General features: G+C 35.3%; 8 protein-coding genes across 15 annotated transcripts in view; 3 read left to right on the top strand and 5 right to left on the bottom strand.

Moving 5' to 3' along the window:
* LOC18608446 (transcription factor DIVARICATA) overlaps positions 1-3,885 on the bottom strand; it is a 7,914-nt gene extending 4,029 nt beyond the window's left edge. Inside the window, exons 1-3 of one of the 4 annotated variants that reach the window (XM_007043156.2) lie at positions 3,726-3,885; positions 2,523-2,653; positions 1,918-2,434 (exon numbers count right to left, since the gene is read on the bottom strand). In XM_007043156.2, coding sequence (XP_007043218.1) covers positions 1,918-2,303 — 386 coding nt within the window. In that variant the 5' untranslated portion in view covers positions 2,304-2,434; positions 2,523-2,653; positions 3,726-3,885. Of the gene's footprint in view, positions 1-1,917; positions 2,654-2,782; positions 2,907-3,459; positions 3,695-3,725 lie in introns of those variants that run through there. The other 3 variants (XM_007043155.2, XM_007043157.2, XM_007043159.2) reach the window with 3 other exon arrangements.
* Positions 9,090-13,477, top strand: LOC18608445 (calumenin-B). Its single transcript, XM_007043152.2, has 9 exons — positions 9,090-9,728; positions 10,318-10,517; positions 11,061-11,163; positions 11,274-11,339; positions 11,561-11,734; positions 11,831-11,927; positions 12,764-12,910; positions 12,999-13,120; positions 13,219-13,477. The coding sequence occupies exons 1-7, from the start codon at positions 9,376-9,378 to the stop codon at positions 12,890-12,892; spliced, it is 1,122 nt and encodes a 373-aa protein (XP_007043214.2). The 5' UTR covers positions 9,090-9,375; the 3' UTR covers positions 12,893-12,910; positions 12,999-13,120; positions 13,219-13,477.
* LOC18608444 (5-oxoprolinase) lies at positions 13,954-18,239 on the bottom strand. The gene is made up of 2 exons (XM_018115732.1): positions 18,039-18,239; positions 13,954-17,925 (listed from the first exon to the last, which is right to left on the bottom strand). Exon 2 carries the CDS (start codon positions 17,859-17,861, stop codon positions 14,052-14,054), a length of 3,810 nt encoding a protein of 1,269 aa, XP_017971221.1. The 5' UTR covers positions 17,862-17,925; positions 18,039-18,239; the 3' UTR covers positions 13,954-14,051.
* Positions 19,322-21,172, bottom strand: LOC18608443 (46 kDa FK506-binding nuclear protein). Its single transcript, XM_018115818.1, has 2 exons — positions 20,336-21,172; positions 19,322-19,930 (listed from the first exon to the last, which is right to left on the bottom strand). Exons 1-2 carry the CDS (start codon positions 20,961-20,963, stop codon positions 19,923-19,925), a joined length of 636 nt encoding a protein of 211 aa, XP_017971307.1. The 5' UTR covers positions 20,964-21,172; the 3' UTR covers positions 19,322-19,922.
* On the bottom strand, positions 21,279-26,461 carry LOC18608442 (mitochondrial import receptor subunit TOM40-1). Its single transcript, XM_007043148.2, has 11 exons — positions 26,190-26,461; positions 25,117-25,198; positions 24,896-24,995; positions 24,693-24,788; positions 24,532-24,582; positions 24,236-24,301; positions 23,195-23,296; positions 22,454-22,522; positions 22,295-22,378; positions 21,732-21,827; positions 21,279-21,539 (listed from the first exon to the last, which is right to left on the bottom strand). The coding sequence occupies exons 1-11, from the start codon at positions 26,329-26,331 to the stop codon at positions 21,486-21,488; spliced, it is 942 nt and encodes a 313-aa protein (XP_007043210.1). The 5' UTR covers positions 26,332-26,461; the 3' UTR covers positions 21,279-21,485.
* Positions 32,488-38,936, top strand: LOC18608441 (probable protein arginine N-methyltransferase 6). The gene is made up of 13 exons (XM_018115783.1): positions 32,488-33,013; positions 33,744-33,809; positions 34,126-34,194; positions 34,637-34,672; positions 34,971-35,036; positions 36,048-36,116; positions 36,305-36,382; positions 36,595-36,673; positions 36,840-36,934; positions 37,501-37,585; positions 37,807-38,012; positions 38,233-38,351; positions 38,450-38,936. Exons 1-13 carry the CDS (start codon positions 32,747-32,749, stop codon positions 38,490-38,492), a joined length of 1,278 nt encoding a protein of 425 aa, XP_017971272.1. The 5' UTR covers positions 32,488-32,746; the 3' UTR covers positions 38,493-38,936.
* Positions 46,205-47,955, top strand: LOC18608440 (protein ASPARTIC PROTEASE IN GUARD CELL 2). Its single transcript, XM_018115773.1, has one exon. The coding sequence runs from the start codon at positions 46,358-46,360 to the stop codon at positions 47,801-47,803; it is 1,446 nt and encodes a 481-aa protein (XP_017971262.1). The 5' UTR covers positions 46,205-46,357; the 3' UTR covers positions 47,804-47,955.
* LOC18608439 (helicase-like transcription factor CHR28) lies at positions 49,572-58,493 on the bottom strand. 5 transcript variants are annotated; one of them, XM_018115737.1, is made up of 12 exons: positions 58,327-58,492; positions 57,222-57,343; positions 56,909-57,116; positions 56,182-56,813; positions 55,484-55,555; positions 55,329-55,406; positions 54,293-55,199; positions 53,846-53,976; positions 52,034-52,273; positions 51,004-51,594; positions 50,559-50,768; positions 49,572-50,027 (listed from the first exon to the last, which is right to left on the bottom strand). In XM_018115737.1, exons 2-12 carry the CDS (start codon positions 57,327-57,329, stop codon positions 49,923-49,925), a joined length of 3,282 nt encoding a protein of 1,093 aa, XP_017971226.1. In that variant the 5' UTR covers positions 57,330-57,343; positions 58,327-58,492; the 3' UTR covers positions 49,572-49,922. The 5 variants fall into 5 exon arrangements, with proteins under 5 accessions (XP_017971226.1, XP_017971227.1, XP_017971225.1 ...); XM_018115738.1 differs by having other exon boundaries at positions 49,634-50,027; positions 56,915-57,116; XM_018115736.1 differs by having other exon boundaries at positions 49,634-50,027; positions 57,222-57,339.

Genomic DNA, 71,114 nt, shown 5'->3' with positions numbered 1-71,114 from the left:
CTACATGCCCAAAAGCAATTTAAAGTAGAAACTCATTCAATTCTCTGCCATATAAAACCTCGAGAGACAAACTAGAGTTGAAGTAAAAAGGTCTGAGTTACACATGTCACATAGCTTAGTGGAGACATCTGTACACATTAGTGTGTCTCTCAGCATGGCCCAGTATACATGGCTGGGATGTGTAGCCAAGTAGCCTCAATCACATCTGCATGCGTCCTAGTGTATTTGTGCGGAGGGAAACTTTTATTTGACTTAAATTTATATAATTTATCCTACATAACAAACTGTTTATTGATGATAAGTTCTACACTTAAAGCATACCCCAATCTCAACCCTTGTTACCATTTCCCTAACGACAAAAAGCAATTTTAAGCAGAAACTCATTTAATTGTCTGCAATATTTAACCTCAAGAGACAAATTAGAGTTGAAGCAAAAAGGTCTAAGTTACACATGTCACATAGCTTAGTGGAGACATCTGTGCACATTAGTGTCTCTATAAAAAACACCTAGTATACGTGCCCATGATTTGTAGCCAAGTAGCCTAAATTACATCTGCATGCGTCCACGTGTATTTGTGCAGAGGTGAAATTTTTATTTGACTTAAACTTACATAATTTATCCTACTAAATGAGAAAATTAAGATGCTAAAATTACAAAAATTAATGCAGAAAGAGGAGCAAACCAATATCCGCAATATTTATAGATACTTATTATTAATATGATACAAAATTGGGAGACTTTATACTTAACTACCAGTTGTTAGTAACATAAACAGGTGGAACAAACTAAATTCATACCCTCAGTGAACTTGCCAGATATTGAGCACCAAAACCATTTCAAATAGGGCTGATATCTACCACTCATCTGAGGCCTAATTCAGTTAGGCAGTGATTTGATGGACACTTGAGCTACAAACAACCTAAATAGTTAAACTTGATGCAATAAACTTAACCACATTACTTAATATTCTTCACTTGGAAAGGCATGGATTTCCATCATAATGTGTACGTGATATGTGAATCAAAATTGCCCCAACAAAGCAAAAGTGGCTATGCAACCTAAGCACCAATTCAAGTGATTTCATTGATGAAATAAATTGCATAGGTTAACAAATAAAGTAGCCAGGTGAGAAGTTAATTCTCTACCATAATCCTTCTCAAGTTGTTCCTTTCATATCAGAACCAAATTTGGCAAGCACTTTAACAATGGAACCATAACCTTTTATGCTAGAAAACATGATTTGGCAGGGGAAAGCACTTAAAATCAAAAATGTCAACTTTAGGTCAGAATAGGGCTATTATGGTGGTTTCTAAAAGATTAGCCCACGCCATACAAATGCTAAACAGTTAATCCGCAAATAAACGCCAAGAGTGTCGTAAAGGTGACATATAAAGACAGTAATTATTCTCCTTTAGGGTACAAGTTTTCTGGACAAAAGAACATAAACAACCGCCCGCAAGATCTCTCTTCCACGTGGTAAAATTGAAGTCCCTTTTCTCTTCAGTTATTTCGCATCAATTCAGTATATATTCATCTATTAACCTTCCACAGACGTTAACGCTTCACATAACGCACAGCAGTGAAACCTTAAATAGGAAAGCCATGTAGAAGATCTAAGCTTCCTAACAACTAACTAACAATAATCATCAGGTAGAATTTAACTGGTAGAAAACAATTTTTGGAAACCTTTTTGTGAAATAAAAATCAAAGATTCTAAATATGCACAGGATATGAGATTCCGAGGCAACCAAAACATAACAAATGCACATAATTACTAAATATAAAGCACAAAGAACACTAAGTATTAAAGTTCCAAAGGGCAAAAGAAAACATAATCAAGATACTTCTAAAGATGCATAAATCAATCTAAAGGAATCCAGAAATTAATAAATTTAAAACCACAACAACTAATTCACCTGTGCTCATCCTCTGTCCAAGCAATCCCCTTACGGCGTTCCTGATCTGACCTTGAATTCTTACTCCCATTATTTGACTCACTGTTATAATGCCCTAAATGGCTGCTTCCCTTCTTACCAGTTCCTTCATCACCAGCAAGGCCTGCTGAACCCTCAAGAGAATTATATGAAGGGAGAGGCACACAACCAGATTCAATCCGGCTAACATCATCCTCCAGAAGCTCATAGTGCTTTTTAATCTCTTCTAAAGTTTTCCCAGGCACATCAGCTGCAATTTTTTCCCACCGATCCGAAGAATCCTCGGCATAAGTTGCAAGGGCATTCTCAAAAGCCTTATCTTGCTCCCTACTCCACTCGGAGCTGCTGCCAGCTTCATCCACAGTCATCTAGGGTTGTCTGAATCCACTATCCAGAATATCACCCGCAGGAGAAAAGAATTAACTTAACTGCCAAATTATGATAGCCTGTAATCCATCTCCAAAACCATGGCTTTTCAAGAATAGTTCCTGGATTATTCCTATAGTGGGTTTCACAGACAACAGGGAATAAAATACTTAAATTATGGGGAGGCAGAGATGTCAAGCAAAAGAGGAGAGAAAACAGACCCAGAAAAGGCCAAGGAAGCTTAACCAGAGATCACGTCCGATAAAATTCACAAAACCCCAGTGGAGTATGTGAAGAATTCAATGGTGATTTGCTCCACGATTCAAAAATTGGACTCTTGTGAATTGCTGACCTATTGACGAATGAAAAGGCAACAAAGTTCTGTTAGACCATGATAAATATCTGAAAACCATAAAATCAAAGATAATAAATGGCAGTTCAAAACATTAAAAAATTGGAATTAATGCGCAGTGAATTCAACCGGAAGGTAATTGGGATTTTTTGATCGTGAAATATATGAAAGAGACAATGCAAAAACCAAACAGAGAAGAAAACCCAGAAAGTCTACACGGATGGACTGAGAATTCAAGTTGCTATTTCTAATTCCAACAAAAACTCAGTTAACAAAAAGACTGGTTGATAACAACAGCTTTAACAGCAGAGGCCCACATAAAGTTATCCTGCTACTGCCTCACTCTGTTAAAAACCAGATTTTACAGAATACACTTCATCTCCTCATTCTTTGTTTTCTTCTGCTAATAAATCAGTAAGGAGAATCACCATAAATTACTCACTCTCAGCATAAGGTGGCAATGAATCCAATAGGCTTCCCTTTCAAGTTCAAATCAGAACCCAAAAAAAGAAAAGACTCCAAACTACAAGTTGCATTGAGGAGGGTACTTTAAGTTTCAGTCTTCTATAAAATCATGAATTTAAGAAAAAGGCAATTTTCAAACTTAAAACAATGAGCAAAGGAATTTCTGGATGCTAGCCATATATTGGAAACAACCATCCTGAAAAAAAAAATTACTTTCGGTCTTTCAGTAAGACACCAAAAAGAAAAGGTAAAACCCACTAACTGATACCAGGGTTTCTTCAACCATAGAGATATCAAACTAGGTGATTCCTGGGATTTTAATTCCCATTGAAGATACTTACCCAGTAATTCCTGGATTTTAAACTCTTGAGTTAGGACCTTGGGGGAGAAAAAGCTCACCTCAGATTCCTTGCTGTCTCACTATTCAAACCTAAAAAGAGTTCACAATAACTGTACAAAACGCCACAAAATGAAAGACCACCTACAACTCATAGTACTGGCACTATCAAGATTCTGACACTTTAACCGAAGCTCAGATAAACTTTTTCTTCCTAATTATACAAGCAGGAAATTTCTTTTTAACCAACCAAAGTCATAAAAATCTAACCTTTGATAGTGCCAAATCCTACTCCACGATCTCCCTCCTGTATTTCCGTCAAAACTTTTTAATCAAGAAATAACATCCCAGTATATATTTCAGTTGTAAGTTAACTTATTTACAAGACTTTTTAGGTTATAACTATGGAGTGGAATTAGAATCCCCCTAATAAGAACAAATTGGTAGTATCCAGAAAACCCAAAAAAAAAAACCACTCCATGAAAGAAAACAAAAACAGGCTCAAAAGGAAAAACTCAAAAAAAGCACAAATTGTTGACAAATTTACAAAGGGTAGACATAGAAATTATAGATGATGTTGATGGGTTATCCTGAAATATCCACAAAGGAGGTTAGAGGATGGGTCAATTGGTCCCATCACCTCCAACAACTACTTTGCTACAAATAGGACAGCTGGGATAGAAAAAGCCTCACACCCCTCCCTCCAAGTTGCTCACATACACTGGAATCTGCAATTCCCATTAATATCTGACAAGATTATACTAACATGTATACAAAGAAAGAGAAAATAAAAATAAAAAAGACAACTTTATTCAGAGAGAGAAAAAGAGCAAATTGAACTTCTCTCTCTTTCTCTTTTCCTTCTCCCTTTTTGAGACTCCAAACAAACAAAAACAAATTTGGATGTCAGTAGATGAGATAACCACACCCAGTTGCAGAGAACAATATATAATTTTAATAACAATTCTTATCGTATTACTACTATATGCATCCATAATGATTGACTCTGAATCATTACCTTTCCTTTATATTTTCTCCTTTTCTTGTTCTTGTAAAGAGACAAAATAGCAAAGAAAACAACCCAGCAAAGTCTCAATCTTTAATTTTTTTACCAACAATGGGTTGCCTTTTTCAGTTGCTGAAACCGTTCTAACCAAAACAAAAAAGAAGAAGAAAAGAGTCAAAAGGCAATGTGTGATCGGTTGGGCGTAATGGGAGTTTGTGTGATGAGGTATTCCAACAGGATTAGAGACAAAGAAGAAGACTTTCCATTATTTATTGGGTTCTGTTCTGTTAATTACTATACCTAAAAAAAATTTAATTATCAGTTATCTATTAGTACTAGTTTCTTTCCACCTTGTGATTGCTGATGTTTGCTTTAATCGCACTTAATAATATCATTATGGTAGCCCAAAAGGAAAGTACAGAAAAAGATTTTTTTGTTTTTATTTAATGTCGTTTGTTTGATTTAAAATATTGTTCAAAAAATATTTTGAAAAGTTATATTTCTTTGAAAGATTAAAAATTTATTTTAAATTTAAATTATTTTATAAGTAAATGGGTAAAATAGTCATTGACTACAAAAAATGTTTTATTAGATTTGATGAATATTAACATTTAATTTAAAAGATTAAAAAAATAAAAATATATTAATATTTAATTTCAAAATTTTTAACTTAAAATATTAATATTTAAACTATTTAATATTATTAAAATTAAAAAAATAAAATTATTCAATATAATTTAATTTTTATTTATAAATTAAATAAATTTTACTAATAATTATAATTAAAAAAGATTTTAGTGATCTGATGAATATATATAAAAATATAGATTTTAGATGTCTTACATCATTCATAAATATTGATATTTTTGTAATGAATACATATAAATATAGATTTTAGATGTCTTACATAATTAATAAATATAAACAGTTTTTATTATTATGGTAAAAAAGTGATATGATAGAAATATTTTAAAAAATTAAAGCTTACTTTAATTATAAATTATAGTTAAGGATCGTATGAATGATTATATTCGACTAATGTTTAAATAAAATACTTAGATATTAGCATACTTAATTGGTATCTATAAATACTTGTTAATTTGATCTAAACAACTTAATTATTCTAAACTATTTTTTATTCAAAGAAATATAACTTATCCAAAAAAAGCATTGAGGTTTTATAAGTAGATGGATCAATGTACAAGAAGTTAGAAAAGCATACTAAGACAAAAGGTAAGGATGTAATCCATTGTTTGAAACTTCATCGTAACGGAATTGATAGAAAAATTCATAAACTGTGATAGAATTAATAAAAGAAACAGAAATGGTAATAGAGATCATACTAAAAAATAGATGAATTCAAAAATGAAAAACACACAAGACTTCAAACCCACATATTTAAAATGAAAGATCAAAAAGACCAAACCCATATCTGAAAACCTCGAACCTCAAACAGACCACATGTCAATCAAGTAGAGCTTCAAACAACACAAAAATATCACTCCATGTGGTGCAAAAATAAGACATTAAAGGTTTCTTATTATATATATATATATATATATATATATATATAGTTGAGTTATAAATACGTGGTTAAATGTTTTGAAAAATATTATTATTGATTTTTATCAATTTTCATGTATATTCTTTATTTTGATATCAAATTAGTGAAAATCAAATACTTTGTAACCAATTCTTATTTATTATTTTAACATCCAAATAACGTAATATATAAAAATATTTTTTAGGATAATCCAAACAATATAAAATATTTGTGACTATTTATGTAACTAACACAAAATATTAAATTTTTTTACAAATATTTTTTATTTAAAAATTTTTCTTAATAAGTTATTTTTCGGTCACCAAACGAACTCTTAATTTCAATAGGAAATATGGATAAATTTACTGTTTTACTAATAGAATTTGAGTTGAGATTTTACCATTGTTTTTTTTCCCTGTTTTTGGATGCTTAATTTGGAATTTCTGACATTGTAAACCGATGTTTTTGGCATTTGCCTTTATTATATTTTGGATAAAATCTAGAAACATGCAATGTGCCAGTTTGACAAGCAATGAAATTAAAACCAAGCGTATATTGCCACGTCGGCAAAAGGTCAAAGTTCACGAGTCTAACAAAGCACATGGTCCGTGGCCCATGGTTTTAATAATTGCAATTTATCGTGGTTCCACCGCCACTCTTCTTCACCCAATTTGGGGTTTTTGTCTCCCCTTTTGAACCCTCGGTGGCATTCATACACCGTCCGAGACTTGCCACAAATGAATTTCTCTTCCATTAAAGTCGAAATGTTTAAGTTTCAATCAAAGAACAAAGCAAACTGTTTTCCCTAATATTGAAGTACCTTCTTAATTATTAGTCTTTTAGAGAAAGATTCCTACTTGGTAAGTTGTGGGGAGTGGCATTTGTCATCTCTTGGCTTTGAGTAGAGTAGTCAAAGGTCAGATGAGATTCTTTGGTTCAGTTATTGATGAGTTATGATCAACCATTGATTTCCAATTTTTGTGATGCAAAATATTCTAGTTACAGATCATTTGGCTTTGACAATACATCAATTTTGGTCCCAAATGTCTTGTTCTTTAATTTATGATGATGATGATCATTATCAACTTTGAAATCAAATTTCTATATTGAAACCATTTGAATGAGATCATTTTCTTTCTTTCTCAAAAAAGTATTGAAATTAATAGAATAAATAAAAAACCAGAAACCTCTTTCGTACTAAACTTAGCAGCAGACTACTGCTAGTGCTATAAATGCACTGACACCATATATTAAATTGCCTACATCAGAATGAAGAATCCATGAATTAACTCTGTTGTTAAGGATGAAAGAGTAAAAAGGGTTTTTATATAATATTTTAAAAAAATTTAATTATTTAAATATTTTAAATTAATTTTTATTTTTTATTGTATTCAATTTAATTCTTATAGTTTTATTTTGAACTAAACAAATTGATTAATTATAATTAATCAAAATATTATTTTCTTTATATTCATGTATGACTAATTTAAAAAATAAAAATACTACGTAATTATGTCATCACACCACAAAAGCATAATACGTATCGTGCCATATTAACACTACGTAATATAAAATAATAAGTGACAATTTAACTAATACAATTAATTAACTATTAATTATAAAAATCTATTTAACTCAGAATAAAAATATAAGAACTTAATTGAATGTAACAAAAAAAATTAATGACTTATTTAAATTTTCATGAATAATTTAAAATTTTATTTCAGTATTATATCTGTTTTTATCCAATTAGTTAAATTGATAATGAAAATTTGAAACACATTCTCCTTTTTCAAGATCAACTTTAATTCAATTCAATAATTATTGCTTCTTTTAGGATGACTAATGTACAAAGATAAAATTTCTTTTAACCCATGAAAACATCCTCAAATTAAAAATCAAATCTTATTTTTTTTAAAAATAAAATGTAATAGACTTTAAATATGATCTTATTTTTTAAAATCTTATTCAAAATATAAGACCCACTACAAGACAAGTAAAAGATAAATTATACATTCGTACTTCTATTTAAAGATTTAAACCGTTCATTTGTCCCATATTTTGTGTAAAAAAAAAAAACACTTAACAAGTGTTAAAATGAAGTAAGAATGCACCTTTTACTACAAATATATTTTGAATAGAGATTAAGAATAATGTCATTATAACGATGTTTACTTATAATCATTGTTCATTAGATTTTAAGAAAGCAAAAATATCTACTTACCCGCCGCAATTAGATATTTTTATGATGGAAGACAATTATTTTTCTGAGTTAATTATTACAACATTTTTTAATCTACTTACATTTTAATATTATTTTTAAAAATAATAATAATAAAAATTGTATTAAAATAAGAATAAAAAAAAACAATTACTCTTAGTGCTCTTTGAGCTTTACTCCGTCGTCCAAATGCAAGTACATGTAGTAATGCAGGAAGACTATGATAAATAAGCAAAAGTAACCACAAATCCCAGCTATATGACCGAAGTAGAGTTGAGACCATTTTGCTTACATACATATGGAAACACATGTTCGGTTCAAACAGGTGCCGACTGGTTAATATTTAAAATAACACTGAAACCACCGCCCTGTCAAACTTCAGACAGATTAAAACAAATGCAGTGACAATGATTGCATGTTTTGTAATTCTAGTATTTTGCAAAAGACGGTAAGAACAAGCATGGGCTTTTCCTTGAGGAATTGGGCCGCCAGCAGCAGGCCAGAGCTGCACATCTATTTGGACTATTTTTTGGGCCCATCAAGCATTGTTATTATAAAGAAAAGGCATATTAGTAACTAGAGTTAATCGCGATTTGAGAAGTACTTTAATTAATTAATACCATGTTAACCCAGTTGTATGTTTGACTTGCAATATTAATATTGAAAAAAAACCGTGATCTAATTGTTTAAAAGTTTATATTTAATTCACTACTAATATATCCAAAATCATTTAAAATTAATTAAAATATTATATATTATATATACTTTTATTGCATCAAATATAAAATTAATGTGTAATAAATATTATCCAACTCTTATTTATTAGTTCAAGTAGGAGTATTTGGAATAAAGAATTTGCGTAATTGGAGGGTGCAATAAGGATGTAATAAGTCATGATGATTAATAGCAACAGATCTAAAAGGAGACTCCCGCAATGCCATCACTTCACTTCCTTTTCCATTGTTAGTCCAAATCCTTCAAAACCTCTCTAAACTCTAAACCCATCTTTTCTTTCTCTGCAATTCTTTTTTTTTTTTTGACTGCTTTTGGGGTAGATCTCTTCTCTTTCCTTAACCCAATTTTTTCATGACCCTTTTCACATCCTCATAGATCTCTCGCTTTTCTATCAACTTTTGGGTACTTCCCACAGATGGGAAAAGTTTCAGCCATTGTGTACATCACCGTGGCGCTTCTAATCCTCTTCCTAATCTCTTATTCCCCGAATAAACACTCCAGCCACAACCGCCATCGCCGCCTCAAGCTCCGAACTTCCTACAACTTCGGCAAACCCACCCGCCACGAGCCAGTGGCTTTTGACCCACTCGTGGCGGACATCGAGCGCCGTCGTGAAGACCGCCAATGGGAGAAACAGCACTTCGAGCATTCCCATCCTGAGTTTACGCATGACCCCGCACCGGCTGAAGAGTCGCAGCCCGAGTGGGAGGATTTTATGAACGCTGAGGATTACTTGAATGATGAGGAAAAGTTCAATGTTACCGATAGGTTGGTGGTATTGCATTTATTTTTAAATTCATGTTACTTTTTTGGTTAAGGTTGAAATTTTGGAGCTTTAATTAGTGTTTTAGCTGCCAAATTTATTTAGTTATAAATGCGTGCTTCATCTAGTAATATGCTTAAACAATTACTACTGTTTTAAGCTGCCTTTACTTGTTGACATTGATGCTTCTTATATCTGTGTCACTTGCATCTAGGTGTGAATTTGTAGAATAGATCTATTTATAATCATTGTTCATGATTAGTTCTAGTTTATTTGCTGACGGATATATTATTGGTAAAGTTTTGTAGTTGTTGATGTGGTTTACAGGAAATTATGCTAGGTGTGTTATGTGAGCATGCTCAATTGTTTTATATTTGCCATGTACAAGGGGTACCTTGTTATTACTTTGGTTGGTAACACATGCGTGCTGGTTTTTTTTGTCAGTTTATAAACTGATTCTATTTGTGTATATGATCTTTGCATCATGATGCGGCTTATGTAAACCTAGCACCTGTATCTATATACTTGTCGATGCATTTTGACAGTCACATTTCGATAGATGTTGATTGAGTGGAGGTTTAATGGATTGAACAGGTTGGTGTTGCTGTTTCCCAAGATTGATGTGGACCCAGCAGACGGTTTTGTGACTGAGAACGAATTGACTGAGTGGAACCTGCAGCAGGCTGCAAGGGAAGTCTTGCACAGGACTCAGAGGGAGATGGAGATTCATGATAAAAACCATGATGGGTTAATTTCATATAAAGAGTATGAGCCTCCCAGCTGGGTGAAGAATGGTCAGTGATCTTTACCATAATAAAACTAATTTTTAATTCATCTATGAAACTATCCTTGTTGCTTTTGTGTATATTTTGTTGTGTGATTTGGCATTCTTGTTGTTATTGTAGCTAAATTATCATTTCGCTTGAGGTTTGTAATGGGTGTTTTTAATACACATTTTGTGAATTACAGAAACTAGCTGCTTCATATTGTTTAACAGTTTATCGTTCTATTCCCTTTTGTGAATCGACAAAAGTGTCCTTAAAAGTGGTTTTCAAATTTTTCGAGAGATGTAGCGACATTAAGCCAAAACATGGAAAACATCCATGATCTGTTCTCTCCTTTCATGAGTGACGGGTCAGTAGTTATCGTATTCTTAGTGATAGAGGCATAGAGTAAACCTTTATAGCAATTTTACTCTCTTTAGGATCTCATATTGCTTTCAATCATGACCACTATGACCCTATAGTATGACACTTAGATTTGGTAATTGATTTCTGTTTAATTTTCCAGATAATAATCTAAGAGATGGTAACTGAATTTTTTTTTCCCTATTCTAGATAACACTTCTTTTGGCTATGATATGGGCTGGTGGAAAGAGGAACATTTTAATGCATCAGATGCAGATGGGGATGGTTTATTGAATATAACTGAGTTCAATGAGTAAGCACCAAATTCTACAATGAGTTTCAATTGATTCATCCCCAGTCAAAGGGGTTGTTTTCATTCACTGCTATTGCTCGCCCTTAATTTTTCTGTCACTGTTTGTCTAGCTTTCTGCACCCAGCGGACAGCAAAAACTCAAAGCTGCTTAAATGGTTGTGCAAGGAGGAAGTCAGGTAACCTGAGTTTTAATGATCTTTTTCTTTGTCTTTTCGCCCATGAAAATTGTATTTATATCTGTCCTAATAAATGTTAACAAAATCATGCTTAAGCTATATATCTTGAGTGCAAGAGCCAGTTCCACATTTTTGGCCATGTTATCCATTTGCAGTTGATCTGCTTTTTCTACGATCGCCTTAAATTGCTAGTTATTTTGCATCTTCTTTTTCCTCTTTAGGGAAAGAGATACGGACAAAGATGGGAAGGTTAACTTTAATGAATTTTTCCATGGGCTATTTGACTTGGTAAGAAACTATGATGAAGAAGGTCATAACTCTTCCCATCCATCTGATGACTCAATGGAGGCGCCAGCTAAACGGTTGTTTAGCCAGCTTGACAAAGATGGTGATAGGTATTTTTATGAACTTTTTGATGTTTATTATCATGGTTGAATTGAGAATTCGTTTTTTGCATGGTTAAGTAAATTTATGGTGCTTCCTGTTTTCAGATTCTTGTCGGATGAAGAGCTACTACCAATAATTGGGAAACTTCACCCATCAGAACGGTACTATGCAAAACAACAAGCGGATTACATCATATCACAGGTAAACTGATATGAGTATTGATAATTAGTAACGATCATTGATCCTGTTTCCTTACCCTTTCAAGGACAGCCTAAGTGAACTTTGCCTAAACTGAAAAGATTAAATGCTTTATGCTCAACATAAGGCTATGTTTTAAAACAGAACGAAGTAATACCTGCTGGAAAGGGATAGTTTCTAGAAACAGTAATGCATTCATACATTCTTAGAATTTATGCATTTTGAAAAGTAGCATTCATTATGAGATGGAGTGAGTCTTAATACTAAGACCATTATTGTCGTTATTATTTTAACAGTTAAATAATACCAATATACCATAGCTAAGGAAACCTAATACCAACGGTGCAAGAATTTTTACTATTATCTTTTTGGCATTATGCCAATTCCCTTGCTATGGTTGTATTATAATTCACTCTGCATGAATCGAATTATTATGACTTCCCTCATCGAAAATGTTTTAAGGCAACCTATACAATAAGTACTGCCTCTTTCTCATCCATGCCCCATTTTCCAAGTCTTAGAAACATTATATTACATCATGCTAATGTTTGCATGTATGTTGAAGGGGATAACTGGATTACTACCATTATTGACTTATTATTCTTTTTCTCCTTCTCATTTTTTATGGTTGTATTCTGTACATATTATGGTCTTTTTATTGGATTAATGGTCTTGCATAAGGAAATGATTTCCTCGCAAGTCATAGTTGCTGCAACCCTTTTGAAAAAAGAAATGAATAAAGTCCAAGGTTTGAATGCCCTCTCCCCCTTGGACTTCCTTATATGTACCAAAAGAAAAAAAGAATCTCCATTATGAACATTTTGTTAATATAATTGCAGGCAGATTCAGATAAAGATGGTCACTTATCCTTAGTCGAGATGATTGACAGCCCATATGTATTTTATAGTGCCATCTTCAATGATGATGAAGATGAAGATGACTATGAATACCACGATGAGTTCCGCTAAATGCTAATTTTATGATAGGTAAGAGGAACCATCTGCAATCTGTTTGCATCTATGTAATATTATCTGTCTTTGCATGATGGATCTCTTTTTACCACAATTTTTGCAGGACATGAAGGCAGCAATAGGATTCAAATTCTTTTCTAGCAAGAATTGTATGCTTTATAGAGTTATTTATGAAAATCTTGTTGCATTTCGACCAAGGTTATGCTATCAGTGTTGCTATCCATGGTGAGTTCATGTTCTCTTCTCTATTGTTTGATTCCCCTTATTTTTGTGGGGTTTTATTCTATCAATCAGCTGATTCAGATTGTTATTGTTTATTGCAGATTATGGACCTTAGCCTGTTGTGGAGGCCTTTTCACAATTAGTTGGTCATTGGAATTTCATCTTTCTGACATACATTTATTAGAGCACACTTGATGACACTTGATGTTTTTTCCTTTTTTTTTTTCTAAAGTTTTCAAGCCTTTCAAAAATTTGACTATCATATAGTGGACATTTGTGTACTACATAGAACATTAAGCATAATTTACTGGTTATGAGGTGAAGTTATTTGAATTAATGGACATCTAATATTTAACTTAACGGGGGTTGTATTTTAATTTTAACAGATACATCCATGGGAGTAATCTGTTAATTATCATAAATTAAGATCATGATTGGCTAAGATGCCTTTTGCAGTTTCTTGAATCTTTTGTTTGGGGTTATAATATGTATGGCGCCGGTTTATGGACTAGCTTTTCTTGAAATTATTTCCAATTTAGGTCCATATGCCCAATCCACAACAAGGTTAGTGTAAGTAAGGTGCCTGCCTCAATTTCGTGGTGTAACGAAGGCGTTCCTTGCCTTTTGTTTTCAGAACTTTCAAAGGACAAAATTAGTAACATGTCAGTCATAGTCAAATGTAAGATGACCAACGAAGGTGAAGAATACCCAAGCAGACCTGGATGTGCTCAGCAGCATACATGCAGAATACCACGTATGCCATTTCTTTCTAAAATTGAACGTCCTGAGCTTGAAATAGTAAAAAAAAAAGAAAAAAAAAATTACATACGATTTTATTTCTTTAATCACCAACTCTGTTATTTTATAATTTATTCTTCTGGTTGTCAACATTCGACATTACAACAGCAAATTCAACTTTCTGGACACAAAATAATCAAAGAGAAGAGCCCCATCCACCACCACCAGGTGTTAAAATCTCAAGTATCTCACCGGCCTGCACCTCCACTGTGTTCTTACCCCCAAGGTAGATTCTTCGTTCATCTTTGGTTATAAGGTAGTTGGCCCCTCGGGCCCCATTTGCACCCCCTTTCAACCCTCTAGGCGCATGTACACGCCTCTCTGATAGAATGCTAACCACTACTGCGCGCCTAAACTCTATTTCCCTCACAAGTCCATCACCCCCTTTGTGAATTCCTGCTCCTCCACTATTCTCTCTTAGTCCAAACCTGTGCAATAATACTGGATATCTCTGCTCGAAAATTTCTGGATCTGTCATTCGAGTGTTGGTCATGTGGCACTGGACGCCACTTGTCCCATCCCAGCTCGGACCAGCCCCACTCCCTCCCCCGATTGTTTCGTAATAACCAAAAGTATTGTCCCCAAAGGTCAGATTATTCATACATCCCTGAGAACAAGCACAGGCCTGAAATGCAGTCAACACTACATCAGTTATTCTCTGAGAAGTGAGAACGTTGCCTCCCACTACAGCAGCTTTATCACTTGGAGAGAGGAATGAGCCTTCTGGTACATGGATTTTAACTGGAGCCAGACAACCTTGATTAAGAGGAATGTCAACATCCACCAGACAACGGAGGCAGTATATGACTGCTGCAGCAGTGACTGCCTCTGGAGCATTCCAGTTACCATAAACCTCAGGGCTAGTTCCACTAAAATCAAAACGTGCTTCCCCTTTGTTAGAATCAATTGTGAGTTTTAAATGGATGACAGACCCGTCATCCATGCAATCCTCTTCTTCTATCATAAGGAAGTTTCTCTCGCCCAATGTAGTTGACTCTGATGAAATTCTTGCAGCAACTGACTTGAGCATTTCTCTCACTGCTTCTTCTGCATTAAGCTGCACATACGTCATGTAAGCCTGAACAGTTTCTAAACCATACTGCTCAATAAGTTCTTTGATTAGAGTGATTCCCCTCTGATTAGCAGCTACTTGTGCTCTAAGATCTGATAGGTTATCTTGAAGTTGCCGTGTTCCTGGGATTTTTTGAGTAGATTCATCAGCACCTGGAAACTCAAGAAGCTTGACTATTCCTTCTTCTTGGAAAATCCCCTTTTCCACAAGTTTAAATGCTTTTATTGCAGCCCCTTCTTCCCATATACACTTGGAAAAAGGAGGCATGCTTCCAGGTGTAACACCCCCGATCTCTGCATGATGTCCTCTACTTGCCACAAAAAACACTAGTTTCCCATTATCAAAAACAGGTGTTATCACAGTTATATCAGGAAGGTGGCTACCTCCAGCGCAAGGATGATTGGTGACAAGAACATCTCCTTCGTTCAAATTGCCACCCCAGTATTCAAGCTGCCAACGAACTGTACTGGACATAGCGCCCAGATGCACAGGAACATGTGGAGCATTAGCAACTAGTCCCCCATCTGGACCAAATAGAGCACAAGAGAAGTCTAGCCTTTCCTTGATATTTGTTGAGATAGAAGTCCGCTGCAGGGTTCGTCCCATCTGTTCAGCAATTCCCATAAATCTGTGATTGAAGATTGAAAGTTGCACAACATCTGCAACCTTCTCAGCAACTTTCACAGTGTTTAGAATAGACTCAATTTCAATTTTAATGTTTCCATATTTGGTTATAATAGCATTACATTTTGGTTCTACGATCACTGTACTACTCCCATTCATAATGATTGCAGGGCCAGGTATGACATGACCATATCCCAGATTATCAAGCTTGAACAGTGGTGTATCATGCCACCCATTCCCAAAAAAGACCTTGTAGCGGCCTTCAATTTTAGGGGAACCAGAAGCACGTTCTAGGGCCCGTGGTTTCAATATATTAGCAACTCCTATCCCACGAACTCTGACATCACATACAAGGATATTTCTATTATGTAGCTTAAATCCATACTCCTGCTGAAAAAGCTTCACAAATTCATCAGCATAGTCACATCCAGATCCATCTTCAGCAATATGTCCCTTTACCATGATTGCTGTATCTGTACCTTCATACCTCAAATTTAGGTATGTCTCAGTCTTTATATTTTCCCCTCTGAACCCTTGCTCTAGCAGCTTCTGCTTTACATGCTTCAACAATATAGCTTCTCGACGAGAGGCCTCCAGAACAGATTCAGGACCATAAACAGCAGCATAGGGCTCTTGTGCCTCTTCAACAACATCTGCCAATCCCATTCCATATGCACTTAAGATTCCACAAAACCGGTGAATAAGTACTGCTGTCATACCCAGTGACCTAGATATGGCACAGGCATGCTGTGGCCCAGCACCCCCAAAGCAAGCAAGTGCATGGTTCCTCGTTTCATGGCCCTTCATCTCAGTTAACTGCCGTATGGGGCGGCACATTGTCTCATTGGCAACATTCACAAACCCAAGTGCAATTTCCTCCACTGTCATGTCCTTTGCAGATGAATCTTGGCTCTTCCTGTAAGAATTTATTTTCTCTGCAAGCTTCTTGAATTCTTCCTTGGTTGCTTGGACATCTAAAGGCTGATCTTCATTTGGGCCGAAGATGGCTGGGAAATAATCAGGAATAACATACCCAAGAACCAGGTTTGCATCGGTGACTGCCAATTCTCCACCTTTGCGGTAGCACACAGGACCAGGATGAGCTCCTACTGACTCTGGTCCAACCCGGAAAGCCCCAAATTGGAACTTTAACTTTGATCCTCCACCAGCAGCAACAGTGTTTATGTCAAGCTGAGGTGCTTGTATTATTGCACCAGCAATTTTAGTTTCTAGGACTTGTTCATAACTTCCAGCATAACGGCTCACATCTGTTGATGTACCACCCATGTCAAATCCAATCAAAGGCTTCTCTGTTTCAAGACCAAAAAGAGTCTGTGAGTAGCCAACAACCCCCCCAGCAGGGCCAGACAAAACAGCCTTGTGCCCTGAAAATCTACTTTCTGGTGCAAGCCCTCCATCTGACTGCATAAATAAAACATTCACTTTCCCAAGGCCTTCATCAAATCTAGATATAAACCCTGCTAAATACTCTTTCACAACCGGGGTCAGATAAGCATCCACACTGGCTGTTAAACCCCGAGGAACAGCACGAACCATGGGAGTCAAAGCCGAAGACAAAGAAACATGTCTAAAACCCAAGTTCATAGCCAACTTCTCCACGGCCATTTCATGATATGGGTATGTGTAGGAATGCATAAGCACAACAGCCAAACAACTAATGCCTTTCTCCAACAATCCCTTCAATAAAGGCTTCAAAGCTTCTTCATCTAGACACTTGACAACCCTGACAAGCTCACCAGAAACCCCTTTAAGAAACGACTTTGAATTGTCCTTATTCCCTTTGTCCTGTTCAAGAACTAGCTCAATCCTCTCATCAACTTCAACAACTTCCTCGTAAAGATTGGATGATTTAGTTGCAGTAAGGTCAAAGATATTGGGACGAGACTGGTCACCAATCTGTAACAAATCCTTGAAACCTCGAGTAACACACAAAGCAATCCTCTCCCCTTTTCTTTCCAAAAGGGCATTGGTTGCCACAGTTGTTCCCATCCTTATCCACTCAATTTTATCAGTTGGAATTTTGGCAGTTCGGGGGATTTTCTCTCCTGTATATTCTTCAAGAATTCTCCTGATTCCTTCAATTGGAGCATCGTCATAATTCGATGGGTCAACGGATAAAAGTTTGAGAACCCGACCATCGGGGTGACCAGGAATCTCCGCATAAACATCGGTGAAAGTGCCCCCTCTGTCAATACAAAACCTCAGCTTCTCTTCACTGACACTCCCCATTACCACTCAAAAGCCCCACCAGGAAAAAAAAAAATCTGAACCCAAAGACCCAAGATTCACAAACCTTACCAAGAAAAAGAAGAAGAGAAATATAACGATTTGAAAATATGAATAAAACAACTAACAAAAGTAGAGTAAACGAGAAATTGGGTGTAGGAGGAAGGTTGAGAGGGTTACCCGGTGGGATTGACAAATGCAGATTTCAAGCGTCGAGAGGGAACGAGGTGTTTGAGACTGATACGTCAGAGAGTATATGATGGCGATGGGAGTTGTTTTGATTAAAAATAGAAAAGGGACCCACTCACTTTCCTTCCTACAGACACAGAATAATCCTATTCCTAGGAATAGGTAGGTTTTTGTGGGAGTTGTTTGCTCTGCACTTTGCCCACTTTCCTCACCAGACGCATTAAACTTCTTAAATTACCAAAAAAATTAATATTGCTAAGTATTTACGTATTTATATTTAATATTTATGTATTGAAAGCACTTATACGAAAGATTCATAACCAATGACGTATATGGCACCAATTTTTTTAGTAAAGCGAAGCTAAAATGGTTATAGTTTTGTTTAGAATATCATCTTTTCCAAGGCAAGTCCTCAATGGCTAGTAGAGCCAGCCAGGCTGCATCCTTAGAAATAGATTACACTGACTTGTTTATTTTGATTATGAATATTAAATTCAGAAGTAATATATATATATATATATATATTCTTTTTTTTTTCATTCCAAAACTGTAACTTTGCTTCATCCTTCCCCCCTTGCCTTGCCGGGGTGATGAGCAGGAGATTCTTGCCGTGGCCGTTGCCTAGCAATGAATAAACCACCACCAGTTATGTGGCAAACCTTCGCCAGTTAATCTTTCCAAACTTGAACATTTGCATAGCTGAAACTAGTTTCCACCTCTAGTTTTTGACTAAAAACTCAACTCGCCTTGCGCCAGTTTCCAGTCATCACAACGATCAAATTGTCAGCCAGGTAAATTTCCAACAAACGAACCATGAGATAAAGAATAAAAAATTACATGTCGTGGGGCAAATTGAAAAACCAAATCCAATAAAAATTATTGAACTGCAACTATGTAGTTTTATCCAAACCACAAGTAAAGCCGTCTTATTAGAGAAAATAACCAGACTACTAATTCCAAATTGAGATGTGAAATCCCATCAGGCTCAACTTCTAGTAAGGTATCGAACTCCAAACCAGTCTCAAGTGACCTATCAACATCACATATTAACCAATTTACAATTCTCAACAACTCATCAAACACAATAAAACAGCCAAGATCAAATTTGACAGCGATGTACCTCTGATAAAAATCATGTGTGTCATCCCCTGCTTCTTTAGAGTTTAAATCGCATTCATCACAGTAAAAGTGTCATCCCTTGCGAGAAAAGGGATGAATAAAGAAACAAGTACAATCTGATGTGAATATAAGTACAGAGGAAAGCAAAACATTCATAAGACAAAAGCAAGAAACCTGAAACCAAAAAGATGGCAGTATCCATTGGTCTCATAATTTCTGCATATTTATAGTTAGGCCTTCTATTGGAAGATGAGAATACTCTTATTCAGAATAAGGGCTCATCTACTCTCAAATACAAATCACCATTTCCTCATTGCTTCATGCCTACTAAACACTTACAAAGTGTATGGTCATGTTTGTAAACAAATTTGATTCTCAACAACTGTGAAAGTTACATAGAACTCAACTGCACTATAAACAACCGTAGCATTTTAGGCATGAATGATCTGAAAAGAAAACCTATCTGCTGGCCCTTTACAACAACAAGACAATACCCAAAGGCAAAAAGAATAATGAGAACTTTGTAAAATGAAAAAAAAAAATGATTAAGTTTGATGTTTAATTATGCATGGTATCATGACATTACACAAAGATTTATGGCTATGATCAGGCACCTAATGAACAAGTCTTCTGAGACTGCGAGTATTCACTGCCTCCAATCTGAAGATAGAGTTTGTTTCTTAAAAATCAGATTAACGTTACTGGTGGGACTTCTGATAAAATGCTGCAGGGCTGCTTTAAAGAGACTCAAGACTGTCATTTCCCTAGAAGAAATCAAAACAATTTGTCAAAGAAAAACCAACAGCTGATGCATATATGTTTTTTCTTTATTCCTTTCTCTCAATTAATCAAGTACTAATTATATCTACTCTATAATTATCCAAAGCGTTTATTTTGGTTAAACTCATAGAGTTGATAAAACATCCAAATTACTTTTATCTTAGTTATTTGTTCATGAGTTAACCCTAATTCCAATTAGAGAACGCGTTTTCTATGAATTTTCTCTTTTAAATCATCACATAACAGCCTGCTTTCTTACTAATAACCACCAATTACTGAATAAATACTGACAAAATTGAAAAAGAAAAGCATAGCCAAAATTAAAATCAGAAGAAATGCAATTCAGTAACATCAAAAAAGTTTTCTGAAAAGGAAATTCAAATACGTACTACTACTTTTAGATTCCTTCTTTTTATTTTTGGGATAATCGTCGTCGTTGTCGTCGTCATTATCATCTACATCGGAATCGATGTGATCATCGTCATCGTCAGAAGGAGGAGAAGGATCAAGGCGAGCAGCATCCATGGCCCACCGAATCACGTTCTCAACTTCATCCTCCTCATCTTCACCGTCGGATTTGTCGAGACCGATACTAACTTCCTTAGTAGTAGCAGCAGGAGCAGGATCAGAAGAAAAAGAAGAAGACAAGGAAGCCTTGAGAGCAGCGAATCTAGCGGAGAGATCATCACCCAACACACCCCTCAATTCCTCGTCAACATTACCCACAACAACAACCTTCGATTTTTGCTCCTTTTTTTCCTCTTCCTTTTGCTGTTGTTGTTGTTTTAATGGTGCTGGTGATTGTTTTTGTAGTTGCGATTTTGATTGAGAAGTGGAAGGTCGGGATCGGAGGGCCTGGAATCGACGGTGGAGATTGGGGTCGAGATAATCGGGGGCCACGCGAGACATGTGGCTGTCGACTGAGAGTTTTAAGAGCATCTCGTCCTGCGCTGCCTGCAACAGCTGCTCCACCTCATCGCTTTCCGCCGTTGCCGAGCTCTTCTTTCTGTTGCTCATTCTTCTTTTTTCCTTTCCGTATCTCTTTCCGCGTTGGCGTCCTTTTAAAACTCACTCCATTCACGTTTCACATTTGCATCAGTGTCACAATTGTAATTATATCTCTTATGCTCGTCGTTAATGGTCATACTCACATTCTTTGCAAAATTGCAAGGTGAAAACTTTTTTACAATAATGTGGCCTACATAATTTCATACGGTAAAAGAGAGAATCCCCAAAAGCGCAAAGTAAATTTGATATGGTTTCTCTCGGCAAGCGTGGTGCCATGGAGCTGTTTGGTAAAGCCAATCCATTTTTTTTTTTTTAAGAATAGAGTAATAAACATCTCAAATTGCATTAATTTGACAAATGCTACAGCTCTCAACTGAAAACGGGTAACGTTAAACCGAACAAATTGATACCAACGACTGTTAAAATTGCTACATCAGCTGTTCAAGTACACATTCAATTCTTTAATCTTCAACCAGATGCTAAAAGGTGACAATTGGAAACTTTTTCAACTGCTTTTATTTGGTAATTGAATCACCCTACAGTCAATCCAAATCCAAATTTGTAGTCTTTCTTCCTATGATCTATCTGCAATATGTAAATCCACAAAAAATGTTAAGGAACAGGACTCTGAGGGCTTTGATCAATCAAGGGAAAGATATAAAAATGTTAAACATAAAACGATTAATGGTATCACACTCACAAGCAATAACAAAACAACTAAACAAATCTCTCTAAGTGTATAAACCGCAGATTTCTTTCTTAGAAAAGTTATCTTACCTCAGCAGAGAGAACAAAATTTAGGCCCATATTTAACCGCTCTTCCAGATAAGCAGCTGTGCATCCATTTGAATCAATCTTCCCCCTCAAGCGACACTGAAAACATGACAAATTGATTGACCAGAATGATGGTTCAGTTAGATTTTTTTATTAGTTAGTAGAACAATTTTGTCAGAATACAACCTATAGACAAATCTACCCACTGATGTCAACAAACTTCATAACAAAAAAACTTCCTCAAAGATAGCTTTGCTTCTTTGGATGTCTTACCAATCACCTCATTGTGGTTGGTCATGTTTCCCAGCACTGCCCTAGGTCTACTCCTTCATTTAACTCCGTCAAAATTAAGAATAACTGCATGTAAGAGGTCTATTGTATTTACACCCCCCAAAATTCTCAAAGGAGCGAGGAAACAAAAGACAGCTTTATAAAGTTCTTTTTAGATGATACTGAGATGGTAACATGGATGCATAAAAACAATATAAATGTTAAATTCTAATGTGTATAGACATGCAAAAAATCAATGTGCATTAATATTGATAATCTAGCAGCCCAAAGCTTACCTGTCTAAGGATGTAGTCATAGCCGACACTTGATGTTACCTCTCTTGACATGTAGTTATACATGAGATCTGATGCGAGAGAAACCTTGACAGAAATAAAATTGTGTAAGAATGACTAGGAAAAAGAATCGCAACATTATTTGGAGGAAAGAGTTCTTACCTTCTCAGATACCTTCTGAACATAGCTCAAAGCAACCATTCCAGTACTTGCAACTTGGCCTGTGGCAACCTGGAGGCAGAGAGTGTTTAGGTTGGTTATTTGTGCCTGAAGCAAACAGAGAATAATTCTACCAATAACATTTCAATTCCATGCCAACAACAAATTCCTCTTGGAAAAGCTAAGTAAAAAATATGGTGTGGGAGAAGTGAATTAACTATTGTATGGATTAAAACTCAGCTTTAGAATAAGCATTTTCGATCAACTACCCAGGGACCAGACGAACATTATTTCTGAAGATCTAGAAACTTCATGAACAGAAGTTTAAAGACCTGAACGAAGATCTTTTCATGGGCCTATAACACATGCAAACAGGCACACACAATCATCAAAACTTGACCTAGAACTATAGCACCAAACATTAACCGTTGTACAAACTAGTTTTGTATGCACATTCAGTTTTACCTTCAGAAAGACAGCATTACACCATGTCCTTGATTCCAATGACTTGGTCCATTACTTCCATATTTTGGAAAAGTCTTAAGTCATTGAAAAGAAAAGACATACTGATTCTCACAACTTGGCAACTCTATTCAGCATTTTGGTTAGGGAAATCTATTTGACACCCCTACCTTTGTAACAGGCCTAGACACATATTTAGAAAGTAATAAACAAAACCCACTAACTATTGCACAAATAAATATTGACAAGCTAGTAATAAAGGACGAAACCAGGACACATTACCATCTTATCTGTCTCATATCGGGCAGCATAACCAATGCCTGACTTTCGGTGCTGACCAGCCCAAAATACTTCACCACCCAAGGATAAATGTGGTGTCACACTCTGCACATATGTGGCATAATTAACAACAAACACAATCATAATTACAGAAGTAGTGGATTCAGCAGAAGATTGATCATGACAGTAATTACAAGAAATAACCCAAATAACCCAAATACTACATACTTCAGAAGCAGAACCATCCAAAATAGAAAGAGATGACAAGGGCTATTATAAATCATTTAATTCACAAATAAACAGCAATGACAAGAGCCATGATCAGTTATCAATTGTTGGAAGAACATGAAACTACTCATAGAACTTTCAGACAGATAAAACAAAGAGCAATAAAATAATAATGCATGCCAATCAAGGTCAATGAGATGCTATCAGTGCCTCCTTAAAACAGCAAACAAAATGCAAATGCAGAAGGCCTTTGGCAAAGGAAGTCTAGGTTGCTTCTATCATTAATTAATATATCTTATACTATTTTTTTTCTATTTAAGAAAAAGGAAGATAAGGAATAGCATCTACACAAACAACATATTGACATAAATGTGGAAGCTTGCATCTCATGTTGTATATTCTTCAAGAAAAAGCATTTGTATAGTGATTGTGATGTGATGACTGATCCTGCAGCATGATTAGCAGGATAACACGGTCACAAACACACATAAATGGAAATAATAGGAAAACTTCTAGCATATTACTATTATTATTGTCACTTGACAACACAATAGTAAGTAATCCTTTTGGGAAGGCATCATCTGTGGTTAGTTTAACTAGCAGATACAATTCTATCTTCATGTCAATTTTTAACAAGCACGCATCTTAGGATTTGCAAATGCATAGAGAAACCACAAAGTCCACATGATTTTGCATCGAAGTATTGTACAAGTCATTTTTCGTTAGGCACAGATCATACAATAACTTGTCCATTATGCTGAGTTCTGCACCTCTCAGATTAACTCGGCAGATGTTATGTGGTTTCATACAATTTACCTGGATATAACTAGCTCCAAATAAGGCACCATTTCCCATTTGAAACTGAGACCTGTAGTCTTTACCCTGTACAAGGAAAGAAAAATGTCAAAAGGCAAAATGCAAGCTCATAGTTCATGGCAGCAAGCCACCGAACAAATTTGTTTACAAGCACAAAAATAGCTCCCCAGATGATGAATTAACTCAAAAGAAAATATCAGAATATCAAGTATCACACTCACAACGATACAAACAAAAATACATACACAAACCAAAGCCAACTAGCCAAAAACTAATATAGTTTAAAAGTGACAGACCTTGTAATCAAAGTTGACCATGCCGTGTGACATATGAGGCTCATTTGTAAGCTGGAACAGGAAACAACAAATTTATCAACTAGCTTACACGTGAAAAACCATATATTCTGCCTGAAAACGGGAAAGCAAAAGATTAAAGAACAAATGAGAACATGATCTACCTGGGCATTAGCCTTCAAGGCAAGATTGTCAGTCAAATCCCATTTCACTCTTGCATTGAGCCTACCATCAGTCAGTACCCTCCCAATAAGCATCAACTGCATAAAACCCATAATTGATCCCACTTATAGATTGACTTGCTAACACAAAACAATTTAGGAGGACAAGAAGATAATACTGGAAGAGAATGAAAGCAGCCGCCTACATTTGGGTCAATGAAGTTGGCACCAAATTCATAATGAGCAGTAGGAATTTTAATGGTTTCAGCAGATTGAGAAGGAATTTCTGTTGGGCCCATAAACACACTGAGATGATAGGGAATGCATAATACCATTATTAATTAATACAGAAAAGACATAAGAAAATATAAAAAAATTATTAAAAAATGAAGCAATAAGATCAAATAGTCAAAGAAGCTGAAGCTACCTGTGGCTTAGTGAGAATTTCTGATTTAGTCCCTTGGTGAAATCAAATCGCAATCCTTCAAAAGTTTCTGGCTTCAGAGACACTGCCAGACATATTCAAGCAATAAACATTAATGTTTCATTAAAAAGAACAGATTCTAACCACTATTTTACATCATTCTTTTGTCTACAAAATAACCCTGCTAAAAATTCATCATTACACCCTAGAATTCAAAGCTTGTAGAGATAGCTACATGATTAGACAACAAAATTAGGAAAACAGAAGAAACAAAATTAAGTGGATATTCTTCAATATTTGACTCGCACGTGGAATTTGCATAAGATGCTAAAGAAAACAGCTGCCACCTAGATATATATAGCAAACATGAAATTAAACATACATCTCAAAGCACTCAAGACAAACATTCACAGAAAAAACTTAATTGTATCTCAAGAACCTAACTACATCTTCAATAACAATTCTAGTAGTGTATCACTCTCACATATTTTACTTCCCCTAGTAAACCTCATTTTTTCCCTTATTGCCAAACATTACAATTCATTTACGCCCCAGCTTCACACACTACTATAAATGTCACCTTGGAAGTTGGGTATATTACAAGTAATGGTAATTAGTAATATACTTGTTCAATATGAAACCCAGAAAACCTGATTTCCCCAATTTTAAGAAGCAACTGCTCTATAAAAAATTTCCACTTAAAATAAATAAAAAAAGCAAAACCCTTCGCTGTTATTAGAAACAGAGATACTTACGCTTTTACTTTTGTAACTCATGAAAATTTATGTATTTAAAAAAAAACCATCATTTTCACTAATCAGAGCAGACTAGGGTTTTAAGAAAGGGGCTTAATAACAAAACCAAAAGCCAAATCTTCAGCCCCTCCATTCCACTAACTTCAGCATCTCAACCCAAAATGCCAAGCCATAAGATTCTACATAAGCCAATACAGATCAAAAAATGATCAAACAAGGTAAAAGAAAACCTGAACCGTAATCTCAAGACTAGTAACCAATCAACAGATAAAAGAATAAAAACAAAACCCATTTGTAATCAAGAGATAAGGGAAGACTAACTGAGAGCTTCGCGGTGGATCTCTTCGTAAGGAATAGGGCATGGGAGATTCATGTAATCAGTTTTCTCCTCATGTTTGGTATGCGCCGTTTTGGATGCGTCGGCTGGAATCGTCGTAATACCGGGAGGTACAAGCCCCGCCATTTCTCTCTGCTATTCTTTTGATGAATTTGATGCGAAACCAAGCAGCCGCGAGCGCGAGTGTGAAGAGGGAAGGGCAAAAGGAGAGTAGTCGCAGCAGTCGGGCGGGGCTTATTATGGGTTTTAGCCAGGGTTTTATGTGCTCCTTCCCTAGCGAGGGGTCCACCTCTATTTTCCATTTTCTTTTCCTTTTTAAAGTAAATAAATTTTGTAAGCGTGTAGTATTTTCTTTCTTCTTTTAAAAATAAAACAATTTATTTGTTTTATGGATGGTAAATAGGGTTTAATAAAATTAATTAACCATAGATAAATAATGCGATGGACGGTGGAGATGCAAGTAGACTATCAAACAATTAATAATGAAAATTTGACAATTCGTAGATTTGACCGCTGAAAATTAAAGCAAGCACGGGATGACATAACCTACCAAAGATGGAGAAAGATGGTGTTTTATTTGAGAAATTTTCAAAATGCCGAGAGAAAATTTAGTCATTTTTATTGACTATGTACCCGCATATCCCTCGCTTATTTGAAATCATTTGTAGACTATAGACCACCAGTATTATTATCTTGAATACGAACTGATTTATTGAACGTGTAAGATTACGTTCTATACGACACAACACAATTGCATGGTTAAAATGATTCAATTTTTAACACAATTAATTTAAAATATCTATAATTAAAATTATAATGTTATTATTTAAATTTAAATCAATAATTATAAAAAACAATTATAACAAGATAATAATATCATCAAATATAATAAAATTCATTAAATCTACTATCAAAATAAATTAGTCTTTTATTACTAAACTTAAACAGGTCGATAAATGTGATCATTGATACGGATTAAACACGATTATACGACTAATATGATTAATTAAATGTATCTTAAATGTGTTAATCGTACTTGATATGTTAAAGATCCAAAACATAATAAGATTAAACTCAAACTCGTTTAATTTCATGTATTTTCATGTCATATCCAAAATTGTTAAGTTTGCTTATTAAGCAATGAATATGTAAGATTAAGGTATCATTGTCACGATAAATACATCCTCTTTAATTGGTTAAACTTTTTATTGAATATAAATAGCAAAAATATTTAGGATGTATTTGATAAATTATTGAAAATCAAATTCTTTTTATAATTTATTTTTAGGAATTACTTAATGCAAAGTTTTTAACGAAAAAGGATTAAAAATCTTTTAGTTAATTAATATATTTGTTAGTCTACTTTATTTAAAGAAAAATATGTTATTTAATTAAATTAGTTGTATATTCTTTCATTTTAATCAATTACTCTTTTTTAAATTTTTTTTTATTGATGTAAGATACTTATAAAATTATCTCTCTTTTACAAGAGATTTAACAATAAATCCACTCAAATATTTAATTTTCAATAACAAACCAAATTAATTTTTATATCATAAATTTAATTCATAAAATTTTAATTTGTAACTAAAAATTTAATAATTTTTAAATCAAACCAAAACTAAATTCATAAGTAGGAAAATGTTTACATTTTATCAAATTAGTGGTAAGTAATATTGTTGAAATTAGTCATTTCATAACATGCAAATAACTAAAGAACCAGCTATATCTTTCCACCAATTGAAAGAGAAAACAAGTGGTATTCAAATTTGAAACTATTCATTTCATAGGTAGAGTGTGAACACTTTTGAAATAATAATACTACTTTAATAAGGATTGTAAAATTAAGCAAACAAGCAATTAAGTGGTTTAGAATAAGAGCCTGCTTGGTTTGGTTTTTTTCTAACTTAAATGTTATTATGAAACTCTTATGAAAAATAATAGCTTTTAAAATTAAATTAAAATTATTTGATAAATTTCTTTTTATAAGTTTTTTTTATAAGTTATAATTTTTGTTCAAATTATCATAAAAGGTATTTCTTTTTTTTAGAGGGTAATATTGTAATTATTTTTAATAAATGAGGATATTTTTAGAAAAAAAATAAAAATTTTCTTATATTTTTAAAAGAAGAGAAGAAAAAGCTCCTCCTTTGAGCTTTTTTTTTAAGCTCCTTTTTTAAAAATTTTGTTCTTAAAAAAAAAACTGTTTTTTTTTTTAAGTTTATCAAAAAATCATGTTTTGCCTGACTTTTGCTTTTAAGAGATAGATAAGCTGAAAAAAAACTAGGCCAAACATACACTAAATACCATATATGAGGGAATGTGATTAATTTACAATTAGTGAAAATTATAATTATTTGCTCACAACTTGTTTCCTTCTTATTTTTTATTTTTGAGAAAAATAAATTTTATATAGTCCATCTCTTTATCTTACTATGTCGGTATGTTGTTTCATGTTGGCATTATGATTTAAAAAATCTCTAAATTATTTAAAAAATATTTGAAGCCATCGTTTTTCTTAATTACTAAATAATTTATTTAAAATTTTTAAATAATTTAAGAGCTTTTCTAATTACTATTCCTTTCTTGTTTTTGTTTTGATATGGTTTTCATATTAGTGTTGTTTTTTAAACAACTTTATGTTAAATAATAAACAAAAAAAATATTGCCGACAAAATGGTTTTCATGGTTCGTTCCCTCTGCTAAATGGTCCTTAAAATGGGATTGGTGAGAAATTAAAAGGGTTACGTAATTATTTACCATTAAACCAAAAGAGTACATGTTAAATAGGAGGGTAAGAGCCTATTTAAAAAAAATATTTAATAAATAACTTTCTATTAATGATGAATTCTTTGTTCACAATAGAAAAAAATTAATTTTTTTTTTATCTATTTAAAATAAATTTTAAAAAATATAAAAGGTATTTTTATTTAACATAAAATTTATAATTAATAAAAATATAAAAAAAGCTCCACAAATAATTTATAAATAATACTTAATTCATAAAAAACTCATAAATCAACAATTTTTATTTTTCATTAATACAGTAGCTATTTGGTTTTGCATTTTACCCATGCAACTATCATCCAATGCTATTTTATAAGTATATAAACCCATTTTTTCATCATTATTTCTTTCTTCTTGACTCTCAAAAGTATGATTGGGATTATAATAGCATCCACAGCAAGAAGAATAACAGGAACATGTGATTGCATTGCTTAAAATAAAGCCAATATCCACAATCATTTTTATTTTGGAAGAAACTTTTGCAAATTGAAAATCTAGACCCTTGATGATTTCATTAGCCAATAAACATAAACTATCTAACACATCACCGAACTTACTGCTTACAGTCTCTCTTGATTTTTCAAATTTATTTTGGACATTATAATTTGTTTTGCTGTGTGCATAAGTCCAAAGAAATATAGCGATCGCCTCCAATGTTGTCATGTTTTTAGATGGATGAAACCATCGCTTATTCGTCACTGTATCTATAAGGTGCAATACAACATGTAATTACATCATAAACAATTTATAACTTTCATCCGGAATTTGTAATGTTTCACATACCCAATTCTATTCGTCAGAATAATTGAAACAATTTGTATTTCATGTGATATACAATTGCACTAGCAACTCTTCCATAAATGTTTTGATAAAACATTGCACATTTTCTGCTTTTTATAACTTATATTGATGCTTTGACTTTATTTGAAGACATTTGTTTGATAATATCAAAATACATAAGTAAAAATCCAAATATATCAACTCAAAAAACATATATTATTTCAAATAAATCAAATAGTACAAATAACAATTTAAATAAATATAATATGAATAATAGCAAATTCTTTCAAATACCAATTCAATTGCACATAACAAGTAACACAAATACAAAGAAAAAGTAGTTTAAAGTTTAACATCAACCCAAGATAAACAAATCAAATCTTAAAATAATCAATTGCTCCCACCACAGTTTTTTGATAGATTATGCTCATATAGAATTCAGTTTAACTTATCACTTAAATCTAGCAAAAAAATAAAAATGAGTCTATCTTTTTTAATCAATTGTAGTACAAAATTAAATTCATTTGTACTTAATGTCCCTTCATTTTGTAGAGATTTTAATGCTCGAACACAGTTCGAAATACTATATTATTTTGTGGCTTGTGATGACACTAAAATTTCAGCATTTTTAGTTGTGTTATGACTTTCTACTACTTCACACAATCGTTCTAATGTTTTTTGCAAGTTTAAGGCAGTCCCAATTTTTACCTTACCCTTTGTCACTTTTTTTTCTATTTCTTATGGCACCAATATTTTTCTCTTGATTTTGGTGTTTACCATAGGACTGTCACCTTCATCACAATTGATTTCTTCAGCATTGGATACAATACTGTCTTGTAGCGAAGTTAGATTTGCAAATTTGATAGTATCTTCAATTGGTACACCCATCACCAGTGTTCATGCATTTTGACTAGTGGCTACTGTACCTCTAAATATAAATTATAACTCATCATCATGTTTCAGCTCATGATACCAAAATTTGACATATTTTAGATTAGCCTATACAAACATCAAAGAGAAATAAACTTTTAAACAACGTGCATATGTAAAGTAATTTACAATAGCTGAAACATATAAAATTTAACATACTTTACTTTTATTTTGGCTTCCCACCATGTGGCATTAGTTTTAACGGTTCGCGTCTCATGGTTCCAACCCAAACTTGTTTATTTTCCCCTCAATTGTTTTCATAAAGTCCATTCATTCCTTATATTTTTAGTCTATTTTTTAAATTATTTTTTGATATTTTTTTATTAGCACAAGTATTAAATTCCTCTACTACAACTTCTCACTTTTTAATTCTGAATAAAATTCTTGGTTTTTCACATTTAAAAATCTCATCCGTACAAACTTGAAATAAGATTTTGCTAGCGATCAAATCCCACTTTGCATTATATTTTAGTTTTTTTGAAATTTCAAAATTAGGTTGAGGTATTTCTTAACTAGTCATTAATTGCAACAAGCATATAAAGCAATAAATCTTGTGTCATTACTATCCAATAACTGATCATTCTGCCAATATGGTTCATGGAGATCGCATATACATTACAACAATTAAACCAAGATGCATAACAAGGGAGAAGATGCTTGAAATTTATACAAGTATAAATTACTCACAAATCATCCAACATGACTTTAAATCCTACATAACATTTAGGGACACTTCTAGCAAAACTTGAAAATAGAGATATTACCATCAGTCATATCCATAAAAAAGATAATATTTTTTAAGAGAATGACAATTAGTTATTTGGATACATTTTTAATCATTTGCAATTTTAATAAAGTTCAATAAAAATCAGATCTTAATATATTTACCTACACTTTGAAATAGAAAACCAACAATATTGGAACAAAAGTAACCAGATAAACAATTTTAATGAGTCTAGGATGTTTACCGGGAATTCAAAGCAGCAACTTTGAATCTCCAAGTCGTTTAACAAGAACTTAAACACATATATCAAAATTAAAAGGTAATTGAAATAAAGAGAGATTCCAAAGAAAAAAAAAACGATAGAAAGAAAATGAAAAATAAAACCGAAAGAAAAAGAAAAAATAGTACCTGAATGCAGCTTTGAATTTCAAATCTTTTTTCTCTTAATTTTACTAAGAATGAAAAAAACTCAAAATTTTGCTATTTTATTGCTTAGTTTTTTTTTAATAGTTTTTGTAGAAAGAGGTAGAGGAAAGGGAGATTAAGATTTGTCTTGGAGGAGAAAGGTGATTTGTAAAAGGAAAGGAAGGAGGGATTAAATTTTAATAGATGCAGATATTTTTTGAATAATATTTTTTAAAAAATTGATGTGTTTTTTAAAAGAAGAGATGAGAAAGCTCTTTTTTAGAGTTTTTTTTTTGAAACTTTTTTTTAGATTTTGTTTTTTTTTAATTGTTTTTTTAACAATTCCTCAAAATCTTATTTGACTCAAATTTAATTTTTAAGAAATAAATAAGTTGAAAAAATCAAGCTAAACATGTATTAATTATAAATTATTAGGTATTCAATGAATAAAAATATACACACCTGTTTTAAAAATAAAATCCAAAATATAAGAAAAAGGTCTCAATTTTAGGGGAAATTAAAACAAGTAATTAACATTATGTATTCCATCCATGAGAGAAGATTTTATTTGAAGTTGTATTCCTCCACCTCTTGTTTTTTTTTTTTTTTTTGTATTAAAACGGTGTAAATAAAATATTTGAACAGCTGATCAGAGGGGCTGTAAATTGAAAGTAGAAACAGATCCCAATCAATCAGCCCTCTCTCCAATCTCTCCCAAACGCACCGCAAACCCGTAACCTTAACCTTAACCCTCGTTTGGTCCTTTCCACAGTAAAACACCGTCACCCCCCTCCTTGGGTTTTTGACAAAAATCCCGACAGAAACGCTGCCGTTGGCTCCCTTCTTTCACAGAGCCGGTGAATTGTTGCTCTCCCTGCCTCCAACCCAAAAAACCAAAACAGAAGGAAAGAAAAAATGTTTGGAAGCACGGGATACAGTAATGGCTACCACCAAAACCAGCAGCAGCAGAGCTCGGGAGAAAAGCGAGGGGGAGGACGAGGGCGGAGGGGAGGTCGTAGGTCACGTGACCCTCATGGGTTTAGGGTTTCTGAGCGCCAGCACCACCACAATAACAACAACAACAACCAGCAAGAGCAGAATTCACCTCCTCCTTGTACGGACTTCGACATGGCCTACTTTCACTCTTATGCCCATGTTGGCATCCACGAAGAAATGATCAAGGTCTTTCTTCTTCTGCTGTTTTTTTTGTTCTGCTTGCTACTTGCTTGTTCTTGGCTGGGTTTATTTCGTTTTGTTTGTACTTCTTCAGGGACTTGGTGAATTTCTTTTACTTCTAGCTTTGTGGGTTTTGTTTTTTCGGAGGTTTTTGAGTGTTTAAATTTACTAGAATGTTAAAGAAGATGAAGAGGATTTCATGGTTTATCGCCATGTGAGGTAGGGGTTTTCAAGGTCGCGACTTCTAAGTGAGAGTTTTAACATGGGAAATTCAAATTTAAGTTTTTCTTATATCTTCACTTCCTTGTTTTAAAAATGCGTGTGTTTGTCAATATCAATCAGCTAGGTCATCTGTGCCGACTTTGTTGAAGCAATGTTGAACTGTGCATTTGTGTCCAAAGTTTAATACTGGCAATTCTGTTAGATTAAGCTTTGTGTTCTTCATTTGGCAATTGAACATTTCTTGACTTGAGCTCTTCATTTGGCAATTGAACATTTCTTGACTTGAGCTCTTTCCAATGGTGGGTTCTTTAAATTATAGTTTGTTGTTTAAGGAAAGTTTTTAATTATATGTTTCTCAACACTTTAGCCAGCTTATTATTAATTTGTATGAATTTGACAAAGTTGTGAGCCTGTATCAGTTGCAAATTTGGATCACCTTTTACCTTTTTAAATAATAATGAATAAAAAAATTCATGACAATTCGCTGATCTTAGTTTTTCTCTGAAGCATACAGGATCGAGTTCGTACTGAAACTTACAGGGCCGCAATCATGCAACACCAGAGTTTTATTGAAGGCAAAGTAATACCATTGTTGCAGTCTCAGTTGTAAAATTCAATATGATCTCTTACTCAAAATCTAAAAATATCAGGATAGTTCTGTATTTGCTCAAACTTATCATGCTTGGTTGCATTTTGTACAAGATTCTCATTTTATCCAGTCACAACATTTATACTCCATCTAGTATAATCTCACACCTAAATGAAATGCATTTGTCTCTTATAATATACGAAGCATGTGGCTCTCACACGCTCTGGTTGTTTTAAGAAATGTTTTGCAAACAATATATAGGTGGTTCATTCCTCTTCCTCATTATTGGTTGTTATCATGCTTACAGGTTGTAATGGATGTTGGATGTGGCACAGGCATTCTTTCAATATTTTGTGCTCAAGCTGGTGCAAAACGGGTAATATGTCTTGAAGTGCATATTGTTATAATTCACATATTTGTGCTGGAGGTATTACTGGACATTTATATGAAAATTGATTCAATCACAATTTTCTGCACATGATGTGGTACCTGTTTCTACTAATTTCTGAAGACTACTTTCTTTAACCAGTGCAGGAGGATTGCTAGAAATTGAATTTTGTTTAATATTTTTTATTTCCTCTAGTTTTTCTCTAACTAGTTTTTAACGTGAATTTTTTAAATTTATCATTAAAAAAGACAGTAGGCTTCTATTGATCTTCTGACCAAGAGCAATGTAGATAGATCTTCAATTTTGTTTTTTATTTGATTTTTTAGAAGTTCAAAATCCATTGCTACCTCGAAGTTATATTCTTGTTGTTAATGTCGATGGATTCTTTTAAAATAAATGGCTAGTATCTGAAATGATTATATGCTTTCAGGTTTATGCAGTGGATGCAAGTGATATTGCAGTGCAGGTACTTTGTTGCATTTGTGTTTATTATTGAGGCATTTCTACAATCTGTTTGTGAGAGTGCAGATTTAGTACTTTTTCCTTCTCACATCACCATTATTGTTTTCTCACCCTATTAATCACAACAATTAGAATATGATATCTGCTTAACACAGAAATTAGAGGATGGAAGCTAGTTGTATATCAATAGTATGGAATTATATATGTTCTTTTACTTCTCTAGACCTTTCCTTACTGGCTCCGTTGTATTAGAAATGAAGCTGGCTATTTGGTTTGTATTAATCTTTGCTATTTGCAAGCAGGCAAATGAAGTTGTGAAAGCAAATAACTTAGCTGAAAAGGTCATCGTATTGCATGGACGAGTCGAGGTAGGCTTTTCCTCTGAGGCTTATTGATATGTATGTTCCTTGGTTGCAAGCATATCCATTTTTATGTTTTAATGGTCTTAATCTGTTACCATTTTTGAGAACAAAAACAAGTGCCTATATATATTAACATTTAGATAAGGTTGGGGGAGAGTAGAGTTGAACCCTGGACTTTGAGCCTTCTTTGGAGGGAAATTAACAACCAGTTGGCCAAGTTGCTGTTTTATTTCTTTCTTAAACTTTTTAAAGTTAGTCAGAATCATTTTTTATCTATGAAACTGCAAAAATTGGTATTCAACATTGTGGAATTAGAAGTGTCGCTCTATGCAACGAAGATGGGACCTTTTTGCAAATGTTTGCTTTTACAGTCCATTTTAAGACGTTGTATCGGTGTTGGTGTTTAAATTTTATTAGAGATGAGGGAAAACTTCTATTTTATCCAATTTGAGGCATTGTGGTAGCACCTTTTGGATGCTCTCATTGGTAGATGACTACGCAATTATGGTTGCAATTGGGGATATATTAGGTTAGTTTACAAAACTTTTGTGTAGTTGACAATTGCTCCATGCATAGTTATGGTGATCATAAGATAATAATTGACAATGCTTGCACGTATGGAAGATTGGCCCACCATACTGTTGCTGGTGTTGCCAGTGCTTGCATATTGGCCTGAATCAGCACATGGGTGTATCACTTCGTGGATTAATTATTGAACAATGAGTTCTGCTATTTGTCTCTTTCTTTGAAGGAGTAAAAAAAGCAGTGGCTATTGCAGACTACATTAGTTTAGAAGCATGAGGTAGATCATTTAAGATATTGAAGAACCAAAGGTAATTTGTGCATGTTCATGTTTAGAATCTAGATCTGCCGGGAAACTTCTACCTGGTGGTGGTGTGAGTGTTGGAAGGGGGGGGGGGGGGGGTGTTTGCGCTGTTTTAAGAAACATCTCCTGCCCCTGAACTACTTATTTCCTTCTGCATGTCAGACAATTTATACTGGTTATAATCTCTGCAGGATGTTGAAATTGATGAAGAGGTTGATGTAATAATTTCAGAGTGGATGGGCTACATGCTTCTGTATGAGGTGATTGTTAAAACCACACATGATCTTCTAAATCATTTTTAAGAGATTTCCTGGAACTCTTTGAGGTTTAAAGATGAGAGCATGATTTTTATTCAAACAACTGGCTCTATATTCTCTATTCTTTTTACTTTTATTATCCTTTCATTGAGTATGTACTCATTCCAATCATCCTCATTATTATTTTCCAGAGTATGCTGGGGAGTGTTATTACTGCTAGAGATCGGTGGCTAAAACGTGGAGGTCTTATTCTTCCTTCCATTGCAACGGTTTGTTTCAATTCATACTGTCTAATTTTGTGTTTACTAGCTGGCAATGTAATTGAGCATTTGAGTTTCTTTTTTTTTTTTTTTCTCACTTTGTTTAGCAGACATGTCTTGAACCTTCAGTTATATGAAGTTCTATTGTGTTGTAGCATCTGGCACTCATGTGATGAAAATCTATTTATTTATTGTTCGTTTTCACTCGTCACTGCCTGCAGTTATACATGGTACCCATCACGCATCCTGACAGATACAATGACAGCATTGAATTTTGGCGCAATGTCTATGGAATTGATAGTGAGTATCATGCTAAATTAGATTTGTTTTCAATTTCCATGCATCTATGTGAAATAAAATTCTACGAATCTGCTTAGAAATTGCTTCTCTCATTCCTTCTACTTGTACCTTGTTTCTGTTTTGGTTGTATCTGAATTAGCAATTATGATGTTATTTTCCCTTGCAGTGTCGGCAATGTTGCAGTTAGCAAAACAGTGTGCGTTTGAAGAGCCGTGTGTGGAGACAATAACAGGGGAGAATGTTTTGACATGGCCACATGTGGTGAGTCTTGTACTTCTCTTGCTTTAGTCCCACTTGAGTTCCCTAATTGATTATTGAATTTGGAAAGACTGAAGTTTATCTTCTCTAAATACAAGTATGTAACTTTCAAGTTTTCTCAGTTGTAGTTTATTACATCTGGTTCCTGCCTGTGAATTTTTTTAAATATTCTTCTTTGTCCATCTGGTGCATTCCAAACTGCAGCGCTGCAATAATTTTGCCTGACCAAATGTTAGGTTTATCATACCACTTATGTCATCTTTACCTAACAAGCCACGTGTCCTTAGAACACCAAGGCATGAGTCACAAGTGCACAGCTGGTGTCTATGTGGCAACCTAATGGCTTCTTTATGTATTGAAATTGTGATATAGCAATTTCTTCTGCATTTGTCTCATGAATGCTGTGATATATATGAGTGAATTTGATGTCACCTGGCTGTTGCTTGAGACATTCTCTTTTCCAGCAGCATTTGTCCAGATTATATGCCCAAATTATGAGCTGCAATGTGGTTTATTTTATCATATTCTGAAACTGCCCATCAACCTTGAAAATTTATCATCATTAACAGGTTAAACATGTGGACTGCTACACCGTCCAACTCCATGAGCTAGAATCTGTGTCAACGAGATATAAGTTCGAGTCAATGATGCGAGGTAAGCCTTCCCCCTGATATCTGTGTTTGTTATATATGCTGTATTCTTTGTGTGTTTGTGAGTGCATGCTGTGTCAAGGATTACCATTATGTGTGTGAACCATAAAATTGTGATTGTCATGCAGTTGTGGAATCATTATTAACTTAGACAGTTGGTACTTGCTATTGTCTTAGTATATCTATTCGTCTTAAGTACATTGTTTATGCTTCCTTGATTCCCAGCTCCGCTACATGGATTTGCATTTTGGTTTGACGTTGAATTCAGTGAGCTGGAAAATTCTCCTACAAATAATCATGCCCCATCCTCACTTTTTGGCTCATTGAATAATAGTCCTGTGGATGGTAGTCAGAAGAAGAAACGGGCCAATCCCAATGAAGTACTTAGGCTCTCCACAGCACCAGAGGATCCTCCAACACATTGGCAACAGGTACCATACTCATGCTAGTTTGTGCATGCTGAGTTTGCAGACATAGAGCACACCTGCATACGTAAATTTTGCTGTTGGTTGCTCATTACAAAAGCCTGCATGGTCAACTTACTTTTAACTATGAAAGAGTCTGATCATTTTTACATCAGAACTTGCATAAAGCTGCTGTTTATATTTGATAACAGACCCTTTTTAGTGTTAAAAGATGTAAATTTTGCAGACAATGATATACTTTTATGACCCGATAGAGGTGGAGCAAGATCAAATCATTGAAGGCTCTCTAACATTATCACAAAGCAAAGAAAACCGTCGATTTATGAATATTCATCTTGAGTACTCGTGAGTAACAGCAGTACATTTCTAAGCTAAAGATTAGCTTTACTTCTGTTGGGTAAAAAAAATATGGCTCATCCATTGTCTGATTTTCATTCTTGCAGTTCAGGTGGCAGGTCCTATGTAAAAGAGTCAGTAATGCGATGATCCGTTTGAGGTACTACTTGGTTCTATTGAAGCTTCACAACTGATTACCTGGCTATACTTTTGTAATGGGCTTTGTGTTTTCAGTGAGATCCCTCACTTGACTTCACAGAATGAGAGATTTGTCTAAGTTTTACCACGCAAAGCCATGCATAGATGAAGCTATTTGTTTAACTTGGTACTAAATTAAGATAGGTGAAATTTTGACATTAGCTCTGATGGTGGTGTAAGATTGTTGTTTCAAACAGCGAAGACATTACTCCTTATTTAATTTTTTTTCTTTGTGCACACGCATGAGGTTGTATTTTAGTTATGATAGATATAGAGGACTGTATGTGACATCCGCTCATTCATGCCCTTGTTACATCCTCAAGTTCAGGATGCTTTGTTAACTAAGCTCCTCTGCAATTTAACTTGACATTACTAAAGATTGTCATTTTCCTTACACCATATCTGCTACTTAAATTCATTCTTGATTAATGCTATCTTCTCTCTCTCTTTCTCGTGTTTTCAAAAAGTTTTTGTTGAGCAGTGTGTCAAGCTGGTGGCTCTCACTCCATTTTGCTGAATACTTTACTAGGTTACTTAAGCTTTGCACATTTAATTTCCATGTGCTAGACGCTGCATAGATACTGGCTAAGGGGCTCCGTTAAGGATTTGGCTCTTCTCCAGCTGATAATAGTCATGGCTGTCTCCCTCTGTTTTTGAATTCAAAGTGTCTGCTTCTTCGCATTTTTTTTCTTGGTTGGCATAGCCCTTGGTCTTGCTTCTGCATTTGACGGTAATTCAAGTTCCAATGATGCCCTACGGGTTCCTTTTTTTTTTTTTTTTAAATCACATACTATAATCTCCAGTTATACGAAGAACCTGGCCTTCTTTAAAATATATGGCAATCTGGTAGCAAAAGAACCAGGTCGAGGAAAGTGTTTTGATCTAATTAAGCATAGCTAGCACATCATTGTTAGTGTAGACTGTAGGTGAAGATTTTAACCTTTGTGGTTGTGGACTGGCATTTGTTTGCCTAGTAATTTGATTAAGGTATTGTGTTGGTTGGGACTTTGGCCTTGTTTTCGTGACAATACTCACAGAATAGCAATAATATCTAATGAGATCAAATTATCTGTTAATGCTTCACCTATCTATTAATCTTTAAGCATTTAACATCGATCTTGGTCTTTGTGAGTTTGTTGGTATTTAGCATGTGTGGGACAAACATGTCTCCCTCCAGCTTGAGCTCAACTTAATTAAGGAAAGCCTAGTTTCCATCTTGCAAATTATTTTCTGTCTGCAGCTGTTAGCGTTATCTTGGTAAAGCTAATAGTGGGCTCATTGTAACCCATCGTATCAACAAGGATTTGAGTCCGCAATGTTCTTTGGACAAATGGTCCTTCCTAGGAAATCACAGCTGCTAGACTTAGCTGATCCAAAGAATAAAATGTAGTGCTTTATGCCTTTAAAGTCAGACACAAATAGCCAGTAGGCTGGCCAGCTAGAAATCTGACCGCTAAGCCATACCAAATCCTGGTGTGCTCTGGCAGAAAAAAACATAAAAAGAATTGTAATCTGCATGAGCCCAGAAACTAACGGCGAGAGACACTGAGACAAATAGGATTCCGTCTGGTAAGTGGTAAACCCATGTTTAAGCACTTGTTTACTTTCCAATTTGTCATCTCTTCATTACTGCAATTGCCTTTCCTTCGTTAGTCTGATGTAGCTTCAAAATTGTAATTGTTGAGACCGAGTTTAGTTTTCTAATTAAACACTCCACAGCCAGTTTCAGACATACAAAACAGAACCATGAAGCACATTTTCATGAGTCACTTGTGCCTGCCTATAGCATTCTTATTATAACAAGACAAAGTCACCACGGCATAGCTGTTGGCTTGTTGCACCTAATGCTACAAAAACAAATCAATGCCAGCTTATATATGTCCTAAATCTATTGTATTCTATTCATAGCAATAATTACTACTGGTTTAAAAGTCAAACAAAAGCGGTTACATGTAGAAGATAAATCCCAAAATTTTGTTGCTGTATAAACAGAAAATATATGCCATGAGCTGCTTACCACTTGGCTAAAAAGACAAAAACAATAACGCATGGCTATGTTTGGTTTCACAGAATTTTGATGGAGAGTAAAATTCCAGGACAAATGTAACTAGACTAATAATTTCGCTACTTCTTTTTAATCCTTAAAAATAATTTTGGGTACTAAGTTTTAAGATCGTACGTTATGATGCCTCTAATAATAGAAAATGAGTTTCATATTTTAATTATTGTACAAGGTTTTGAATCCTCTCAAGTTTCCATGAACCAAACACATCCTTACAAGGATTCTTTACATTCAGAAATATATATCTGCGCAAAGCAAGCTGCCTCCGAGTTTCCCAATTACTGTCTGATTTAATTATTCCTCTCCTACAGACCTTGCTATAGAGTGAAAAGGTTGGAGGATTATTTAAGATTTTGGATAGGGTTTATCTCCACTGAAACTTGGCATGTTCCTCCTAATCAAGCCAGCAAATTATATGGCATTATCTATCTCAAGATCTTCATGTCCATCTCCATGCAACTGTTACAAGATATGGACATGCCTTCATTCATTCATTCTTTTTTGTTTCAAGCTGAAAATACTTTCATATTCTTCATTGCATGATTTAAAGCTCATAACATAATTGTATCACATACTGATAGGACGAAATAATTTCCTATATCAGATTAAATTTTGGCTCTACGATCATTTGTTCTTTGGGTTTGATACCTGATAATTAAGTTAGTGTATAACTTGTAGCTTGATATATAGAGCAATAAATCATGAATATTGGCATGACCATTCAACTTTATCAAATATTAAGACTCAAATGATGCACGTGCAGTCGTGCTTGAGTTACATGACATTGAGAAAAATATTAGTATGGTGGCAACAAATAAAATATCAAGGGCAACTTTTAGGTGGTAATGATGGTTCAATTATTGGGAAGTGGTGCCTATCTTATGTATTCCCAACTCCAAATATTTCTATTGCATGCCTTTGTGACATTTCCCACTTAGGGGTTTCTTTCTTATTTTTCTAACATATCATTTTGGCTGGTCTTGTCGTATTTACAAGCATTAACACAATTGAATATCCTCCATATCTCTTAATCTCTCCTGCACTCCCACAGATTATTTCCATTGGTTTTTTAGCATAATCATATCAAAGTCGACTCTTCAAAAAGTTTCATACGCAACACAACCCTTCTCTATCCGAGGGACAACAACCTAAAGAAAGTGGAAAACATGCATCCTGAAAAATGTTTGATTGCATTTAGATTGATTCATTGTTCTTTTCTGAAGATTTGAATTGATCTTCCCATGCCTTTTCAGTGTGCTCAAAGGATACATCTCTATCATTTTTATTCTTGCACTTGTTTCCACACAATAGAACCATGAAAACCATGCAATCATATATATTAAGCTTATCTCAACCTTTTTGTAAAGGTTGGAAGAAATTTATAAAGTTAAAATTCCCAAAACCCAAATGTTGGAATTCAAAGTTTTAACTAGCCAATCAAAGCTTGATGCAGCAGGCCCTAAAGGTCACCATGCTCCTTGGGTGAATCTTATATTTTGACTCATGCTTGGCCCTAACCCTTGATTACTTTATGATATTATAAAAAGTAGGAATTCTGGCAAAAGAATGAGATCAGCCGCCATGTGAGGGTTAAAATATGAGATGACAGGCAATCTTTGCTTTTAAACTAATCTTCCACTCAGTAAGGGGGGGAAGGTAGTGTTACTGTTGGTTTATTCTAGTATAAATTTATTTCTATTCAGCTTATGATTTGACGACAAAAGAAACACAACTTTCTGCACCAGATGTAGGTAATGTGTGATTATGTATTCAGAGGAAAAGCATAAAAACCCTGGATTCTAAAGTAGCAGGGCTTGCATTTTCATTTCTAAAGTAGTACCACTAATGTCTTTTCAATGGGGAGAAAATAAAAAAACAAAAAAAGGTTCCATCTTCTTGGATCCAAGAACTACAAATTTATAGAAATTCACTGAATATTCAGGTAACCACTTACTTTAGAACTGCCAAAGAAAAAACAATTTTAAGCATAATAATAGAAACTAGTAAATAATTGAATCCCTTGATACCAAAATTAGCTTTGGTGTTGAGATCTTAAGACTCAATTTCCTTGGAGAAATGGCCAGTTAAGGTTTTCCAAGTTAATTCTAGTACTAATATATCAATTCAGTGATATTTTTATTTTTTGTTATTTATTGTTTATCTTTCTTTTTATTTGATTTTTGTATAAAAAAATAACGAAAGTATCAATTAAACCAACTGAAGTATTTTCTTCATAAATTCTGACAGAGAGAGAGAGAGATTGGGAAATTTAAGACTATCTTTGGTACGAGGAAAAGAGGAAGGAAGGAAAGGAAAATAGGAAAAGGGGACTACATAGTGTTTCTATCCTTTCCTTCCTTGTTTGTTAGAAGGGAAATGAGGGACAATTTTCCTTTCTATCCTCTTTTTTCTTTTTCTTTTCTCACCTTTTCTTTTTTCTTTCTCGCAATTTTCTGTCCTTTCAGTGTAAAAGATTATCATCCCACTGCAGATGTCTTGACTTGAAAATGCAAAGTTACCCCACTTGAATGCCGGAATCATCGTGGCATCTAAAGGTGATAGAAGAGTCCCATGTTGTGCAATAATTAAGCATTGCATAATTCCTATGAGGCATTGAGGTACAGTCACCTTTATTTATTTTGTTTGATATCTTGCATGGCCTGCCAGCACCATCACGCGTGAACCTAGCTAACAGCTGATCAATTGATCAGATCATTATCCAGATATTGACACCCATGGCTCATAGAATCCTACTCAAATACATTATCAATCTACCCATTTTTGACATTGGTGCTCCACTGATGATCCAATAACATTTATAAATTAATATAGAATATGTAGTAGCAGTAGATAATTCATGCATGCTGAAGTTTTGGAGGTCCTAGAGATGATAATGCTTTGGTCTGGTCCATGGATTCCCACGTTTTGGAAGGACCTCTCATAATGAAAGCAAAAAGGAAAAAATTGATTGATGAGAGAGAAGCAAGAGAATTATTAGAGATCACTGTTAAGTATTTCATCTAAGTCCCACTAAGCTTTTTGAAAACAAAGAATATACTCAAAAAGCTGGACCTATTAAGGATCATTAAAGCTTGAAATTTTGTTGTGAGATCAGAGTGAGTGAAGGAAACATCTCTCTCCTCTTTTCTTTTTCCCTTGTATGGCATGAAAGAAACATATCCACTAGTACTGATAGAAATCAACAAAGATATATGGGAAAAACCCATTAAGGTAGTACAATAAACGGAAAATTCCTGAAAGTCCTCCCTTTTCCTGTTACCTTAGACCTTAACATGTATCCTTCCTCCCCTGGGAAGACAGAGATGACAAGCAAATCATGTACCATGTGGCGTATGAGAGATTACCTTCTACTCTCCTTTGTTTTCTGACTTCTAATTGCTCGAAATGTTAATTATTGCCATCATGTGGACTTATGGGTGATCTATTGCTTTTTGCCTTTAAATGATCAAAGAGTAAACAGTTGATCAATTGGCACATATGGTTGATTCAATGCTCACGAGCGTGTCAAATCAAGCAACACTCATCAATCACCATAGTAATCAGTAGCTAGGGTTGTAAACGATCCGAGCCCAAACGAGCCTAGCTATGTTCGAGCTCGGTTTGATTAAGATTGTTTAAAGTGATATTCAGGCAGCTGGACTCCATTAAAGTTTGGCTAAATTTGATATCAAATAGGACTCGCTTGTTCATGAATATTAAATGGGTTTATGCAAACAATTAATGAACATGTTTGTGAACATCAAACAAACCAATTTTCAACAAACAAACAAAATCTAAATTAAAAAGCTACAAATAGTTTTTGAATCACTTTATAAATGATTCCTTTAAAGATATCTAGGGTGCTCTTAAAGTCATTTATAATCGATTTTAAGAATAAACAATAAACAAGTTAGTTCATGAATAAAAATGAAATGAATAATTACAAATTGGATTCGTTTATTAAATATATTTTAAAATTTTATTTAAAATTATTTAATCTATCTTATTAAACGAACATAAACGAGCCCAACTCGAACTAGTCCACGAGTTGTTTATTGAACATACGCCTGCATCTTTATAGTGACAATCCAAGATCTCAATACTTTAAGGGGAAAAAAAAGGTCCATGACTTAAGCAATCACGCACACGCAGGCGTTAGAGCAGTAATTATAAATAGGTGAGCACTTTGTGAAAAGGCTATGGAGCTTATTCTACTCAGGGTAAAAAGATGGTGGTATCTCTGGGTTTCCATTAATTAAAAGAAAAAAGAAAAGAAAAGAAGATTACTTTTACTAACATCTCAGATGGATTGATGGTTCATTGTTGATCAATAGTACTATCAATATTCTATTACGTACTATATATATATATATATATATTAATGCTTTTTTCAAGGTTACAAATTGAAAAAGGCTAATACTATAAAGTTGAGTATTCTTCTGCACTTATCGCAATTATAATACATTTTCTCCCACTTTTGCAACTTCTCCACTCGACAATAGAAGCTAATTAGATATGTAGACGGCGTCCCTTTGTCTTTTCCTGGGAAGCAGACCCACAAGTTCGGCACCTCTAGCCAAATGAAATTCAGAGAATAAGCTAAAAAAGAATACTCAACATGGATGTTTCATTCTGCTGAGTTTAAGAGGACAAGAAGCAATCGAGTTATCCTATCACAATGCTCAACAATCCATGGAGCAGGAATCAATGCTGTCTTTGTTTTATCAGTCCATCTATATCTTTCTATGAGCAACTGAAGAATCTTCATGGTGTCAATTTAACTAATTAGAATTTGGCATCCTGTATATAGTAGTAAATATTAGAGAAACACATATTCCTTTGAATATTTTGTCTGAAGAATGTAGAAAATAAATCTCTTAGCTAGGATTCAAGAATTGTTCGTAATGAGAGTACAATTATGATCACCTACCTACCTAGCTTCTTCAAAGGCAATAACGAACTGGGGCCTGCTCAATTGAGAACTTGGCTTCCCTCAAATCGTTTCAGTTTGTTCTTTGAAAGGTATTTTACCCGAAGTAACAATTATTCCATTAAGGTTGGCCTTCGTAAAGATGATAAAGAAGCACACCTTCCTCCCTCTTTCCTCTAAATGGCCATATGCACACACAGTAATATTAAACTGAAAAACAAACAAAAATGAATAAAACATGAAAGTCAAATTAAATTAATGACAAAAGCCAGTTTATTTAACATTTTGACTGGTCACGACAAGCCACTGAATCCACGGCTTCATGGCATGATCATCGCGAATTAGGTCTTCTGGTTTAATTAGTGCTTGTGCTGCAGCGAGCCTCCTCCCACCATGGCTGCTTTGGTGGTCAGGAAAGTGGCTAACTAATATTAACAAAGTAGTCAATTAATATAGCTGGATACAACCAAAACCGTCTCTTCCTTGTTGAATGGTTCAAAAATTTTCTCAACAGAATCGATGGTAAAAGACTTGATGCACTCTGGGGTCAACGTAACATTACCCATTAAAGCGAAAAAGGAAAACAAAAGGTAGTTGGGAAACTAGCACAAGACATTTCCCTCTCAAACTTCTGATCAGTCCAAAAACAAAACAGAAGCCCCTTTAACTCTATTATTATTCCAAACCCCACCACACCTTTTTCCTTCTACGCATCCCTAAGCCAAAACCCGACTCAAATAAATCCCTCCTCAAACCCCACCCCCGCACCCCTCCTTCCCCAAACAACCTAAAACCTCAACTCCTCAAACCCTCAAAACCTCAACCATGTCAGCTTTCCCATCCCTGGCGATAATCTTGGTGGCGGTGCTACACCTGACTGTGAGTGGCATCGCCACCGCCTCTCACCCTGACTTTCAACTCTTGAACGTGAAACAAACTCTCATTGGGACAAAAAAACCTACGCCTCTCAAAACATTTGAATATCACGAACAATCCAACGCCAGCGAAAGTGACCAAGGGAAATGGAAGCTGAAACTTGTCCATAGGGACAAGTTATTTTCCAACACTACTACTGCTTTCCATGACCATAGCCACCGTTTTCTTGCACGCATGCAAAGGGACGTGAAAAGGGTGGCAAGTCTGGTCCGCCTCCTCTCTGGCGGCGGAGGCCACGACGGTGACGCTGCTTATGAGGTGAACGATTTTGGGTCCGATGTTGTTTCAGGAATGGACCAAGGAAGCGGAGAGTACTTTGTGAGAATAGGCGTTGGTAGCCCACCACGAAGTCAATATATGGTTATTGATTCGGGCAGTGATATTGTTTGGGTTCAGTGTCAGCCTTGCAACCAATGTTATAGACAATCCGACCCGGTTTTTGACCCGGCTAATTCTGCTTCTTACAGTGGCGTCTCTTGTACCTCTTCTGTTTGTGACCGGATTGAGAATTCGGGTTGCCATGCGGGTCGGTGTCGGTATGAAGTTATGTATGGTGATGGGTCTTATACAAAAGGGACCCTGGCTCTCGAAACACTCACTTTTGGTCGAACGGTGGTTAAAAATGTGGCTATTGGATGTGGGCATATTAACCGGGGCATGTTCATTGGGGCAGCCGGGTTGTTGGGCGTTGGAGGTGGATCCATGTCACTTGTGGGTCAATTGGGTGGTCAAACCGGGGGTGCATTTAGTTACTGTTTAGTGAGTCGGGGCAGCGATGCATCCGGGTCATTGGTATTCGGGCGTGGAGCAATGCCGGTGGGCGCTGCATGGGTCCCTTTGCTACGTAACCCACGTGCCCCGAGTTTCTACTATGTCGGGCTTTCGGGTCTTGGAGTAGGAGGCATCCGGGTGCCCGTATCCGAAGACACTTTTAGGCTTAGTGAATTGGGGTATGGAGGGGTTGTTATGGACACTGGCACCGCCGTAACAAGGTTCCCAACGTTGGCTTACAATGCCTTCCGCGATGCTTTTGTCGCGCAGACGGCAAACCTCCCCCGGGCTTCGGGAGTATCCATTTTTGATACTTGTTACAACTTATCGGGTTTTGTGTCGGTCAGGGTTCCAACAGTCTCATTTTATTTCTCGGGCGGGCCAATCCTGACCCTACCCGCAAGGAACTTTCTTATTCCCGTTGATGATGTGGGAACTTTCTGTTTTGCGTTTGCTTCCTCGGCTTCAGGACTTTCAATAATAGGGAACATCCAGCAAGAGGGCATCCAAATTTCCTTTGATGGAGCCAATGGCTTCGTGGGGTTTGGCCCCAATGTTTGCTAATCTTGATGATGTAAAGAAATAGTGAATTTTGCTTAGGTACTTGTTAGTTAAAGTATATTCTTATATTATAAATATATAAGAGTCTGATGTATTAGTGTCATGTGCTACTTGTCCTATGGTCTATGATTTGATTAAAGTTTTGCCTTTCTTCCTGATGTGAAAAGAACACTATATATTATAGTGTGATTCTTGTAAAGTTTTATGCAAAGAGGTGAAAAAACAAAGCAAGGGTGTGTAATGTTAATGAGTCAAATATTCCCAAGAGAACTGCAGATAGTCAAAAGAAAGAATCATAAAAAGGATCTTCTACTTGGATATTAGAGCACCCTTTTATGTTAAACATGACATGATGAGAGGATCCAAAGATGGCCCTTTTACATCAGGTCTAGTGGGCAGGGCAGGCAGTATAATTCAGAATCCAGAGCCGAGAGGGTGGAAATGACCTGCACATTGCTGATTGCCCTCCAGGCACCAGCTGCTTTTTACATCATCTTGCCTTTGGCTGGCTCTCTTTCTCACGAGGGCTATAGTGTTGAAATCATGAGGGCTGGGGGGGGAGCCACCACTTTGGTGGACATGTGAAGCCATCAGTAGGCCGTGTTTGCGCCCCTAAGTTGGAGTGCGTTCAAGCAATGACTTTTGCAAAGGCATCTGCTTTTTCCCTCTTTTGCAAGATTTGAGACGCAAGGCCACTTTTGCCGCTTTTCAGAACTTTGGTAAGGCTAGGGGGGCAAAGGCAACTGGGTACTGCTACTAGCCCTTTTCCCATCTCTCTAATTACAGGGAATTTAGTCGTTGAAATACTATTTATAGCATTAGGGGGTTTTAGAGGCCCGCAAAAGTTACACTTTCGCTTTGGTGAAGGTGAAAGACGAACAAAAGCAAAGCCAAGCTTTGGCAGAACATGGGGATCGTTGGGATATACCTCAAATTTCTCTCACCCCCATTGCCCAAAACAGCGCTTGTCAAAGCAAAAGTGTGATAGTTGTTGGACTGTCTTTATCACCTGTCTGTGGTTTGTCTCAACGAGATTAAACCCCAAAATGGGATCACTAAACAAGAATTATCTATCAACGGGCTTGAAGACATTTTGCCAACATTGTCCCTTCCTAAGAAGGGACGAGTTTCTTCCTCTGTTTGACTTTCGCCTGTTTGAGCAATTCCGATGCAAGTGAAGACGATTGCAGCTTTCGTCTTCCCCTTACCAGGTTAATATACAAATATGTGTGAACAAAAAAATCTGGTTGACAGGATAAAATGAAAAAGAGGATGGAAAATGATAACTCAATGGCTGAAACAGCTTTTGCTTGGACATTAAAAGCAGGAAACCAAAAACAAATGTACAGTCGGTGCAAAGCTAGCTAGAGGAACTACACTTTGCTTGCAGGTTCAAAACCCTCATTTCTGTACTCTTTTTGACTGCCAACCAAAGGGATTGTGATTGGATAATTGCAGGGTTATAGTAAAACGAATTCCAGGGAAAATGTTTCCAATTTGTTCATAGTCATCAGCTCAAAAAGGGGGCCCACATTCTCTCTTCCCCATCCCCCCCTTACACACTATGGGCATATCCTCTATTCCACAAACTTCAAAAAAAGTTGTTAGTGAAGAATGTACCTTGATTGAGTCCATACTGAAGCGTCTTTGCTTTCCATTGTCGACCTTCCACCCAAGCCTTACAGCAATGCTTATATGTCCAATGAAATTAGCTCCACTACCCTTATTTCAGTAATGAGGTGAGGGGTTTTTAGGGTGAAACAAGGAAAGCTTAGAGACAAACACACAATAATTTGGAAATAACTTTATGTATTACATTAAGAAGAAAAATGGTTAACTACAAAAACTAAAAGTATGATATACACTACAAAATAATTAGAATATTTACAGGCAGCCTGGCCTTCCTCTTTCTTGACCTGAGGGGAACAAAAATGCCTCTCTGGACTTCCAAAATCTCACAAAAGTCACCATCTGAATCTACAAAATATGACGGACGGCATTAGCCAGCACTAGATGTGAATTCCCTGTTCTGATCAAAATTTTTAAATCTCAGAACTTTCTGGATGGAAACTTCAAGTAGAAACATATAAGGCCAGAGGATGCAACAAAATGAGATGGCAGATTAGGCCATAAATAGATATCTGAGATCTTCCACCGTTAATCGAGTTGCTGAGCCCCCACTCTGATCTTCACCAAAAGCAGAAGCAACCATTTTTCTTTTTTCATCCTACAGCGAGGCAAACAAAGAAATAAGTATCGGACAACGAAAACCCACCATCTACCAGTCATGCAAATTCTTCATCTCCAAAGGCTATAGAACATATGGAGGTCTTGCACATTCCAGAAATGACCCAAAAGGTCATAATGGATAATAGTTACACAGCAATCCTTGTAATGATGTCCAAACCAACAACACCATATTAATAGTCCACATCCCTAACTCAAAGTTATTAAATCAGTTGGCTTCCCTAAGTAAAAGTGGCAAATTCAGGTAGGGAGATGCTCTCTGCCCTTGAACAGTGCAGGCCCTTTAATGGTACCAGAAAATCATATTGATGTAACTCTTGAATCTTGTTCCATCAAATACACAAGAGCCAGAAAGAATAAAAGGGAAATAAGAGTTTAACCCAGATGCAATACACCTCCCCCCACCTTGGAAAAAAAATCAAAATGTTCAAATTAACTACATAAATGACATTTACATCTTTTATCAGAAACAATTCTTAAGTCAACAGCATAACCTATAGAAAGAAAATACCTGAAGAGATAATATCCTATCTTCCACTGTGTCTTTAATGGTGATCCGAGTTACAGTAACAGGACGAGTCTGTCCAATTCTATGTGCTCGATCGATAGCCTGGTCTTCAGTAGTTGGATTCCACCAAAGGTCCAGAAGGATAACATGACACGCAGCAACCATATTCAAACCGAGGTTTCCAGCTTTTAATGACATCAGCATCACAGTAACCTGCAAGAAAATCAATGGATTGGAGAAATTAAGTAAGAAATAAAATTACATCACATTCTACATCATTGATTTACTAAAGCGAAACACTAAAGCACACTGTTAATAATTTAAGTGTATATGGAATATATGTACATATGTCTGCAAGTAAGTCGACAAAATAATAACCAACTTGCCCACTAAGAAACAACCTATTGGCATTGGTGAATTACTTGGAAGTCATACGGTAGGAACAAACCTCTGGGTCAGTATTGAAATCTTTGACAGCCCTGTCTCTTGCAGCTAAAGTCATTGTCCCATCAAGCCTCCGATAGTTTATATTATGATTACGTAGTGAGCGCTCAACCAAGTCCAACATACTTGTCCACTGAGAGAAAACAATTGTTTTTATTGGTCCGTCAGCCACTGAGTTTGAATAAACTGTAGTGCGCTTTACGACACTAATGCCTGAATGGACAGTTTCTGAAAATGTCTGCTCTGAAGACAAAAATGTTTCATTGCATTCAACAGAACTCTGCAATTCTGGACTTGAATTCTTCGATAAACATTTTGACTGAAGAATTTCAACTACGGCCTTGATTTTTGATGAACTGTACTCATCCTGTAAAACCACTGACTTTTCAAAGAACTGAGGATGCATGGGACTACCGTTAAGACCACCTGTAATACAGCTCCTAAGGGTAGCTTTAGAGAACACTATATCAGCACCAAGTTGCTCTTTACATGCAGGTGCAGGGCACATATTATCATCACCTGTCAAATATTCTGACACACACTGATAGCAGAAAACATGACCACACATGGTAACAACAGGGTCATCAGGTGGATCCTGTAAAAGCATTTAAGCATTAGAAATATATACAGATTTTCTGAAATAGTAAACTTTTTCTGCTCACTAGCCAGATACTATGAGAATTGGAATTAGAATATATTTCACATACACTTTCTATACCTAAGAAAATTCAAGGTGACAAAAAGTAATAATAGGGTAGCATTAAAAAAACAAAAAGACATCCTAGAAAGCGACACCCCTCACTCCAATAATTTTAACCATGCATTACCCCGTTCCAAATTGAACACATTGAATTGCAATTTCCTCACCATTGCTCCCAAAATATTAAAAATTACCATGACACAGAACTTGCTTAAATTCCTCAGAAATTCAATCATATAAAAATTACAGATAAGTCATTGATCCAGTAACAACATTCAGAGGATGTGCAATAAAGCCACACTTTGGCAAAATATTAGGTTCAAGAAAAACTCACACTGCATACAAGACAGATGGCAAAGGAAGTTTCCAAGCAATTCAGTAGATTAATCAGCATTTCTCTAGGAAGTGTCGTCGCCATTTCTACAGAAACTTGTCCAACAGAGTCAGAGTTTTGAATGGAGTCAGACTTATATCCTTTGACAAGAAGTGGATGATCACAAGCCTGACGTAGGCGCAAAAGCATCAAAAGAATATTTGCATAATTTTGGTTCACTGTGCCAGCAGCTGCATATGCCTGTTGGAGAAATATATTATTCCAAGGATGTGTAACTTTCAGATAGAGAATATCTAAAAGCATGATTCAATCTTCACATAAGCATAAAATTTTACTGGCAAGTTTAGGTTACTCCATATTTACAGCAATGTAAGACTGATATGAGCATGAAAATAGTGTAACTGAAATATTAACTAGGTATTGTAAATGAGATGTTCACAAGACACCAACAGAAATCAGCTGCTTCTCAATGTCAACACAAAACAATTTTCACTAAGGTATAGGAATTAAATCTTGAAATCACAAAATCAATCCTAGTAAAGTGTATCATCATGCAATTAACTTCAACAGAGCTTAATAAACATTATGATTTTATATAACAAAAAGACAATGTGGATTGATTTGTATGTTCTACAAAATTGAACCAGGTTATTAATAATATGTTAGTGGAAAGAAGTTCAAGAACCCAACGGCCCTATGAGGCTTACAAAAGAAACTAAAAGAGAGTTAAACAAGAGACCTTTCAATATTTTATCCAGCAATACTAGTGGGTAAGCATTGAAATTAGCAAGATTAAGCGCTATATTTTGGCTCAACTCATCACAAGATTCCAGTTCCACCTCTAAAGTCTACAAAGAACAAAAGATTCTAGGTAGCAAGAAGAGGCATGTGAGTCTGGTATTTTAGACCCTAAGGCGATGAATTTTGACACATACTATCAACTCAATATCTCTCATGCATAATAGTCAGACATAAACACAGAAATGTTACATCATGTCTGGCTAATCGCATTGTTATGAGAGCAAATTCTTATTCATTGTACTACCTGCAGCAATAGTGGAGAAAAATTACAGCAATCACCCACAAAGTTACTTCTCTTAAGTTCATCATAGTTCACAAAAAACCCATTTAGTATTTTGGTTCAGGAAATAATGTCAAAAGATGGTTCATGAAAAGGGGAGGGGAACTTTATAACATCCCTGCACAGCTGATGGTTTCATCACCTGCATCATCCCATGGATTAATCATGTAATTACAGCAATCACCCACAAAGTTACTTCTCTTAGGTTCATCATAGTTCACAAAAACCCCATTTAGTATTTTGGTTCAGGAAATAATGTCAACAGATGGTTCATGAAAAGGGAAGGCGAACTTTGTCACATCCCTGCACAGCTGATGGTTTCATCACCCGCATCATCCCATGGATTTATCATGAAACCTTCTTTCGCTACACAATAAGACAGCTAACTTTTAATTGCATTGCAACATTATTCAAACCTCCCCACCCTGAAAATAACAAAAAAAAAAAACATTTTTGGCAGGTGGAGGTTCCTTGTTGAAGCAGAAAATTACTACAATCATTTCATTTTCATTTCCCAAGCTTTATTATTTTGAGCAGAAATAAAACATAATGATTTTGAAGGACAATAATATGATTCAAACTTCATATTTCAGATTGACAAGCAAAACAAGTAGAATATGCTGCTAGTTGCAAATTCAAAGAGAAGGATACTTCTGATTGAAATAGTACACCAGTCACATGATTTAAAGAGCAACTTGAAAGTGGGAACAAATAATGCAGATGAAAGGCACCTTAAATTGAGAACGTGACTCAGCTTCTAGCTGAGTATAGAAAGCCCGCTCCTCAGCTGTGAAGTCCACCTTAGCCAAGTCAATTGACTTTGGTGGCAACTTAATTATTGGCTCTCCATCGATCAATGTTGCTGGACAGAAACTAATCAAATCAGCACAAAACAGCAATAAAGTTTCCAAGCTTAAATTCAAATACAGCACATCTATATTCAAAAATAGCTTCAAATATGTACAGTTACTGATAATAGTCATACACAAAAGTGATAATACCACTTCTGCATAGGAAAGATGAATCTAAAAAAGATCCAGGGGGGGTATGGGGCCCCAAGTTTCACATACTATGGGAATATATGAAGTATGTTTAGAGTTTATAGGGGTAAAGTATTAATTTTCTCCTAATACACCAAAATCTCGCCTCCTATAAATATTGTTAGAGAATAGAATCACCTTTTGTGCGACGCAGCATTACTGTCTTCAAAACAGCTTGTAGCTTCTTGTAGCCCTTTACAGAATCTCTAGATATTGGAATTTTTATCCCATTGCAAAATGCTTTATATACATAATATGGATCATGTTTCAGAAACCTAAAGTAGCTATATAAATCATCAATAGCATTTTGTATAGGTGTTCCAGATAAGCACCACCTCCGCTTGGCTCGAAGACTACAGCAGGCTCTAGCCACTTGCGTTCGATGATTTTTTATTGTTTGAGCTTCATCCAGTATCACCCTAAACCAAGCTACTCTAGCAAGTGCACCAGCACTAGAATCAATAGCAGAGCCATCAATTCCTTTCCTACCCTTTTTCCCCTTCTTACCAACATTAGATGTTTGCTTCCTCTTCTTGTTAATTGAAAATTCAGAAGATAATCCATATTTTTCCCCATTTTTTTCATCAGTCTCATCGTCATCAACAATAGCTTGTTTAGGAACTTCATTGGTTATAATTGAATAAGTTGTAAGTACCACATCATACTTGGCAAGTTCAGCAGGATCCTTGGTTCTGCTACCCCCATGATAGATGAGGACAGAAAGCTTAGATTCCTCTGCAACTTTATCATCCAGCTCCCTGGCCCACTGTCGAAGAACACTCGCTGGACACACAACCAATGTCCCGGCCGGTGGCCTCTGTCGGCTGAATGAGCCAGTAGAAGTACTAACTTCTGGAATTGACTTGGTATCATCAGATTCACCACTGTGCTTTACTTTGTCTGACCCACCATTACCATTATCGTCATCGTCATCCAAATTCAGTGCTACAGTTTTGTGATTACCTAGATCTTCTGATTTTGATTTGGACTCTAAAAACTTCTGCATTTGTATAAGAGCAATCATTGAGATTGTTTTACCAAGGCCCTGTTAAATCAAGCCATCATCAGTCTCAGCAGAAAATTTATGCTGCAAATCCGAAGATATGCATGAAGTAACATTGATCATTTATATAAATAAATGAAAACTAGATTTTTTTTTTTGAAAAAAAGTAACCTGATCATCAGCTAATATTCCACCCAAACAATACCCACTTCTTGTTTCCCTGTGAAGCATCCAATGTAATGCAATCTTCTGCAAAATTCAATGATTAAATAACCAATTAACCAACATACACCAAAGAATCATCCATAACAAGAAAAAGTTATGACCTGATGTCTGAGAAGAGGAACAGACAAAAGACCATCAGGAAGAGTAGCTTCAACTTTTGGTTGGTTGAGGTCCTGCAAGAAACAAAAGTCCTTCATATCCAATCTTTCCAAACACATCAAATATGAAACCATTTTTTAGCAACTTCTGATATAAAGCAGACAACAAAATTTTGTTGTTTACACTCAAATCACTTGAAGAAGGGCACAAGGAGTGGGCAAAAAGGCAAGAAAGAACCCATGGCCAAATTCATACCCCACAAATTTTAGCATAACAAAATTGTGTAGATGCAATTAGCCACATTAGCAAAACAATCTTTGTCTGCATTATCATATACGTACTTAGACTCTTTACATGATAGTATAAGTGTTCACTTTAAATGTCATCCAGAAAAGATATATAACAGATTAAAGAGAATAGAGTTATGCATATAAAGGAAAATTCAGATGTCCAGCAAGTTCATCATAAACTTAAATAACCGTAGAGTTGTAATTTATGAAACAAAAAGACATGCAAAATGAGGATATAGCTCCTTATCATCCAAATAATAACACCCAAATGCAAGATGCAAGAATCACAGACATAGTTACCACTTTAAAGAAAAATGTTTGTGATATAACAATTTCCATAATGCATGGTGGGTCATCAAATACTAACTCATGATAATAAAAAGGAACACTCTTGGATCCAACAAGAATACCTCCAGTGCAGCTTGATAAATCATTCTCTCATCATTTACAGGAACTCTTTCTTCACTTACTCCAGCACGATATACAGGATCATCCAAACCAGCAAACTGTGTATAAGTAACAGATTTTCCATGCATAAAAGATGGAGGAAGGATCCTACTACCGGTGTTTCCATACATCATAACTTCACCATTATGGGCCCTGCTATAATGATCTCTCATATACCCCTGACTATTGGCAAAACTATGGCCAGCCAAATGGTGAGAGCTTCCCTGAGCATCAGGAATCTGACTGCTGCTCAAATTCTCAACTAAATTTTCTGATTTGGCACTGGGTCCAGACAGCTGAAGAGATGGAGGAAGAGTCCTCTTTAGAGCCTGCTGCGACGTCAATTTCTCAAAATCAGTACCAGAACCATTAGCAATTCGAGAATTAACAGTCCGAGGCTGACCAATATTCCCATTCCTGGTAAAATATTCAGGATCATCATCTAGGGCAATAAGCTGAGTTGAGGCTCTAACATCATCATTGGGCTCATGAATCAGAACTTTTGTCTGTGAATGGTTATTTACATTTGAAAAGTTTAAATTAGAAAACTCTGCTTGCTTGGGAGAAGGAATCTTTTGAGACTGCCAAGCATAACCTGCATATTTAAATATGTTTACATGGTTCAGTGTGAATAAAACATTGAACTTTGAACTTTAGATGATATGGTAAGTTTGCAAAACACAGACTAACCAGTACCCCTAGAATTTGAGCCATGTGTAACTGCCCATCCTGGAAGAACCCTTAAAGATGAGGTATTTGTATCTCTGTCATCTTCGATCTCCAAGTCACTATCAGATGAACTAATGTCTATTGGATTCATAGCAGCCATTAGAATTGAAAAGTTACTTTTTTTCTCCTCAACTGAAGTAGAAAGCAGATTCCTAAAAGGAAACCCAGCCTGTGGGAAGAAACAATCAGTGTAGCGACATGTCCTAGGGAATGCTAGCAATTACAACCCCCCGGTCCCTCTTTCCCCTAACAAATGCACAATATTTCCACTCACCAGGATTGCGCATCTCGAAATTAAACTGCAAAGCCATCCATTTAAGAAAGAGCAACTTCGACTAGCTGAATCAAGTGAATCACAAAGACGATCCACATGGTCAGACATCTAACAGCCACTTCCTTCAGGACAGCATTAAGCAAATAAGTGCAATTATTAAAAAAAAAAAAAGAAAGAAAGAAGGAGAAAACATCAAGACGTTGGCTTGATTCAAACCAGAAACTGCATGAAGATTTAATGATCATTTGCTAATAAAGCACACAATCAACTAATTAACAATCTAACTTATGCTTTTACCAAACCAACCAATAAAAGTAAAACTTTACTATGTTATCTTTGAAACCTATTTATGAAATTAAGCATTTAAAGTTGTTGTAGGCACAAACAACAAGCTTTTGGAGCAGTACCAAGACTTTAGGAAGAAAGTTCAGTTCTGCTCAGAGAAGTAAACGAATGCCAATGGCACAACCATTAACAGAAAATATCGTCCAGACCTTAATTCTACAAGAGCTCATGAAAACATAGGCTGCCGGCTTTCCTCAAAAAAATGTGTTTCATTTGTTAATTCCCTGGTGAAAACAGAGGAGGCCCAATCTCCTTGAACTAAAACTACTTGTACAGTGCTACCAATAATTCCTAAATTCTTTCGAGATTCCTTAACTAGGGCCCTTCTACCAAAATGGGTATTCTCCATTTGATTCTCTCAGTGAGTCAAATGCTTTAAATCAATCAAAAACATCACCCAAAATTACTACTACCACTAATCACCCCTTCAACGTTTCAATTTCTTTTCCAAATTACACAGCACCATTGCTTCCCCTGCCCCCAATAAAACAAACAACAATAACAAATCCATATCCACCTACACCAAACAATTAAAAATAAAATAAAACATGCAAATTCTAAAGCCTAAAAAGAAAGTAGCTAAGCCAGTAAGCAGTCCCACTTCACTACAAAACTTCAAACATGATGAAACCAAGGAGATGCATTCACATAAAATAACCGATTAAGACAAAAAAAAAGGCAAAATTGAGCGAGTAATTTAGAACTTAATCGAGTCAATTAAAAGGAAAAACCAACAAAAAAAAAAAAAATAAAACCCTACCTTTGATCAGGATTCTTCATTATAAAAAACTACAGTTGGCAGGGTTATATTTTAAAATGATTGGTGATGTTTAAGAGACAGAATCTCTCTCGGCGATGGACTGCCTAGTTTCTAAAGCGTAGAAGTGTAGAATCTCTGAGAGAGAGAAAGAGAGGGAGAGAGAGAGAGAGAGAGAGAATGAGAGCCAACGACAACGTTTTGGACAAGGACAACGTGGCCTAGTGCCGGGGCGTCAAATTTTAGGATCCTGGTAATTGTTGGTGAATATTTATTGCGTAACCACAGTTTTTGTGCAGGTTTAAACCTTTTTAGGGAAAAAAAAAGTTGTCTTCCGGAAAGTTTTCAGGAATCTCCAATTAAGATTTGCCAGCTCAGGTTCCATGTTTCCCCCTATTTAATGATATTTTTTGTTTCCAGAATATTTATGAATCAAGTTCAAATTGTTTTTACTTCCAAATTTTTCATTTAATTTTAGATACTCCTACTATTTTTTAAAAAAATTAAATTGACACTAACAGTATAACAAAATACTCTATGTTCCTTATAAAACAACGATCAAGATGAAGCAAAATATCCTGAGAGAAAAAAAAATTATCTATTTAATAAATGACTTCCTTTTATGATTATTTTAATCATTTTTTATTTGCTTATTTATATATATGGATATTATGTTCTTATTTATTTGTAATATTGAAGGTATTATTTTTATTTTAAATCTATACATACATTTAAAGTCCCATTTGACTTCACTTAACAACGTATTGATAATGGTCAAATTAAACAGTGAAATTGAAATAGCAATGTGATAAAACGTGTAGTAAAGGTTTTCCATGGACCCTGAGTTCGGCGTAACAGGTCTGGGCCATCAAGACTCAGGACCCGTTTACCCAGCCTCACTCTGTCGGGGGCCTGAGTTCCTCATACGCATTAGCTCGGCCTTACATTCGAATGGCCTGCTAGAGTGGGCTACTTTGTGGTAGACCTTGCCTGGTTTGGTCACTTGTCAGGCTTATGCAACCCGACAACATAACAAATTTTCCATTAATTTCTTTTTGAGGAAAAAAAAAACTTGAAAATAAAATGATCAATCTAAATGTATTATAATTCTTTTTTTCAGAAGGAAATAAAAATAATACATTTATGTCAAAAACACACATGAAAATGATATTTTCATAACATCACTTAATAAAATTGAAGCATTCCTTTTAAAATGATTCTTGAGAAGCCACGTACCTTTAGAATATTGAAAAGTCATATTTTCGAAAACATCTATCAAATGATTGGATTTATGATTCATATAAAAGATTTTTAGTACCTGTTTAACCTATTTTTTTTTAATTTATCTACATTTTAAAAACAAAAATCAGGGCAAACATTATTTTTGATAAAGCTCTTAAAAAAAAGTAATTTTTTTTTAAGAACAAAATTTTTAAAAAAGGAGCTTAAAAGAAAAGCTCCAAGAAGAAGCTTTCTCTTTCTTATTTTAAAAACACATCAATTTTTCAGGAAATGCTCATATTTCAATCAATCTCCCTTTCCTCTCATTCCCTCTACATATCACTATTCTCCAATACAAATCGCGATCTCCCTCTCCTTTACCTCTCTTTACAAAAACTATTATAAAATAAAATAAAAAATCTAGCAACAGAATAACAAAATCTAAAATTTTTTTGTTCTTACAAAGATTAAAAGAAAATAAAATCTAAAATTCAAAATTGCATTCCGATACTATTTAAAGATTTTCTCTCATTTTTTCAAAAAAAAAATTTAATGTCAAATACACCATTTCCTCTTCTCTGTTCTATTTTAGGAATTGAAGCATCATGGTATGATTGCTTACTATATCAACAAAAATCTAATATTATTGCTACTATACAAGTTTGAGAATTGTTTCGTTTCTTTATTGATTTTTTAGATTTTAACATCTGAAATCATATATAAACTTGAAGCATTTCATTATAATTTATTAGGTGATTGAAGATAGTATGAACACCCTTTATGGTAATTTTAACAGAAATTAGAGCTTATATAATTTATTTTGTTAAACAGTTTATCAAATAATTTTAGTTTAATTTTAAAAGTTATTATTTTTCATAAAAGCTTCATAATAGCTTTTAAGCTAAAAAAAAGCTAGGCCAAATAGGCCCTTAATAGCTAAAGTCAAATTTGAATTAGCTTTTAGTTCAATTGTTTCCATTTGAATCACTTATGTAGCAATTTAATTGTCCATAGCCAAGATCATCTTACGACATCCCTTATCCCATGCCATTGACAAATCTCAACAAACACCCTATTGTTATGCTCGATATGAAGAACAATTTTTTAGTTTGACCAAGAAATCGCATTTCCAATTTCTAAAGTGGTCACGAAGGACACCTCTTGTAATGGATTGATGGCATGAAGTTCGATGAGCTCCATCAGTGTTGAGTAGCACCCAATCTTGAGGCAGCGGAGACTATCCAATAAACAACTCCACACAAGATCTATTGACACCATCATCAATGGGAATAAAGTACAACCAATAACAAATGGTATCTTTAAGATACTTTTTAATGAAGATGATCTTTCTGGAAGTATGTTGTGGTAGTTAAATATCGCTTCATTTTTTCACTTCTAAAAAAAACATACAATGATACCAAACCATTCACCCTAGTGGGTATTACAAGACAAGAAAACCTACCTTGAGATTTTGATAAAACTAATCAAGCACATTCCAACTATAAAAAAAAGCATAGACATTAATGAATGGGAAGGTAACATTTTTAAAATCTATTCTTGGGAATTTGTTGATATTTTTATGTCATTTGGATCTTTAGAAGCATCAAAGAGAAATAAGATAAAATCCAAAGATAGTTCTTGTGGGGTGGTTCGAAAAGGAAGAGGAAAATGCATCATGTTGATTGGAACTCAATTTGTTTGTCTAAAAATATGGGAGGTTTTAGTGTGATTGATCTGAGTATTAAAAACAGAGCTTTACTTAACAAATAGATTTGGGGGTTCGAAAATGAGATTGAAAGTCTATGGTCAAAAGGTCATTGTTCACAGCTTACTATTTGAGATACCCCAAATTTTAGTATGCACGTAAAGTAGCACGACAATGGTGTCGTTTATCAAAGGTAATTTCACCTCCTTCTTGGTGAGTTTTAGGAAATATTTTATATTCAAGATTCAATAAATTATTATATATCCAATTTTTTAAAAAATTATGATTGTTGGAACTTATTTTATATTTTATTAAAAATAAGTAGAGATTTAAAAGAGAAAATGTAAAAAAAAATGAATTCAGTATATATTATTTGGAAATTTATTTCATATTTCATTTAAATCCCATGGAGGTTAAAAAAATGTGTGAAAATATTTAACTAATAATAAAGTTGTAGTTTGACACAAACTTTTTTTTTCTGACTTAGTCAAAGCTTCCAAGAAAAGCTTGACATTTTCATGTTTTTTCTCTTCTTTAGTTGGCCGGCCACCAAAACCCATTTTCTTGCTTTTTTCTATTTTCTTTACCATAGCCACCCAAGACTTCGTTTTCCCTTCAACGTGTTTCATTTTTTTTCTTTGTTTTTCTTCAATTTCTTCTTTCATCTTTTTTCTTCAAAAAAAAAAGAGTCAGCACTTTACCCTCACTTTCTTTAGGCCAAATCTTAAAAAAAAGAAAGTCTTTCTCTCTTTTCTCCATTCTTCCTTTTATACGTCACCTATTTTAAATGCCAAGGCTTAAACTTTAAATCCGTTGAATTTGAACTAAGTAAGGTAATGTTTTTGGCTTTAAAACTTTCAAATTTTTTTTATTTTTTTAGAATTTATTTTTTAATTTTTTATATATATTTTTTGAAAATATTAGATTTTATTGATTTTTACACCTCCAAGCTCACCAAGATAAGCAAACCTTAAATTTGAATAGTCAGTTTAATGGGTTTGTGAATTAAACTATAATTCTACATTAAATGTTAGGTTAAAATGTAGTTTATTTAGTGTATATTTCTTAGAATTATTAAGGATTGAGGTCTTATTGGCGCCAGTTTTAGTAAGGTAGCATAAAAGGTGAACGAACTTGCAAATAAAATGTTTTGGATAAATGCAAATGTGGTTGAATAAAATACTTGAATATTCATATTTGACTTTTTTAAAATATGCATGGGAACAAGCCTTTGATGAGTGATATCCTTATGTTGCAAAGTGTATGATGTCGTGAACCATGTATTTGAATTATTATATTGAATTGCTAAGTGAATTGTGGTGTGTGATACATTGAGAATCTAGGATGTAGTAACTAGTGGTATGATAGTTAATATTGTTTTCCTTGGAAGTTGGACTGTGTAAACATGTATATAACAAAAAATAATGAACTATGTGGAAGGTATTAATATGTGAAAATTATTGTTTACATGTTGTTATGTATGCTATGCCTTAAGAGGTATTGTCAAATGATAGTTATAACTGTGTGTGTGCAGTGTGAGAGTGCACGTGACAGTAATGATGGTGTACGGTGTGGGTGAGCTTATGACATGATGACCATGTGCGGTGTGAGAGTGCACATGACAATAATAGCTATGTACAGTGTGAAAGTGCACATGACGATAATAGATATGTGCGGTATGGGAGTGCACATAACTTATGTGGAGGGCAATGGCTGTATTCACCAAAGCATATTGACCATCCTTGGTAGTAAGCTAGATATCCTTGACACATCTCTGAAATATATATATATATATATATATATATATATATATATATATATATATATATATATATANGTAATATATATATATATATATATATATATATATATATATATATATAATATAAATACTTATATACATGTGTACATATACTATAGAGGTGTTAGAGAAATGTAATGTGATTGCATTAAATGTTGAAGCTTATAACTCCTAAATGATTTCAAAACGATTTAAAGGACAACATTGCATCGGGTTTGGTTTTTGAAATATAAATTGTATTATTTCTAACATAAGTGCATCGTGTTAAATAAAACCTTTTGTATCGTTTGCTTATTCTCTTCCTATATTCATTCACCGGGTTTATACTGATTCTTTTTCAACTTAATGTTTGGGTTTTCAAATTCGGAGGTAGTTGGATCCTAAATTGAGGTGCCTTCTTATACTCATCTTTCAGTTGAATTACCATGGCATTCAATAATAGTACCCACACACAGAGTCACTTCGCTGGTAGTCAAGGGTCTTTTGCATGTGTATATGGATGTTTTAATGTAAATTGTGAGATTTGTTTGTAAACACTATATGTCTAGTTTGATTAATAATGTCGTCACAAGTTGGCAAGTGATAACATTATTTTGAGGATGGTATATGCTTGGTTGTCATTATTTATTTTGGAGAAAATTTATTATTAGAAATTATGAATTATGGATCTTAAAGAATGAGGTGTGATGATGGACTAATGAACAAGTTTACACAGAAAGGCTTGTTTGGGCCAATGGGCTATGCCTATTGAGCCCATGCACCAGTCATGGCCCGAGATTGGGCTATGACACTACCCATAATGGAAAATGGGAGGATGGTTTCAGAAGTATGGAAACAGATTATGAGACCTTTGATATCCATAGATAAAGCCTCATAGATAGTCATGGAAGGAATCGATTTTTTGGTTGTAAATGGGAGTAAAATTGATTTTTGGAATATGCAATGGATTGAGGGGATTAAATTAAAAGATAGCCTCACTAAAGTCCATACTCTTACGATTAAAAAAAATGGTACAATGGACCAATTTAGGGAAAGGGTTGACGAAAAGTGGTTATGGAGGATCAAGCTTAGAAAAAATCCATTCAATTAGGAGATGGCGTAATGGTCTAATTTTAATAGATTTTTGGATGAACAAATGATTGGTAAAAACTTTAAGGATAAATTGATATGGAAAGGCACAGTTAATGGCATGAACAACATTGAGTCTTTTTACAAAAGTATGCTAGAAAGGAATAATGAGAAAGCTAATCATTAGAAGCTGGTATAGATGGGCTTAGCTCCATTTAAGCTAAAAATATTTTGTTGGTAGATGATTAAAGATAAGGCGACGGCTATAAAGGTTTTCATGAGGAAAGATTTTATTAGAGTTGAGGATACGACATGTTTACTATGTAAAGGTGGTTTGGAATAGGCGAGGCATTTCTTTTTTTCGTGTACTGAAACATGGAAGATTTGGCACTGGTGGGGAAATAATAAATTAACCATCATGATCCATTAACAAGCTTTTTAATATGGAATGAGGCTACAAATTCAATGAGTAATGGCAATATATGGAGGATGGCTTTTGCAGCAATTATATAGTCAATTTGACTTGTTAAGAATGAAGTGGTTTTTAAAGGAAAGGTTTGAGACTGTTTACAAGTTTACAATGTGATAAAGTTTCAAGTTGTGTGGTGGGTAGTGGGCACACACCAAATGGCCAAGCTTCAACATTTTTGTTTTGAATTTAGAAAGATTTCCAAGTGCAAGGCTTGTTCCAATCAAGACCGAGGTGAATAAACCTAATGTGTTGTGGCAACCACCAAGAATAGGGGAACTTAAATTTAATATGGATAGCGCGATTAGGGGTAACCTGAGGGACATAGGGATTAAATGAGTGCTCAGAGATAAGACTAGTTAAATTTTAATCCAATTCTTATGGCTACGGGAGTCACCGATGCAAACACTGTTGAGATTTTAGCCATTCGAAAAGCATTCCAAATAATGGCAATATAGAAATGGGAGAGTACACATAAGGTTAATGTTGAAAGTGATTCAAAAAATGCCATTAAATGGGTAAAAGATTTAGCAACGGCTTCTTGGAAGCATAGAAATGTTATAATGCAAATGGAAATTTTCAAATCATAGCTCAAAGAATGGTGTTTCAAAAAAATCCCAAGATCAGCAAACGACATGGCTGACTCTTTGGAGAAAATAGGGGTTTAAAGATCAAAGGAACTTTTTTGGGTCATTTGTGATGGCAATGAGGAGATTGAAGAGATTTGAATGGAATGTATGGTTTTTAGTTTTTATTCTGTGTGTTGCGGAATGCCTTTTTTTTTGCTAGTTGTTGACCTGATGCAGGGACAATGGCGAGATTATGTGGTGTTATCTTGGTTATTGCTTGAAAATACTGTACAGGTTTGGGAAGATTGCGGATATGATGATAGGGAATTGGTGAATCATGGATTGGTTTTTTGATTAAGTTAGCTTGGCTCTTTTGGTATATATTACTACTGTCTTGATCAAAGATTTTCTAGGTGAGTTATACATGGGCTTTTTTGCTTTTATGGCTTTTTTCTACTATATAGTGGGTTTGTGGAGATCATACTAACCTCCTCGGTTATTTTGGGGATGTACATGTTGTGATTGGGGGATCTAGAGTTTTTTCTTTTCGATAGATTTTTGTTATGCTGCATGCTTTGATTGCTATGAGCAAAAAGACATTGACTCGTTCTTGTTGGTTCTTTTTGGTTAACAAATACTGTTATGTTTTTCAAAAAAAAAAACACAAAGATTACCAAGAATTAAAGAAGGGGATTTTTTTTTTAGCCCTTATTAATAACGTGTTTTTGTAAAAAAATCATCGGGATAATTTTAACTGTTTTTAGCTACCAGAAAAGATTTTGGAACAAAAATACCCTTAATGAGCCGTCTTCATTAGTGTGCACTCTCAAACATGTGGAAAATGGGAGAAAAAAAATAAATATGCAAAGATTGGTTGTGCAAAATACCAATTTTTTTTTTAAGGTTATGCAAAACAAAATAATGTTGCATGAGGTGGGTTTTCAGAGATTTGGGACATCGCATACAAATAATAGGAGAAAAGAGATATTAAATCGAACGAGGAATCGGTAGTCATGAATGGAAAGCTTGGCTAATGATGTGAAACCAGAAATCTTTGATACGATGGTGAATTGAAAGGAGAAATATGTGATTCCAAAGCAGGAAATGGTCTTGCTATAGCAAGCCATATGTTAGATGGCTGTCGCAGGGCAAGGTTTAGAGTTTATGAAACATCATGTTGGGAATGTGTGACACGGCACCGCTCAGAGTCGGTGAGACGCCATGGAGGGAATCTGTGAAACGTTAGAGTTAAGAGTTGGTGACACGCCATGGTAGGAATCTGTGACACGACAGCGTTCAGAGTTGGTGAGACGCCATTGAGGGAATTTGTGACACCCCAGATTAAGAGTTGGTGACGCGACATGGAAAAAATCTGTGACACGCCTGCGTTCAGAGTTGGTGAGACGCCATGGATGGAATCTATGAGACGTTAGAGTTAAGAGTTGGTGACACGCCATTGAGGGAATCTGTGACACGCCAGCATTCCGAGTTGGTGAAACACCATGGAGGGAATCTGTGACACGCTAGAGTTCAGAGTTGGTGACATACCATGGAAGGAAGTTATGACACGTCAGAGTTCATAGTTGGTGACACACCATCATCATGTTTAGAGTGTGTGACACGACATTGCTTGAAAAGCTGACATGCCATGGTCATGGTTTAGAGTGTGTGACACAGCAGTGCTTGAGTAGTTGACACGTCATGGTTTGAAATAGAGAGAGGAAAAAAAAAGCAGGCAGTTAACGTGGTAATCGTTTGGACTTTTACTGAATTAATTCCCTTTTTTCAAAATAAATAAGAATATTAAAAGGCCATTTTTCATTTTAAATAGTTATTATTAAGAATTCGTAACATCTGTGTGATTCATTTCTCATTCTCGTCGGTACCGGAGTGTTCGAGAAGGCTCTTTGCAAGCGGAACGAAACCACAACACCAGCAAAAATGTCGGCCATGAATGAAGAGGTCAGTGAGTCTCAAATTCGCAACATTCTTATGTTCGTTAATTTTTTGGTTTTTTTTTTAGTTTATTTGATATGTTCAGGTTTTTTGTTTTATTTTGCAAATGTTTAGATTGTGTTTTCTTGCTGGTTTGATGGTTGTTGGGGTTAAGCCGTAGTGGTTTTAGGGGTTTTGGGTGTTTACCATGTGACGCCATTGTTATTATAGTTAGTTATTGGCGTGTGACAGCATTTTACTTGATATGCATGGCATGTGACAGCATTATACTTGATATGCATGGCGTGTCACAGCATTTTACTTGATATGCATGGCTTGTGACAGCATTTTACTTGATATGCATGGCGTGTCATAGCGTTTAACTTGTTATGCTTGGCGTGTCACAACATTTTACTTGTTATGCATGGCGTGTCATAACATTTTGATTGCAATGCATGGTGTCTCACAACATTTATTCCTTATTTATGTCTTCAGTGTACCTTGTTGCACATGACTGCTTAACTTATTAGTGCATGTGGGCCATGTTTTGCAGATCCAGCGCAGACAATATGAGGATCTTGACAGCTTGCTGATCGTGCCGAATGAGAAGTGGGTGTTCAACGTGGCAATTAACACCCACTATAAGTGGTCGCAGCTGCATCACATCACAAAGACTCTCCAACAGAAGGGGGAGTACGATCCAGTTAAGCATACCTGCTTCAGAATGCTCCTAGACGTCAATCCCTAGGGGTACTTTTGCGTTAGTCTCTTGCACAACATCATGATTCATCGGATCACTGAAAGCCAGTCAATGGACCACGAACTATGGTTTGCCATTGGTAAGAGTAAGGCGCCGCTATCAAAGCAGAAGTTCTGCCTCATCACCGAGCTGAAGTTTGGTCCAATGCCCGATGTGTTTAAACGACCGTACGAGGTTGCTGCAGAGGGAATTCATGCAAGATACTAGAACGGGGCAGGACATCGTTAAGCTGCAGGCTTTGCTTAATACGTTCTGTGAGGGCAACTTTCAACGACGAGGAGACGTGACCAAGATGGCACTCGTCTTGATCGCGAATAACATTTTATTTGGTCAAGACGATCGTAGACGGATGACGCCTTTGTTGTTGTCATTGGTGGAGGACATCGACACTTGAAATGTCTTCCCATGGGGGCACTATGTTTGGAAGCTATCCTTGGATTACCTTTTGAAGGGTTTAAAGTGCCTGACTTAAGCGTGACAAAGGAAACTCGGTTACGCTACAACATTTACGGATTTGCATGGGTGATACAGGTACTATCACGTAACATTTTTCAATTTCCTTTTGAAAAAAAAATCTTATTGGTGCACTCATTTATGATTTACGATCTGATAATGATTACATTTAACAAGCAGTTCTGGGCAATAGAGGCAATTTCGGCCCTCCGAAAAATAGTTGCCCGCTCTGGTCCGAAGGACAACGTCTACCTATGAATGTGCAGATGGGATTGCAATCAGAAGTCAAAAAACTTCTACAAGGCAATTCAGAAGTTTGAGTCATCTGACCATGTGAGTGAATAGCTGCTAATTTTTACGTTATATTTGTATAATAATTTTTCCTATTCTATAATGACAACATTTTATTTGTTTATTTGTAGTTGTGGGCACTGGAGACGATGGAACCCACCGTGAATGAGGCCTTTCGGGAGTATTTTGTGGACCTTGATGTCCCATTATCGGAACACCACGAGTAAGTGCCAATAAAGCACATGGAGGATCGATCAGATTGGGGCTTAGGTGCTAGGCAAAAAAGGAGAAGTTTGAAGGAGAAAAGAGCTTCTAGTGGCACGAAGCGGATGAACAACGTCGCTGCTTTAGTTGATGAGTTGATGGATTAAGGGGACGACCATGGTTAAGGCAGTGAACAGCCGACAAGGACAATTGTAACGATTTTTGTGTTCTCTAATTCCATATGTGATTATCGAATAACATTTCTGTGTTTGCAGTTAGACCATGGGCCAGTAGCTCCAGAACCACCCACTTGTCCTCCTCAGACGCAGAGTGGAAATGACCCGTCGATAAGATCGGTTCTAACGATTTGTGTTCTACATTCCCACATATGTTTATCGAGCAACACAGTAATTTCTGTAATTGCAGTTTACGGAAGCGACGACAAGTCCTCAAGCACCGATCGGTCTGGTTCAACCGCAGATAGCTAACGAGTAGATGGTAAGGATTTTAAAGTTGTAACAGTTAATGTTTAACAATTTCATACATGATTATTTAATAACACAGTTATATATGTAATTACAGTTTGCGGAAGCGACGACAAGTCCTCAAGCACCGATTGGTCCGACTCTACCGCAAACTTCTAACGAGCAGTCGGTTATGATATTAAAGTTGTAACGGTTAATGTTCAAAAATTCCATACATGATTATTGAATAACACAATTATATATGCAATTGCAGTTTACGGAAGCAACGACAGGTCTTCAGGCACCTATCGGTTTGACTCCACCGCAGATTGCTAACGAGCCGCCGATTAGGATATTAAAGTTGTAACGGTTAATGTTCAACAATTCCATATATGATTATTGAATAACACAGTTGTATATGTTAATGTAGTTGACCCAGTCGGGAACAGTCAATGACGGAGCAGTCACTACCCGCCAGCTCCGACGGATCATGCGCAAGCATGAAAAAGAGATGTTGGAGCTGAAGGCTTCAATTTAGCCATTGAGTGTAGCAATGCAAACGCTTGAGGACTGTATCGTTGGTCAGATTCTTGACGGCCTTAAATCACAAGTACGTTATTCTATCTTCGCTTGTATTTTTATGGTTTACGTTTAGCAACTGTTTAGACTGTGTTTTCTTGCTGGTTTGATGGTTTTTGGGGTTAAGTGGTAGTAGTTTAATTGGTTTTTGGTCATTAGCGGGTCAAAATATTTGTATTATAGTTAGTTATTGCCGTGTTAGCCTTAGCGTGTCACAATATTTTACTTGTTATTCATGACGTGTCACAACGTTTGATTTGATATGCATGGTGTGTCACAACATTTTGCTTGTTATCCTTGGCGTGTCACCAAGTTTATCTTGTTATGCATGGCGTGTCACAACATTTTACTTGTTTTGCATGCAGTGTCATAACATTTTGCTTGTTATCCTTGACGTGTCACCAAGTTTATCTTGTTATGCATGGCGTGTCACGATATTTTACTTGTTTTGCATGGTGTGTGACAACATTTTACTTGGTATGCACTGCGTGTCACAACATTTTACTATTTATGGTTTGTGGTATTTTATGAGCTGACTAACGATTTTTCCAATTTTGTAGCTCGGTCTATCTCACGGTGCTGGTCTGGAGCATGATGATGCTGATGATGGACAACATCATGAACCTGGTGTTGATATTGACGATGACGTTCTTGGTGCTGACGGAGAGCACGTAACTCATGTCGATGACGTCGTCGAAGAAGCTGTGGCAGTGGGTGTCACCCTTCAATCAGATGATGCTGAAGGAGAGCATCTTCCTCCAGTCGATGCATTCGTCGACGCAGCAGTAAGAGCTATCGTTCTTTATCGTGGGAGCACTCCTAATGCAATTGAGATACGGTCGTCGTCACCAGAGTCATCTGCTGTCCATCATGGTGCAACAAAGATTTCAGACCCAACTGAACGGGCACGACTGAAAATGGTAAGCAAATACATGGCAAGCCCATTCGTCGACCCTTTAGTGACCCGTCGAGATGTGAGGGATAATATCGTAGAAGACTACGAAGCTTTCAAGAAAGAGGACTCTGCGAGGTAAGCTCGTAAATAAAATTACAAATATTATTTTTTAATGAAACAGTAATCCACCAAGACTTATGAAATTCATTATGTTACATATGCAGGCATAACGTCGGCATCTTAGGGGATCAAGGAGCTGACTTTTTCATAACCTTAGAGGATCCCAATGAGGAAATGACAAGTGAACATATCGACGCATGCCTCAGCCTACTCTGCAAGAGAATGACAGGGCCGGAGTTCGAAGCTGTACACTACAC

The sequence above is a fragment of the Theobroma cacao genome, chromosome 2, assembly GCF_000208745.1.
Source record: "Theobroma cacao cultivar B97-61/B2 chromosome 2, Criollo_cocoa_genome_V2, whole genome shotgun sequence".
Classification (NCBI taxonomy): domain Eukaryota; kingdom Viridiplantae; phylum Streptophyta; class Magnoliopsida; order Malvales; family Malvaceae; genus Theobroma; species Theobroma cacao.
Note: the sequence above shows the minus strand (reverse complement) of the source record. Positions and strands in the feature narration are given on the sequence as shown.

Bases quoted from the DNA above. Each gene is read 5' to 3' on its own strand.
- LOC18608439 (XM_018115737.1), bottom strand. From the start codon at position 57,329: ATGTCTGACCATGTGGATCGTCTTTGTGATTCACTTGATTCAGCTAGT. The intron at 55,200-55,328 runs GTTACTTTTTTT...TTGATTTAACAG, and splicing joins GAATATTAGCTGATGATCAG to GGCCTTGGTAAAACAATCTC. The intron at 50,769-51,003 runs GTTTGTTCCTAC...ATTTTCTTGCAG, and splicing joins ATTTCAATACTGACCCAGAG to GTTACTGTGATGCTGATGTC.
- LOC18608440 (XM_018115773.1), top strand. From the start codon at position 46,358: ATGTCAGCTTTCCCATCCCTGGCGATAATCTTGGTGGCGGTGCTACAC.
- LOC18608441 (XM_018115783.1), top strand. From the start codon at position 32,747: ATGTTTGGAAGCACGGGATACAGTAATGGCTACCACCAAAACCAGCAG. The intron at 34,195-34,636 runs GTAATATGTCTT...ATATGCTTTCAG, and splicing joins CTCAAGCTGGTGCAAAACGG to GTTTATGCAGTGGATGCAAG. The intron at 36,383-36,594 runs GTTTGTTTCAAT...CACTGCCTGCAG, and splicing joins TTCTTCCTTCCATTGCAACG to TTATACATGGTACCCATCAC.
- LOC18608443 (XM_018115818.1), bottom strand. From the start codon at position 20,963: ATGAGCAACAGAAAGAAGAGCTCGGCAACGGCGGAAAGCGATGAGGTG.
- LOC18608445 (XM_007043152.2), top strand. From the start codon at position 9,376: ATGGGAAAAGTTTCAGCCATTGTGTACATCACCGTGGCGCTTCTAATC. The intron at 11,340-11,560 runs GTAACCTGAGTT...TTTCCTCTTTAG, and splicing joins TTGTGCAAGGAGGAAGTCAG to GGAAAGAGATACGGACAAAG. The intron at 11,928-12,763 runs GTAAACTGATAT...ATATAATTGCAG, and splicing joins CGGATTACATCATATCACAG to GCAGATTCAGATAAAGATGG.
- LOC18608442 (XM_007043148.2), bottom strand. From the start codon at position 26,331: ATGGCGGGGCTTGTACCTCCCGGTATTACGACGATTCCAGCCGACGCA. The intron at 24,996-25,116 runs GTAGCTTCAGCT...CTATCATCTCAG, and splicing joins AAATTCTCACTAAGCCACAG to TGTGTTTATGGGCCCAACAG. The intron at 24,583-24,692 runs GTAGATCATGTT...TTCCTGTTCCAG, and splicing joins CCTTGAAGGCTAATGCCCAG to CTTACAAATGAGCCTCATAT.
- LOC18608444 (XM_018115732.1), bottom strand. From the start codon at position 17,861: ATGGGGAGTGTCAGTGAAGAGAAGCTGAGGTTTTGTATTGACAGAGGG.